Source organism: Salmo salar, chromosome ssa09, assembly GCF_905237065.1.
Source record: "Salmo salar chromosome ssa09, Ssal_v3.1, whole genome shotgun sequence".
Classification (NCBI taxonomy): domain Eukaryota; kingdom Metazoa; phylum Chordata; class Actinopteri; order Salmoniformes; family Salmonidae; genus Salmo; species Salmo salar.
Window position 1 is genome coordinate 16497616 of NC_059450.1, and position 72089 is coordinate 16569704.

General features: G+C 40.1%; 1 protein-coding gene and 1 long non-coding RNA gene across 4 annotated transcripts; one reads left to right on the plus strand and one right to left on the minus strand.

The window, feature by feature from the left end:
• Nucleotides 1–14312: 14312 nt before the first annotated feature.
• Nucleotides 14313–21036, minus strand: LOC106610801 (uncharacterized). Its single transcript, XR_001329985.2, has 3 exons — nt 20940–21036; nt 20589–20665; nt 14313–14406 (listed from the first exon to the last, which is right to left on the minus strand). It is a non-coding gene; the product is annotated as an uncharacterized lncRNA (long non-coding RNA).
• On the plus strand, nt 18336–35831 carry LOC106610800 (homeobox protein Nkx-2.2a). 3 transcript variants are annotated; one of them, XM_014210389.2, is made up of 3 exons: nt 18336–18436; nt 23904–24209; nt 24869–26027. In XM_014210389.2, the coding sequence occupies exons 2-3, from the start codon at nt 23954–23956 to the stop codon at nt 25417–25419; spliced, it is 807 nt and encodes a 268-aa protein (XP_014065864.1). In that variant the 5' UTR covers nt 18336–18436; nt 23904–23953; the 3' UTR covers nt 25420–26027. The 3 variants fall into 3 exon arrangements, with proteins under 3 accessions (XP_014065864.1, XP_014065866.1, XP_014065863.1); XM_014210391.2 differs by lacking the exon at nt 18336–18436 and adding an exon at nt 35332–35831 and having other exon boundaries at nt 23516–24209; nt 24869–25171; XM_014210388.2 differs by lacking the exon at nt 18336–18436 and having other exon boundaries at nt 23526–24209.
• Nucleotides 35832–72089: the final 36258 nt, after the last annotated feature.

Below are 72089 nucleotides of genomic sequence, written 5' to 3' on the forward strand. Positions count from 1 at the left end.
ACATGGTCTAACATGTGGCGAGTAAAATTGAACCCACAAAAGACCCAATGTGTCCTCTTCACAAGAAGCACCAGCAAATGAAACAGGAAACCCATAGATCTCAAACTCTATGGTGAAACAATAAAAGTAGAAAAATAAGCAAAATTCCTTGGAGTCACCTTCCAGAAGAATATGCACTGGACAACCCATATAGCGAACATAGAGAGAGAGGGACGAAAAAGACTAAACCCCCTAAAAACGCTAGAAAAAAATGGAAGAAAAAGTGGAGCCTCACCTCAGACAGTGCTGAAAGTCTACATCAGCTACATCCGATCTCTCTTTGAATACGCCCTGCCAGCCTGGATAACAGCTTCACCACAGCAGATGAATCGGCTACAGATAATCCAAAACATGGCAATAAAAATGGCTTACAGACTACCAAGATACAGTGAGGGGAAAAAGTATTTGATCCCCTGCTGATTTTGTACGTTTGCCCACTGACAAAGAAATGATCAGTCTATAATTTTAATAGTAGGTTTATTTGAGCAGTGAGAGACAGAATAACAACAACAAAAAATCCAGAAAAACGCATGTCAAAAATTGTATAAATTGATTTGCATTTTAATGAGGGAAATAAGTATTTGACCCCCTCTGCAAAACTTGACTTAGTACTTGGTGGAAAAACCCTTGTTGGCAATCACAGAGGTCAGATGTTTCTTGTAGTTGGCCACCAGGTTTGCACACATCTCAGGAGGGATTTTGTCCCACTCCTCTTTGCAGATCTTCTCCAAGTCATTAAGGTTTCGAGGCTGACGTTTGGCAACTCGAACCTTCGGCTCCCTCCACAGATTTTCTATGGGATTAAGGTCTGGAGACTGGCTAGGCCACTCCAGGACCTTAATGTGCTTCTTCTTGAGCCACGCCTTTGTTGCCTTGGCCGTGTGTTTTGGGTCATTGTCATGCTGGAATACCCATTTTCAATTCCCTGGCTGAGAGAAGGAGGTTCTCACCCAAGATTTGACGGTACATGGCACCGTCCATCGTCCCTTTGATGCGGTGAAGTTGTCCTGTCCCCTTAGCAGAAAAACACCCCCAAAGCATAATGTTTCCACCTCCATGTTTGACGGTGGGGATGGTGTTCTTGGGGTCATAGGCAGCATTCCTCCTCCTCCAAACACAGCAAGTTGAGTTGATGCCAAAGAGCTCCATTTTGGTCTCATCTGACCACAACACTTTCACCCAGTTGTCCTCTGAATCATTCAGATGTTCATTGGCAAACTTCAGACGGGCATGTATATGTGCTTTCTTGAGCAGGGGGACCGTGCGGGCGCTGCAGGATTTCAGTCCTTCACGGTGTAGTGTGTTACCAATTGTTTTCTTGGTGACTATGGTCCCAGCTGCCTTGAGATCATTGACAAGATCCTGTGGAAGCTGTGGGACAGGCCAAATGGACCACAGATACACCCATGTCCATAATGCTGAAACTGCCCTAATTATATATATATTTTTAATTTAAAATTTTTTTAAATATATATTTTTTTATTACAAAATACAAAAATACAAAGAAAAATGTGTGTGTGTGTGTATAAAAGTGTGTAGATATATGTGAATGTATTCCTTAGCGCTCCCACCCCTCTCCCCCTGCACAGTTGTGAGCTATAATTTGAATAAAGCTGATTTTAAACACAACAAACTCAGGTCGGGAAAAGAAAAAAGGTGAAACTAATTTACGCCTGTTCTGATAAAAACCTTAGGGCATTTAGCCTCGGGGGATGGCTTGCTTGACCACACCCTCCTTCCTTGCTCTTGGCCTGCTCTGCCTCTTCCACCAATCCATTTGTTTTTATGGACAGAAAAGAGCAGAAGCTCTGAGCTGTCCGATCAGGTCCATTGTCTACTGAGATTGTATCCAATTCACCAAATATTCCCTCGATCAGCACGATAACAATGTTTAGACAGCGCTGGACATAATGATCTTTTTGTGTACTTTAATAAGGAGACATCTGAATGTTCAGTTGACATAAGCACAGACTAAAAAATGCGGTAGAATGATATTATCCCCTTCATTCTACGCAATTAAAACATTAATGATTAATTGGTCCTAACTAACACAACTGGTATGCAAATTCTGGGATTTTAGAGAGTTAAAGAACACAGGGATTTTTTTTGGCCAAATGGGAGCCATTTAAAGTCGACCTCTTGAAATGTTATTTTTCAATGCAATGTGATGGCGCTGTTTAATTTGAAGAGGTACTTATCTCAAAGTCAACATCTTACTTCTGTTTTTCTGATGCACGCTTGGTCACCGTATATTAGTTGGTAGCCTGGCAACCACAAGAGCAAAGCTTGAGCAAATGGATATGTTTGCAATATGATGGGCCCGGTGCACTCCTCCAGCACTGACCCCGCCAGCCATTTTGTTGTGGCTCGTGAAGGTGTCAGTTATAAACGTTACCTTGTCTAAGCAGGTGTGCCTGTATGGAGAGGCCTGCCGGCTCTGAGGGGGTCACCAACCCCACACTGTTACCCCCATTTATTTAAATAATGGGCCATTAGGACGGCTGGATGTCCGATGTGAAAGTAGCTGTTTGTGGTTCTGGGATAAAAGAAGTAATTACCTGAGAGGGGACGATGTGCTGCTGCTGCTGCTGCTACTGCTACTCTTCCTCAGCTGGGCTCCAGGGCTTAGACTGAATATACTCCCACCATTAGATGGCGACAGAGAGGGGAGTAGGGAGATGTACAATCTAGTCTAGACCCTGAGGAAAACTGGCATGAGAAGCACACTTAGATAGTTGTCTGTAAATCAACGACCGATACATTGTGATTACTCTGGGGAATGAATATTGAGAAATTAGGAATAGTCCACCATAGTAATGGTGAATAAACTTTGTGATAGCTTAGATACCTCATTCAGGTTCTGTAATAGACATTGAGCTGGTCAATGTGCAGAATAAATATCCTCCCCTTGCCGAATAGCCGCAATCACTTGAATGTCATTCTATTCTATTCTCATGACTGCTGTATTCACATATAATAGTTTCATGAGTATTTTTATCACACAAATAGTATTTTATTCAGCCCCAGAGTTCACTGCTTGAAACAACAAGTGTATTACACAAAGTTGGCGGTGAAGACACAAAATGTAAATCATGTCACTGTAAAATGAAGCATAAAGAATAGGTTACTGTCAAACTTTTAAGAGATTGAAAATATACTGTTATTCTTAACAAGCATTGTTATTCTTATTCAGCTTCCTACAATCATTAAACTTAGTGGAGCATGTAGAATCGTGTTTTATATTGCGTTAAGCAAGACATTTAGCTAGCTTAGCAATGCACAAATGGTTATTTTTTGTCGATATTATAACCCCCCTTGCTTTCTAGAACCCATAGCTCAAGAGGGCCTTGCCATGCAGTCAAAGGAAAATGTGGATGGGCCTTACCTTTTAATGGAGTTGTATTCATATAAACCAACAAGAAGGCCAATTAAAGATGAGTTCTTGTCATTAATTTGCCCTTGGAGGTTTATTTTTCAATTGATATCACTTTATAAAGGCGTCCTTTTAATTTTTTATAATGGGAGTCCAATTTTATTACCTCCTCTAATGGATTTCTATCTATCCTCACCACTTTCGAAAAAAGTTTTCACCTCTTCACAAAACGTGTTAATTGCTATCGTGGGCTTGCATAAAAGAATATCTAGAACTTAATTATCCTGATATGTTGGCTGCCCATCTGTAAAAGCAACATTGACATTTCTAAATTGCATTTTTCCTTTTCTGCTATTTTGGACACATTGTTAATCAAAAGGCTTCAGAAATGTGCAGATGGGTAATGCTTGCTTCTTTAAGGATTGGCCTGGTTCAAGGTGAGTGTTACATCCTTTTAGGCCCTCCTGTTTCACTCCATTGTGCTCTATGGGTGATGTATCTGGATTGGATCTTGATGTTTCACTGTGCACCATACGGACTAGTTTCTGAAGCCTACGAACACACACACACACATACACACACATAAATGCTCAAAAACACACTATAAGAAGGTCTACAATGCAGAGAGGCAAGCACTGATTACCAGGTGTGACTCACAGATGAGTGGTCATTGCTGATTTCAGCACCATCTAAGGCCCGAAAAGGCTTTTATTTTCACTTCAATATGTTTGAGATCAGAATATAAACCCTGAGACTCTGGTAGTTTTCAAAAATTAGATTACTGTATGCTTAGTGCTTATTATGTCAGATTTAGTATATGCCTACATTTTTAGCATATGTAATACATAGGAACTGTTATCAAGAATAATAAGAAAAAATACAGTTGATACTAGTACAATATGCCTTCTACAGATGCAGATATAGGGTATATACTGTAGGTTTATACGGTTCAGGAAGGCAAGGGGGGGGCTATAATATCTAATAAAAATAACAATTAGTTTGTTTCTAAGTGAGCTAAACGTCTTGCTTACAAATTCTACAGGACTTCTCCCTGACAGAAGACAACTTAATCACATGCAATCACATTTCAAGGGTATTTCACTTGTCATCATTGAACAATTGGCCGTTATCAGAAAGAGCATTGTCATAAAATTCTTTAGAGCTCCATATCATTTAATCGTTCTCGAGTGAAACATTTTATAGGATTCTTCTTTGTATTAATGAACAAAGTAGATTAGTCTTTTCCGACCTTCAAAGGCACTTCGACAAAGCTCTCAATATACTTTCAAATGAAGATTTAAAAGAAATTGGATATGAAGTACACATTGCATAATGGGCCTACTACTCTATGTTGTGTATGCATAAGATAATTATTTGGTTGAAGACTTTATATCAACTATGAAGTCCAAGTCATGTAAATGTGCCATGAAATGAAACAAGTTAAGTGCTAACCAAACAAAGGCTAGTTGAAAGTGCAAATTCTAAGAGTGATGCTGTTATAATGATGTTATGACAGTGGCGTAACCAGATATTCATTGGTGGGTGGGCCAGCAAAAATGTGGGTGAATGAATCATTTTACTACACATTTTGTCATGAGGCTGAGAGAAAATCTTGCTGTTTTAATGCTAATTTCCTGCAATTTTACACATTTTGCAATGGGGTAGAGAGGAAAATGTACAGTTTTATAGCTAATCTCATACTATTCTACACATTTTGCAATGAGGCTGAGAGAAAATGTTGCATTTTTAAAGCTAATTAAAGCTGAAATATAGATGTGTTGACTGTGATAAAGGCACTGGATTATGCAATTATACGTCTTATTTTCTAAATGAACAAATTAAATAAGCAGTGGCGTGGTGCATATAGCCATAGAAGCACAGTGACATATGCCTCAATGCGGTTATATTCGTGGCTTATTGGGGGTGTGGCTTTTAGTAGGCTACTTTTTGGCCACCCATCCCATGAGGGTGAATGTTATTCCAGTTAATCTTAATGTCATTTTAGTCCACTGCTTGCTATGAATTCTATCTGATTGTGTTTGTATGTTTAGGTAAAAAGACAAATAATGTCCTGTTTGGAACACTGGCAAGTAGAGACCCACTGTACACAGATGTTAGTGCAACATCTAATTTTGATTTACATTTGGTTGAGTTGTCAACTAGCATGAATTCAATGTGAAATCAACAAAAGACAATACACCCTGTCATTGGATTTAGGTAAAGATTTGAGTGAAAAATGCTAAATTCCATTACATTGATGACTTTTTGCAAATCCAATCAGTTTTCGACATTGACTCAACATCATCACATAATTGTTTTGTTGTTGAAATGACGTGGAAAGAACATTGCTTCAACCTGTTTTTGCCCAGTGGGCTTGGCTCCCCAGTGGGCTTGGCTCCCCAGTGGGCTTGGCTCCCCAGTGCCTACATGGCTGTGTTATAATAATTTCAACTAAAATTAACCTCATCAACCACATTCAACCATCTTTACACATCCAGAGTTTATTGTTCTATGGAGAACCATTACTGTATTGAGTAGTAGCATGTTAAACCACTAATGTTCGCCTATTGCTACAAAAAATAAATAAAACAGTATATCACATATCACCACACCACTACATATCCACAGCACAAATGTACAATACCACTATACATCAATATTAAAATGTAAGTGTGTGTACAGTGTGTGTGCTAGCATGTGTGTGTGCCTGTATGTCTCTTCACAGTCTGCATTGTTCCATAAGGTGTAGTTCTTTCTGTTTTTAAAAATGAAATTTTACTGCTTGCATGAGTTACTTGATGTGGAATAGAGTTCAGTGTAGTCATGGCCCTGTGTGGTACTGTGTTTCCCGGAGTCTATTCTGGACCTGGGGACTATGAAGAGACCCCTGGTTGCATGTCTTGTGGGGTATGCATGGGTGTCTGAGCTGTGCGCTAGTCGCTTGAGCAGACAACTCGGTACTTCCAACATGTCAATCCCTCTCACAAAGACAAGTAGTGATGCAGTCAATCTCTCCTCTACTTTTAACCAGAGGAGATTGACATCTATGTCATTGATGTTAGCTCTCTGTGTACATTTAAGGTTCAAGGCGTGCTGCTCTGTTGTGGGACAACTGTAATTTGCCTATGGCCCTCTTTGTGGCATTTGACCATATGATTGGACAGTAACGCAGGTGCGACAAAACTAGGCCTGTAGGACTTGTTTTGTTGATAGCCTTGTCAAGAAATCAGAGCAGGGCTTTGTAATGGACAGACCTCTCCCTATCTCAGCTACAATGGCATCAATATGTTTTTACAATGACAGTTTACAATCCAGGGTCACACCAAGCAGTTTAGTGTCCTCAACTAGCTCAATTTCCAAATTATCCATTACAAAATTTAATTCAGGTTTAGGGTATAGCAAATGGTTTGTCCCAAATATAATGCTTTTAGTTTTGGAAATATTTAGCACTAGCTTATTAGTCACCCTTTGTTAAGTGTTGCAGTGATTTCACTTGCTGTGGTAGCTGACGTGTATAATGTTGAGTCATCGGCATACATAGATAACACAGGCTTTACTCAGTGCAAATTGCAGGTAATTAGTAAGATTGAAAAAAGTAAGGGGCCTAGGCAACTGCTCTGGGGAATGCCTGACTCTACTTGGATTATGTTGGAGAGGCTTCCATTAAAGAACACCCTCTGTGTTCTGTTAGACAGGTAACTCTCAGTCCACAATATAGCAGGGGATGTAAAGACATAACATATGTTTTTCCAGCAGCAGATTATGAACGAAAATGTCAAAAGTGGCACTGAAGTCTAACAAAACAGCTCCCACAAGCTTCTTATTATCAATTTATCTTAGCCAAACATCAATAATTTGTGTAAGTGTTGTCTGTACATGTTGAGTGCACCTACCTATAAGCATGCTGAAAGTCAGATGTTTACTATTAAATAGCACTGTATCTGGTCAAACACAATTCAAACACAATTATTTCTAAAAGTTGACTAAGGGTTGGTAGCAGGCTGATTGGTCGGCTGTTTGAGCCAGTAAAGGGTGCTTTGCTATTCTTGGGTAGCATAATGACTTTTGCTTCCCTCCAGGCCTGTGGGCACACACTTTCCTGTAGGCTTAGATTAAAGAGTGGGCAAGTAAGAGTGGCAGTAAGATCTGTTATCATTCTCAGTAGTTGTCTATTCAAGTAAGCAGACCAAGGTGGCTTGTCATTGTTGATAGACAATAATACTTTTTTCACCTCTTCCACACTGACTTTCCACACTGACTGGAATTCAAAATTACAATGCTTGTCTTTCATACATTGGTATGTTATGAATGGATAAGTAGATTCAGAATTTGTTGTTGTCATGTCATGCCTAAGTTTGCTGATCTTGTCAATGACATTTCTTTTAAAGTAGTTGGAAATATAAGTGTGTTCTGTGATGAATCAATCATCTGATTCAATGAAGGATGGAGCTGTGATTGCGTTTTTGCCCAAAATGGTATTTAAGTTGCTCCAAAGCTTTTTACCATCATTCTTTATATAATTTATCTTTGCTTAATTGTAAAGTTTCTTATTCTTTTTGTCTAGTTTAGTCACATGATTTCTCAATTTACAGCACGTTTGACGATCAGCTGTGCAGCCAGACTCATTTGCCATTCCTTTTTCCTCATCCCTCTCAACCACACCCTTTTTCAATTCCACATCAAGCCACAAGGATTTAGCAGTTTTTACCATAATTTTCTTAATGGGTGAATGCTTATTCGTAACTGGAACAAGCAATTTCATACAATGCATTCGGAAGTGTTCTGACCCCTTGGCTTTTTCCACATTTTGTTATGTTACAACCTTACTCAAAAATGAATTACATTTGTTTTGTTCTAATCAATCTACACACAATGCCCCATAAAGATAAAGCAAACACTTTTTTGACATTTTTGCAAATGTATTAAAAATAAAAAACAGAAATATCTTATTTACATAAGTATTCAGACCCTTTGCTACGAGACTCGAAATTGAGCTCAGGTGCATCTTGTTTCCATTGATCATCCTTCAGATGTTTCTACAACTTGATTGGAGTCCACCTGTGGTAAATTCAATTGATTGGACATGATTTGGAAAAGGACACACCTGTCTATATAAGGTCACACAGTTGACAGTGCATGTCAGTGCAAAAACCAAGCCATGAGGTCGAAGGAATTGTCCGTAGCGCTCCGAGACAGGAACGTGTCAAGGGACAGATCTGGGGAAGGGTACCACAACATTTCTGCAGCATTGAAGGTCCCTAAGAACAGTGACCTCCATCATTCTGAAATGGAAGAAGTTTGGAACCACCAAGACTCCTTCTAAAACTGTCCGCTCGGCCTTACTGAGCAATTGGGGTAGAAGGGCCTTGGTCAGGGAGGTGACCAAGAACCCGATGGTCACTCTGACAGAGCTCCAGAGTTCCTCTGTGGAGATGGAAGAACCTTCCAGAAGAACAACCATCTCTGCAGGACTCCACCAATCAGGCCTTTATGGTAGAGTAGCCAGACAGAAGCCCCTCAGTAAAAGGCACATGACAGCCCGCTTGGAGTTTGCCAAAAGGCACCTAAAGGAATCAGACCATGAGAAACAAGGTTCTCTGGTCTAAAGAAAACAAGATTGAACTCTTTGGCCTGAATACCAAGCATCACATCTGGAGGAAACCTGGCACCATCCCTACGGTGAAGCATGGTGGTGTGCAGCATCATGTTGTGGGGATGTTTTTCAGCAGCAGGGACTGGGAAACTAGTCAGGATCAAGGGAAAGATGAAAAGTGCAAAGTACAGAGAGATCCTTGATGAAAACCTGCTCCAGAACGCTCAGGACCTGAAACTGGGGCCAAGGTTCACCTTCCAACAGGACAACGACCCTAAGCACACAGCCAGGACAACATAGGAATGGCTTCAGGACAAGTCTGTGAATGTCCTTGAGTGGCACAGCCAGAGCCCGGACCTGAACCTGATCGAACATCTCTGGAGAGACCTAAAAATAGCTGTGTAGCAATGCTTCCCATCCAACCTGACAGAGCTTGAGAGGATCTGCAGAGAAGAATGGCAGAAACTCCCCAAATACAGGTGTGCCAAGTTTGTAGCATCATACCCGAGGCTGTAATCACTGCCAAAGGTGCTTCAACAAAGTACTGAGTAAAGGGTCTGAATACTTATGTAAATGTAAAATTTCTGTTTGAATAAATTTGCACAAATCTCTAAAACCCAGTTGTTGTTTTGTCATTATGGGGTATTGTGTGGAGATTGATGAAAGGAAAAATTATTTAATCCATTTTAGAATAACGCTGTAACGTAACAAAATGTGGTTAAGGTCAAGGGGTCTGAATACTTTCCGAATGCACTGTAAATGTGTTATGTGCAGCATCTGGTTGCTCCTCATTACACAGACCGCCAAATATTCTTTAGGTCTTCAACATAGGAATCACTACAAAACCTCTTGTATGATCTCTTATACACCACAGTGCCTTCAGAAAGTATTCAGACCCCTTGACCTTTTCCACATTTAGTTACAGCCTGAGTTCAAAATGGATTAATTCAACAAAGAAATCTCACCCATCTACACACAATACCCCATAATGACAAAGTGAAAACATTTGAATTAGAGAGTAGGTGAAGTTACTCCTATTAGAGAGACGGTGAAAGAGACAGTTCCTCAGTTTAGGGTTCTTTAATGTTGATTGGAGATGAACAATTTTTGCAATTCTGTGCCATGTCACTCAGCTGTGATTATCCAATTTACTGTCCTTTTATCCATACAAGATGTGCCCTGGAAATAATAATAAACATGCATGCAATGGCATTAATACTAAGATAAGGCACATATTAATTTAGCAATAACAAAAGAAGATATACAGCTCTCATCTGTTATTGTCACGCCCTGGCCATAGAGAGGGTTTTGTTCTCTATTTTGGTTAGGCCAGGGTGTGACTAGGGTGGGCATTCTATGTGCCCTTTTCTATGTTTTGTGTATTTCTTTGGTTCTCAATCAGGGACAGCTGTTTATCGTTGTCTCTGATTGGGAACCATACTTAGGTAGCCTTTTCCCACAGGGTTTTTGTGGGTAGTTAATTTCTGTTTAGTGTTTGCACCTTACGGAACTGTTTCAGTATTCTCTTTGTTATTTTTGTTTTAGTGTTCAGTTATTAAAATAAGCATGAACACTTCCCACGCTGCGTTTTGGTCCGACGATTCATCTTCTTCAGACGGCGAATGTTGTTACAGTTATAATAATCCAATGACTGAAATGAACATACAAGTAGCTAGCAAGATCAGACTAATCAGCAAACAATTACAGGTGAATTTTTTGCTAATAATGTTAGATAGTTAGCATCAAAACGAGATACATAATGCTTTAAGGGGTGGCAGCGTAGCCTAGCGGTTAGAGCGTTGGACTAGTAACCGAAAGGTTGCAAGTTTGAATCCCCGAGCTGACAAGGTACAAATCTGTCGTTCTGCCCCTGAACAAGGCAGTTAACCCACTGTTCCTAGGCCGTCATTGAAAATAATAATTTGTTCTTAACTGACTTGCCTAGTTAAATAAAGGTAAAAATAATGATGAAATATATTAACTATTGACAAATTTGTCAGTAAAACAGGGGGAAAACAAATACCATACTTACATTTCTGGTATTCATTCACAGTGATGAATAAATTGGTCAGAAAAAAATGAGATTTGTGTTCACAGTAGTAAGTGGCTGCACTTGTTAATGAACTGAACACTGTCAGCGTCAGATTACTGTGACTTCATCACTGAGTTCTTAAAGAGACAGGCATTCTTAAAATAGACATTTTAGCAAATTTGATGAAATTGAAATACAGAAATATCTCAATTACATACAGTACCAGTCAAAAGTTTGGACACATCTACCCATTCAAAGGTTTTTCTATATTTTTTTATATTTTCTACATTGTAGAATAATAGTGAAGACATCAAACCTATGAAATAACACAAACGGAATCTTGTAGTAACAAAAAAAGTGTTAAACAAATCAAACTATATTTTATATTTTACATTCTTCAAAGTAGCCACCCTTTGCCTTGATGACAGCTTTGCACACTCTTGACATTCTCTCAACCAGCTTCATCTGTAATGTTTTTCCAACAGTCTTGAAGGAGTTCCCACATTTGCTGAGCACTTGTTGGCTGCTTTTCCTTCACTCTGCAGTACAGCTCATCCAAAACAATCTCAATTGGGTTGAGGTCAGGTGAATGTGGAGGCCAGGTCAACTGATGCAGCACTTTATCACTCTCCTTGGTCAAATAGCCCTTACATAACCTGGAGGTGTGTTTTGGGTCATTGTCCTGTTGAAAAACAAATAATAGTCCCACTAAGTGCAAACCAGATGGGATGGCGTATTTCTGCAGAATGCTGTGGTAGCCATGCTGGTTAAGTGTGCCTTGAAATCTAAATAAATTACTGACAGTGTCACTAGCAAAGCACCCCCACACCATCACACCTCCTCCTCCATGCTTTACGGTGGGAACCGTTGGTTGGAACCAAAAATTGCACATTTGGACTCAGACCAAAGGACAGATTTCCACCAGTCTAATGTCCATTGCTTGTGTTTCTGGGCCCAAGCAAGTCTCTACTTATTATTGGTGTCCTTTAGTAGGGGTTTCTCTGCAGCAAATCGACCGTGAAGGCCTGATTCATGCAGTCTCCTCTGAACAGTTGATGTTGAGATGTATATGGTACTTGAACTACGTGAAGCATTTATCGGGGCTGCAATCTGAGGTGCAGCTAACTCTAATGAACTTATCCTCTGCAGCAGAGGTAACTCTGGGTCTTCCTTTCCTGTGGTGGTCCTCATGAGAGCTAGTTTCATCATAGCGCTTGATGGTTTTTGCGACTGGCCCTCCGATTTGACACACTGAACTCTATCTGAGAAGTAGTTGGTGAACCAAGCGAGGCAGTCATTTGAGAAACCAAGGTTGAGTCTGGCGATAAGAATGTGGTGATGGACAGAGTCGAAAGCCTTGGCTAGGTCGATGAATACAGCTGCACAGTATTGTCTTTTATTGACGGTGGTTATGATATAATTTAGGACCTTGAGCGTGGCTGAGGTGCACCCATGACCAGCTAGGAAACAAGTTTGCATAGCGGAGAAGGTACGGTGGGATTTGAAATGGTCAGTGATCTGTTTGCTAACTTGGCTTTTGAAAACTTTAAAATGGCAGGGTAGGATAGATATAGGTCTGTAACAGTTTGGGTCTAGAGTGTCACCTCCTTTGAAGAGGGGGATGACCGCGGCAGCTTTCCAATCTTTAGGGATCTCAGGTGATATGAAAGAGAGGTTGAACAGGCTAGTAATAGGGGTTGCAACAATTGCAGCGGATAAATTTAGAAAGAGAGGGTCCAGATTGTCTAGCACGGCTGATTTGTAGGGGTCCAGATTTTGCTGCTCTTTCAGAACATCAGCTATCTGGATTTGGATGAAGGAGAAATAGGGGAGGCTTGGGCAAGTTGCTGTGGGGGGTGCAGAGCTGTTGACCGGGTTAGGGGTAGCCAGGTGGAAAGCATGGCCAGCCGTAGAAAAACGCTTATTGAAATTCTCGATTATCGTAGATTTATCGGTGGTGACAGTTTTTCCTAGTCTCAGTGGAGTGGGCAGCTGGGAGGAGGTGCTCTTATTCTCCATGGACTTTACAGTGTTCCAGAACTTTTTGGAATTTGTGCTACAGGATGCAAATTTCTGTTTGAAAAAGCTAGCCTTAGCTTTCCTCACTGCCTGTGTATATTGGTTCCTAACTTCACTGAAAAGTTGCATATCGTGGGGGCTGTTCGATGCCAATGCAGTACGCCACAGGATGTTTTTGTGCTGATCAAGGGCAGTCAGGTCTGGAGTGAATCAAGGACTATATCTGTTCTTAGTTCTACATTTTTTGAATGTGGCATGCTTGTTTAAGATAGTGAGGAAAGCACTTTTAAAGAATATCCAGGCATCCTCTACTGACGGAATGAGGTCAATATCCTTCTAGTATACCCAGGCCAGGTCGATTAGAAAGGCCTGCTCGCTGAAGTGTTTTAGGGAGCGTTTGACAGTGATGAGGGGTGGTCGTTTGACCGCGGACCCATTACGGACACAGGCAATGAGGCAGTGATCGCTGAGATCCTGGTTGAAGACAGCAGTGGTGTATTTAGAGGGCAGTTTGGTCAGGAGGATATCTATTAGGGTGCCCGTGTTTACAGATTTAGGGTTGTACCTGGTAGGTTCCATGATAATTTGTGTGAGATTGAGGGCGTCTAGCTTAGATTGTAGGACGGCCGGGGTGTTAAGCATATCCCAGTTTAGGTCACCTAACAGTACAAACTCTGAAGATAAATAGGGGGCAATTAATTCACATATGGTGTCCAGGGCATAGCTGGGGGCTGAGGGGGGTCAATAACAAGCGACAACAGTGAGAGACTTATTTCTGGAAAGGTGGATTTTTAAAAGTAGAAGTTCAAACTGTTTGTGCACAGACCTGGATAGCATGACAGAACTCTGCAGGCTATCTCTGCAGTAGATTGCAACTCCACCCCCTTTGGCAGTTCTATCTTGGCGGAAAATGTTGTAGTTGGGGATGGAAATTTCAGAATTGAAGGCATGGTTAATCTGAAAGGTTGTCTGAATAGTCCAAAAATATAATAGGCTCCCACTGGCCTTATTTCCATGAGGCCATCTTTTGTGCAATGTCCTTCTGATATTGTACATGCTTGTCCTTTATTCAATATCGTCCCATGTCCATGTTTTCCATATATTATGTAGGTTTAGGAATATATACAATAATTCTATATGAGCTTCCTCTCTCCACTATTTTACTATGAACCTATGGCGTTGTGGCAAACCAAATATTTGATCACTGCACAGCTTTTGAAGTTGAGACTCCAAAGCGGTCTTTAAGGGCTAGAGTGTGCGAGCAAGGACTGGCACACTTACCTGGGATGGATCTGGCCTTGGTCTGGCTAAGGATTGTTTCCCGATCAATGGCAAGGTGACTGGCTGCAACTGCAAAAGAAAGAAACCTCTCTGAAACCACTATCTCTCCATTAATTTAGTGCATTATCCTGTAACCCCCGGTGGGTAATAGTTTGGCATATGACTGCTCCGAGAGACCATCAGATCCCAGCATTTCCATTTCATTGTGACAGTCTGCTTGCTCTTTATGCAGTTTATTTTTTTCTCAGGCTTCTCCACCCATTATAAACGCCCCTGCAACAGTGAGCAAGACATTGTTGAGCTGGTCATAACCGTGTGACTTGATACTGCTCTTCAATTTTTACCTTGGTAAACACTTATTGTCCACCTTGATGGAAAATGACAGTGTGGGGATGATGTTCTACCTTACTCTTATAAGCAGTGAAAAAGCACCCAACAACGCTCCTCCCTCAATATACATTGCTTATCAAACCTAACTGTTTTGAAAGCCTCATCGTACAGATGTGGTCCCTGTCTAACAATTGGTAGACAACTATTAAAAGCCTGAATGTTTTAAGTATATTCATTGGAAGGCATTTCAACAGTGACCATGTAGCAAATCCTGGAAGCATACTCAACATTCCACTGTAAATGTGTTTTGCTCGTCTTTCCATTGATCACTGGTCAAAAATATGGTTTGCACCATTCATTGAGACAGTGCGAGTGCTGGTTTTCATTCCAGCCAATTACAGCGTTAAAGAATTTACACCTAGTATTAAGTCAAGGGCAACAATTGTTGCTCAAAGTTGCCTTTTCAGTACAGTATGTGACTCAGTATGTAACCAAGTAAGCCAGAAACATTCTGAATTTTCAGTTTGATGCCATTAGTTAAAGGCCTTAAATATGTACTGTATGTATGTGACCGTATTTGGCATGTAATGTGTGTCTCAAGACTCGTGTGGCAATAGTTTATTCAGCATTCTAGGTCCTTTACCTATACTATACAGGTTAATATCTTGAGTTGTTTATTGAAGTTACTGGCCTAACCCTGAACAAAAAGCATTCCACGCCAAGAGTTAATCATTTCAAATCCTCCACCGAAGATACATGTACTTTAAGTTCCATCCAAGGTGCTTGATTCAAAGGTGTTGATGGAGAATGCCAGATTTGTCATAACATTTTAGACTCATTTCTTTGGAAACACTTTACGACTTTACTGAGTCTCTCTCTCTCCAGCCATTGTCTCCTTACCTTTGCCTTTCCAAGAGGAACTGTGAGAGGATGGAATTTTTTTTGACCCAGCACTCCACAGCTCCTCTCTTCCCACATTGTGCCATCACCACACAAGAAATGATAGTATTTTCCAATCTCTTGAACCAGGCACTTTTGTCTCAGCCTATGGAAAACAGCTTTTATTTCTACTTTCTCTCTCAGCTCTTAGTGGGCCAAAGACTTCCATTCATCAGGACGGCACCCAGGGCTAGGACTCCAAGTACCTCACCTCTATGAGTGCATTTATTGCTGAGGAAAAATTGCTGTGCCTTTTAATAGGAGAGGCCTGTCTATGATACAAACCAAAGGTAATGTATATTAACAACTCCCAGACCAGGAGTCTCAGCCACTCACACAAAGCCACACAAGTGTGCCCTCATGTTGATTAAACATTTTCTCCGAAAGTGCATCTTCCCGTGAAAATCAACCCCACTTTCCCTGGCATTTGTGAGAGGAGAAGCTCAGCCTCTCTCAGCTCTCCTCGAGTGGTCGATATATTGAAACTTGAACGGATTGATTTGAGAATGCCATGCCGTCGGTGTCTTGATATGGCCGTTGACTACATCTGAAGTGTCTTAGTCATCGGACTTCAGACTAGGGATTGATAATAGCTTGACCACTGGGCCTATCTTATTCACCCTTGTTCAGGAGGTGTTGTATTTAGTCAACAGAGCACTTATGATGAATCTCAAACAGCACAAGGGGATTCACAGTGCGGGTGAGTGGAATGTATTTCTCACTCCTTGGGACCTCATGAATACATCCAAACTCTAACTAACTACTTTGGCTTAATGTGGAATTTGAAAAGTGGGATGAGGCCAATTGATTTATTTGTATTCCCAACGACTTAGCTATACTCTTGAACATGGTGATGGCAGGGAAGATAATCTTAGTCATTCAGCAGTAAAGTGGCTGTGCACAAAACCCCCATCAGTAATGTATTCTGTATTGATTGATGGTCTCCTCCTGCAGTACTAGGCAACAGCATTATTATCATGCAAAGATTCCAAACTGCCCACAATAAAATCATTGTGCCTTGATTCAAGTTGTCCTCCCCCAGGGTGCCATAATACCATGCTGTAGATGCTTGATATCACCTTCTTCACAGCAGTCATTGGCATCCCTGCCTCATCCTTTCAATACTTATAGCTACTTAGTCCTGTTGCTGCAATCTGCTAAAGTTTTCTGAATTAAATACATTTCTCAATCCATGCAATATCATTTAGATATCTATGAGTAGATATTATATTTGATTTTAAATTCAGCTGGCACCAAATGTTACAAGACACTCCACTGTATTATGAATATAGTTTTTTATATCCAGCTAGAATATCCTATTTTGACTTATTTCCTATGATTCTTGAGTCATATATAAATGTTTACAACTTAGCCTACATTTGAATATTGTCACGAAGCCTGCATGATGACCGACTAACGTTCTACAACAGTGAACGTAACCCTGGTTTGGAAATAGACTAATGAACACTTACAGCCTACATCATATCTTTGGAAACTCCCACGGTAGTGTATAATGAGAATTTACAGTTAAATTGCTGAGATGATCAAAACGCACTGTTATCGGGGAGTTGCTTACTGTAGCTTATGAATAGCAGCATGTAGCATAATGATTCATTTTAGTATTGGATCAAAACGTGTGGGCTATGTGATATTATGCAAAGGTGTGGTTTCATGTGGCTACGGCTTAGTTGAACCCTGGTCCCTTGAAGTGCATTTTGCGATGCGTGATCGTATAGCAGCCTAGGCCCTAGGCTATAACCTAAAAAGATTATGTCAAATATATTAGCCTATTATTATATAATTGATCAAATATATTGTTATTATTGTTGTTGCTGTTGTTATTGCTATTATTGTTTGTATTTGTATTATAAATGTATATTACAGCCCTAAGTGTTAGTGACATAGAAAGTAGCCTATAACAGTTAAACATGAACGCTATAACGTTTAAATTGAGCTATAGATTAAATCTAATACTGATTGTGGTGAAGTATGTTTTTTGGCCTACACATTTCGATTGATTGATATAATTCATGAACTGTAAAATACGTATTTTCTTTAATGTCATTATTTCCACGCTTGTTGCGTGTTTATATGATAGAATAAACCAGTTTGCATATGTTTTGTTATTCTGTTATTAGGCTATTACTGTGTGTAAACTACACCATTGAGAGAATGGCTTACAATTGCAAAGAATCATAGTGACCCTGCTATCAATCATTGTATCAGTGTATCTAATGTAAACTGGGGTGTTGCATGGATAACATGACACATCTGGTCACTTGGCATCGTTGTAGCTTGGTTACCAAGCGATTTATTAGAGATCCTTCTGCGCAACGACTAGGCTACGAGCCATGGTCTAAAGAACAGACAAACTCCTGAGCTCATTTTCAGTTTACTTTTAAAATATCTAAGTTTCACATATAAAAACTAAAGTACCATCTTAAACATCACGATTTAGTGGCACAAAAAGCAACCTGAAAGAGAAAGTCTGGTTGGCTCAGTTAAAAGCACCATCAAGAGGCAGCAGTGTTATCTCTCGTGACCAATTTATTGCCGATGAACATATGGCCAATATTTTGTTTCACGTCATAGCAGGGGGAAAACAAACATCATGCAATGTTAGCGAGTCAGCAAGAGCAGAGCCACTTGGCCAGCTATGCAAACGCACTTGTACCATATCAGAAGAGCACCACTTGCTTTCTGGGTATATAAACCGCATCAAGCTTATCTCTGCACGCACTCCTGACTCCCATTTGGAGATATTTCATTAACCGCGCGCAGTCTTAACGCACGCTACACAACTCATCCAATTCCAGTCATCAGTCACCAGGTGAGAGCAATATGCCTATGATCGTTTAACTCCCTCAGGTACTGTGCATTGCAGGTGATGTAGAATAATACGGTTTATTTTTTCTCGCTGTGTCCCTGTGTTTGTGTGTGCGTTTGTGCCTGACACCATTTCCTAACATCAAATCCAGAATGTCATAGTCTATATGTCCATGTGTTTCAGATTTTCTAATGCTAGCTTGTATTGCATTTGTGATGTTCCTAAACTTGAATGTGTATCACAACTAGTTTTGAATTACTATTGGAGCATTGGATGTTGATGATTTTAAGTTGAACTATGACAGTCACTGTGCCCACATTTCCCACCATATTCTACATATAACTTTCAAAACAAATAGGATAGTTAAATCAATCTCGTGTCCACAGTAACTGCACATGAACCACAACTTAAACGATATGCTAAAAATAAACAATTTCCAGTGCTTCTGACTGCCTGTGTGTCATATAATGCGAGGACTCTAAGTATTTTGCTATGGTAAAATCGATGCAATAGTTAGGATTAAAACGTGAAAATAATATATATTATTGAAGTAAGACAGGATTGATTTAGTTCTAAGTAAAATGTGAGAGAGAAAACTGACCAACGGTTAACACAGGCCTGCATCCGACGATGTTTCCCCCTTGTCATGTCACAGCTTTGTCAGTAGAGTCCGCTAGAGTATTACAGATGCCTCTCCAAAGACAGTTTATTAACGCCATTGCCTGCCCTGCGTAAGGACACTGTGTCAGTATGTTTATGTCATATGATTGACTCCGGAGCCGTTTGCTGCTTGGTATAGGTGACGCGAATTGTTTGGGGAAATGTAATCGTGTTTGCAGGGTGAATGCATGCACAAAGTGTGAACGGTTGCTTCTCGTATGATTAATTTCAAGCAGGTCGCAGCGACTCAAGCAAATTGTTCCTTATAGTCTCTGTGAGACAATAAAAGGGGGAAGTGATTAAAAATAATAAACCGTTTAGCAATTTGTCTCAGAGAACCCGTTAAAGGCCTGCCACATACACTAACAGTGCAGCATGAAATTCAACGTTACAAATAAACTGGTGGTTTAACAAATGAAGGCATCTCCTCTGGGCACGGGCGCAGCGCTAATCTCGTTGTGACATGTTTAATCATTAGAAGAAGGGAGACGAATAAAGGCATTGGGTTTGCCCGCAAGCGAAAGGTGCTTGGATTTCTGGAATCAAAGTTCTCCAAATGATTTGTGCCTCGGGCCACCCTCCCCGGGCCATGACTTAGTCCCATAAATAAACCGGATGTAGGCCTACTTTTACCTGCATATTATATATAGCCTTTTAATCATAGAGGAGGGGAATCGGTCTTGTCACTTTATACATTTATCATGAGCACCTCGAGGCAAACGGGGTTACCTTTATCAAAGCTTAACTCTCTGCCTGAGGTGTCGAAACACACTGAAATTCAGAGATTAAAGAAAGGAATGATCAACGTTATAATACATCGTCCTGAAGCATTCTTAATGCATTCAATCAGAAGATGTATTTAATCAACTGTATAAAAGGCCTTTCTTCATTCGTGAACAATAGTTTCTTTAAAATTTGGGAAGATTTGGGTGAGAACTATCTATTCGTCCGACGGCCTTTTTTGATTAATTTTGTAATTAATTAGGCCTAGGCAATGTGATGATGGTGAATGCATGTGTCTGCATTGGTTTGGTATTGTATTGTAACAATTATAAGCATGAGAACCGTCTTATAAAATAAGCTGTTTACAGCAGAACTTAGCTTTCTATTATTTATTTGTGTAAAACACAACTAAACAAATTCAACAGTATGCCTATTTTTTCAAGTGCAGTATAACTATTTATATCACTCGAATATTACAGACCTTTATACATGCTCCGTTTTAGTTACACACACAACCAGTGATGAAAGAGCTAGGAATTCCCATGTGAATTCAAAATACACTGGTAATGTATTGTTTAGAGTGTATCCAATGCCTTTAGCGACAATTACACTCAGCTGGGCGGTAAATGCAAACCACGAGCCTCGCTCTATCTGTTGCAAAGCGCCAATTTAAAAACAATAGTAAGGGTTGCATCTTGGTTCTTCTACACATCAACACTCTCTCTGTCCGATCATTACTGGGTCCGATAGACAGCACAGAAGATACACTCACCCCCGTCAACGCTGCGCCTGAGACCCTCTAGCAGCCGGGCATAATGCGGTGTTGTCATCCTCAGCATCCGTAGTTTTCTGGAGTTAAATATAACGAGAGAGGAAACGATTTATTACAGTTTTATTCATATTATCATTATTATAAACGTCATAAATATTACATCCTAAATAGTATCAGTATTAATAATATTATTAATATTTCCATTGTGTATATCGTTACTGGTATCATTGCAATTAGTGTGCTTTTTATTGAATTTTTCAGTGTGAAATAATATATCCATAGTAATAACATAATCATGTAGAATATATAGGCTATTCATTCATTAAATAAGCTTTAGTTAGCTAAACTCACTTCGTGCTGTGGACTGGTTGGACGGTGCATACATTTATTGTAAGTCACTTATTGCCAGGAATCGGTCCCGTCAAGATAGCTGAACCTGCTTTGTTAAAGAATGTCATGCACTTTTTAAATTATTTATTTCACCTTTATTTAACCAGGTAGGCCAGTTGAGAACAAGTTCTCATTTACAACTGCGACCTGGCCAAGATAAAGCAAAGCAGTGCGACAAAAACAACAACACAGAGTTACACATAAACAAACGTACAGTCAATAAACACAATATAAAAATCTATGTACAGTGTGTGCAAATGTAGAAGAGTAGGAAGGTAAGGCAATAAATAGACCACTGCCCATATTCGGAGTGAAAAGGCAAGCGGCCTGTTTGAGCTACATGTGAAAGTAAACATGTAAACACAAGGAGATGGCTCTCGAAGTGAAGTAGGCACGGCCACTTTACCTCTTCCTGCCGAAACCCTCACTTCAATTGTTCAAATACATCCCCAATAACTGCCCACAGACCGCGTCGTGCGCTCCTACTACCATCAACACCAGCGGACTCTCATTTTGCCACAAAGAAGAATGGCCAAGCGGAATGACGTGACTATAAATAATGCATAAACTTAAGTTTTACTGAACATAAACATGAGGCTACTCGTTGTAAAATGAAGTAATTGTCTCATATTGCATATATTGATGAGATGTGCACATAGGCGTTGCAACAACAAAAATCCACCGTTGTAGCCTACTTCTTGTGCTTGTTTACTGCACACAGAGCGAGCTGGATACCCCCGAAGGTGTCCCTCACACATCGCATTTATGCAGCATACTCGGCAGATAAGGTCAGGTAGTAACCTCTTTGCTATGTCACAGCTCGACTTTGCTCAAACCCCGTTCAGTTCAATTTAGTCATTGTCGCTGTTTGAGACAGTGTGATTAATTATATAGCCTATGCCAAAACTATTTACCTTTCAGGTCAGGTGCACTGCTAGCTCCGTGGGTGAAGGAAAACAGACCTACCACCATCCAGTGTGGAATAATAATAATAATAATAACAAAACAATAATAATAAAAAAAAAATATGTTGATATTGTCTTTCAAATATTTTGTATTTCAAACTGTGGAAGGACGGGCTTTCCTTCGTGAAAATTGCCTCTGTGGGCGGGAGGGTAGGAAACCCCACAAACTTTAGCCAGTAAAGTAAATGGCATGTTTAGGCACGAAAGAAAATGTTTTGACACCTTTCTCGTCTGCGTCCTAGAGAGGGAGAAGGAGAGTGTGTGTCTGTGAATGTATGTGTATGTATGTGTCTGTGTGTGTGCTGAGATGAAGGACTTTCCTTAATAGGCTATTGTGGAAGGATTCAGGACGGAATGAAGAGATAGTCCATTGAAAGCAGTTGAATGCCATGACAACTAGGAACAACCTCAGATTTATTCCAAACAGTTAGAAAGCATTGTACAGGGGCGTCAATCATCCATTATTTCGCCCCTGAAATAAATGCAAAAACTGCACCCAGACAAAAGCTTCCAACAGGAGCCGGACATTTGTCTACATTTCCTCCATTGTCTGCAGCTTAGCAATCGGTTTGTATTTGTGTTTGGCCGGGTCCGACCACCCAGGATGCGCAGAGGACTTGCTAGAAACGTGCAACATTGTCACCCACATCACATACTAGATAGGAGGCAGAGGGGCAACAGCAGAGAGAGGGGAAGCTCAAAAAAAGTATTGAAGGGAGGAAAATAAACGAATCTACAATGATACTTTGCTTTCTATGAAAGAGGTGACGATGGAGCACTTATAAAGCACGTCGAAGGAGCCTGCACAAACAATACTCTGCTGTGTTCTTGGGGGAAAACGCACATTGAAGCAATTTCCCAATAATGCAATTGGAAAAATGTATTTAAAACAGTTCTTAGAGCATGCTGTGAGAACCCGTTCTGTTCAATTCAATAGCACGTTCAAAACCATCATTGTCAAAATTAGAATAGGGTCTTCAAAAGCATGCATAAACGCTAGGCTATTCTTCCTCTCGGCTAAAACGCTGCTATTATTCCTATGTATTATTATTATGTATCATTATTATTATTATAGGCTATTCGTCAATATTATTATTGTCTATAGGTTATCATTCATTGCCCTTATTATATCCGAAATTGTTTTCCAAACAAATAATATCCGATTTATTTCATTTAAGCCCCTTGTCCCTTAACCTAAATCAAAATATTGACTCAAATGGTTTACATAAATAAGTGTTAAAAATTCAGACAATGTCTTATTTAGGAGAGAAAATATGATAGAAATGAATAGGATATCGAACGGGTATCCAGACCACAGTTTTGTACAAACCATCAAAAAGACGTTTTCCAGCTTAATGATTCATATTTTATATATGCGGAGAGTGCAAGGCAAAAGCTTTTTCAGGAGCAATTTGTTAAAACGAGCGTTCAAGTATTCGGAGTGTAAAGCTACTTGGAGGTCCTTTGTATGTAAATAGGGTGTAAAAAAGGCCCTCCCCATCTTTGTAATTAATTGACACGTTATACCACTCATCATGTTCTGAAGCACCAATGGTAGAGGCTCGGATCTGCCCAAAACCCACAATTTCACATCTGCAAACACTGTCTTCATCCACTTGACTCCCAAGACCCGCCCACACGTGGCCAACCTTTGCGTTTTTAATGCTTTTTCACTGCAGGTTCATGTGTTGAGACCAACCTTATATGGACTGATCGGACCGGTAATGGCTTATTTCCCCCTAGCACCCAGCAGTAGCACAGTATACATGAGCCAGATATAGCACTTCAGCCACTTTGGCATTCTTCCTGGACTTACAAAACTGATTGCTCTTCTACTTGGTTAGGTAACGCTTATCGACAGAGGCTCATGATTTGCTTTGACTGTAGTTCAACGTAGAACGGAACTGAGAGATCCGTTTTTTTCTCCTGAACAGCGATTGTGTTTTGTCTTTTAAAACAGCGGATTGCCAAACTGGTGCAGCAACTTTCCTGCATACATTTCCCCAGAATATGTCGTTGACCAACACAAAGACGGGCTTTTCTGTGAAGGACATTTTGGACCTCCCTGACACGAATGATGAAGAAGGATCTATCACTGGACCGGAGGAAGATAACGAGGGATCAGAGACAACAAAAAACACTGGAGTTTTGGTGCAAAGTCCTCTCGAAAACGTTCAGAATCTGCCTATAAAGAACCCCTTTTATGATAGTAGTGACAATCCTTACACAAGATGGCTTGCCACCACGGACAGTATCCAATATTCACGTAAGTACTCTTTAAGAATGTTACGTTAATTTGCATTGCACATACTGTTGGTGTTAAGACTTGTATCTTCCTGTTTTGTGAGTGAGAACGCATCATATATGTGTTAGCAAATCTATACTTGATTGAATGCAGAATCACTCTATTCCTTAGTGTCTGGGCTCAATGGTGCCCTTGAATGATGTGCAGCATTCGTCTTTATTCGCCGTGCATTGATTGCTGCGCTCGATTTAAGGCGTTACCACCATTAGAATAATGTCATGTTTACTCCATTTATATTGAGTAAACAAGTGTTTCCAATATGATCAATAGAAACTTGTAAATGCATCGACTATAAAGCCACATAATATCGTCTTCAGAAATGTGACCCTGTGTATTACATTTTAGCATGATGAGGATTTGTAGGCAGACAATGCATGGTGTTGCTGCTTCAGTAAATCACTTTCTTTGGGGACTGATGGGAAACATTTTTGTGGGTCCCAACATAAAAAACGACATGAGCTAATAACATTGTATTTTGGCTGTAGCCTACAAAACGAAGTGAGTTACTTTAACATGTTTCTTTGAAAAAGTCCAAAATGTTGCATTTCCATGTGTGGTTGGCAGGTGCACTTCAGTCGAGAACCCCATTTTAACGGTTGTATTTTGTCTCTCCCACGCAGTGCATGGTCTATCAGCTAGTTCTCAAGACTCAGCCAAGTCCCCAGAACCCTCCGCGGACGAATCGCCAGACAATGACAAGGAAACTTCAAGCAACGGCAGCGACTCCGGTAAGAAGAGAAAAAGAAGAGTGCTGTTTTCCAAAGCACAGACGTACGAACTTGAGCGTCGATTTAGGCAACAGAGATACCTTTCCGCGCCAGAGAGAGAACACCTCGCGAGTTTGATTCGCCTGACTCCAACTCAAGTGAAAATTTGGTTCCAGAATCATCGATACAAAATGAAGAGAGCGCGCGCTGAAAAAGGTATGGAAGTGACCCATCTCCCCTCTCCCCGGCGGGTGGCCGTGCCTGTCTTAGTCAGGGATGGAAAGCCTTGTCATACTCTTAAAGCTCAGGACTTGGCGGCCACATTTCAGGCTGGATTCCCCCTCTCGGCATATAGCGCCCAGACCCTTCATCAAATGCAATATAATGCTCAGTACAGCGCCGCCACCACGCCACAATTCCCTTCAGCACATCACTTGATGCAAACGCAACAGTGGACTTGGTGAACTAGTAGAGACTTGCGGGGCTGCCCTTTAAGAGCACGATAGGGGGTTCACTACAAAATAAAGACTTTTCATTTTGCAGCTTGACCCATAGGCCTATTTACCATTTTTTGGGGGGCTAATGTGTGCGCCATGTTTACATGTTTTCGTTAAGAGAACTGGGTCCAGCCTCTCCCTAGATTTAAGAATGTCAATGCTCTTGTGAAATTTTGTAAAGTATGTTTGTGTGTTGTAGAAATGTTTTCTTTTTGTCCTTCGTGTTATAAGCACGTACAGAACCACTTTATAATTATAGAAGATTTCTTGCTTCTTTTACAATGGACCGAAAATATTTATGGCCATGAATAAACATTGGCAACTTTTAGCTTTTTTCCCTTTGTTTTTTGTAAATACTTTGTCGTGATTGTTTGCAAACCAGAAACATGCAGGATCGTATAAGTGGAGATATACATATTTCCAATTAAAAAAGAAGGAAGAATTTGTGGCGAAATTGTCATGACTGTCGTAACAGATCCCATATGATTATGTGAATAACAGTTCAATCGCGCGCTGATGGGGAAATATACCGATTTTTATAAGGATTTTAATAAAATGCTGTGTTGAAGAAATTACGTTTTGTTTTGCGTGTCTTAACTACGTTCTATTTGATGTATTGAATACATACGCTTAACATTGGTAAGGAGAGGGACGACAGCCTACGTGTTGCGTAAAGTGGCAGAGAGAGGAGGTTCATTTATCTTTCGCGCACTTGAATTCTTATTTTTTTTAACCTAAATTAATCCTTATAAATTCTCAGAATTTGAACACGTCAGTAATAAGGAGGCTAAAGTCACTTTTGGAAATGGGCCTAAAATCCACTCACTTAAGAGGGCATCTTCAGCTAAGAAGCATTGAGTCAAAGCTCTCATTTTCAAGGTCTCGAACTGCTCTCGCATTGGGGTGTGAAGTGGTATATTTTTTAAATTGATTTAATGCAAAAACGTTTTGATTTTACGCACGGTTTTACGCACGTGACTGTTGTCAAGCAAACACAGAAAGTGAAAGGAATATCAGTCAAGTCACGTATAGTCTTCAATATCTCTTGCTCTATGTTAGCCAATGCATTATACTGTAGCTTTTAGTGGATGGGTTATATAGGCCTCTAGAGCGATGGGCTACGAATGTTGTCTGTATCCAAATAGTTATCTAAAACAGGGTACCCAGCAAAGTACTCGATACAAGGACCAAATTGGTCCCAAGTGAATCACAGAGCGCATTGCGGATTATCAGACCCAATTCAGTATCCTGGGTAAAATCATTCATTACCTTTGACAAAATCCTAACTGCATTGTGTTTGTCCCAGCACCGAGATCTTATTGAACAGATGTTAGAGTCGCCCTCACTATCATTGAACAAACAGCTACATTGACACGAATTGCTAATTATTTACAGAATTCTATCTCAAGGGGCCACTGCTTTTGGTCCAGGCTACAGAGACTCAATATGTTTTCTTCAGAGAGGCTACAATGTTTACATTTGCGAGCTGTGCCGGGGACTTATTCACTAATACTCGCTCTATTAACTAGTTATTAACGTAATCATATTTGTACAAGCTAATGGTTGTATCGCATTGTTTTTTCACAATGAAGTTGTTGCTTATTCTATAGGCTATAGATTATTATTATTTTTACAGTGGAAATAGCATTCCTTGAATGACCTATAAGCTAATAGTTTCGATTTCATATAGCACTATTGGGTAGAAACCCAGGGTCCTACAACATTTTTTTAAAGGGCGCATATCCGTGGAAGGGGAAATAAGCAATATAATTGAAGTATAGCCTAATTTATCGCATTTCATTTTATTTCCAACATAATGTTCCTAGATTATACTATTGTTGCCTGCATTTTGCGTTTGCCTTAACCTCGAGTGAAATAAAAACCTGATAAAAAAAAAGATGACATTAATTAGACTATAGAACTAGACGTCACAACTAGGCTACAGTGATACATTCCGATAAACACCCCTGGCTATAGCAACCCGCGTAACACAGAGTTGACTTCATTTAGGTTCCGTTTAAGTCAATAAAACATGTTGATTTCTGTGTGGCCCTAACCCGGATGCCCCGAGATTTACTACTGTGACGGGGCAGTTGTGTGCAGTCCATCGTGGCACAATATACAGTACACCACACAAAAAGCACACAAAGGCCTAGGGCCGGTTGTGGTGGATGTTAGAGGCGTGCATATTAACGAGGAGCCAGAGTGGGAGTGCAGACAGTGTGGATAGAGAGACTGTCAGAGTTTCTTGGTGCTATTCAGTTCTTTTATCTTGACCAGTGCATCCCCGAGTCAGGGAGATGTATCCTTGGGTTTTTGTCGTGCCTGTCAGTTAGTGCCATTGTGATCCTTGTTGTACACGTTGTATCCCATATGGACAGCTGGGCTCGGGCAAGGAGAAAAGGATCCCTCACAAACCCAAATTGTGTCCAGCTTTCAAATAAAGCATTGTTGTCTCAAAGAAAAACGAATAAAAAATTCGTGCTATATCTATTGTGGAAAAAGAACACCCATTCACAGATAACAGGGAGTCGTTCTTCCTTGATGGAGATATGCTAACAACAGACCCTCTCATTTCTCTTTCTCTCGCTCTCCTCCCAACTCAAAGAACGATTATTGTCTGTCCCCAGAAGAGTGTGGTCGGTCACTGGGCAGCAAAACTATTTTAAAACTCCTAATTTCGAGCAGTCTCATTTCCTGTTAGCTTTATATCAGTTTCATGGATAGCATATTTCTGATCTCTATGGAAAATATCTGACTTGATTTATATAGGCCTACCATGACACGAGACAAGACATTCAAGAATTCAGGATTCTGAATGCAATATTAATTTCCCTTAGCTTTATCCGTTCTCTTTTCCAGACATTTCTATTTCCATATTTTTTAGAGTAGGCTTAAAAACGTTTATTTTTCAACAATGACAATATAGTGAATTCAATAGGCTTACCAAAAGATAATACAGAGCACGGGATATTGGTTTTGAAAGTCTAAGTCCGAATGTAGACCTAAATTAATTTCTCCGATAGCTCTAGGCCTACTTGTTTATTTATGATTTTTGTTTGTTGTCCTTGGGAGAAGAATCGACTATAATAATAAAGGCAGGTCTCCGTGCAGACCTAACGCGAATGATTCTCCTTAACGATTACTAACTTGCTGAATAGCACCTAGTTCAAGGTCTATCACATTCAGGCGTAGTTCTACGTTTTTTTTCCCGGATATAGATATAGAAATATTCTCCATGACGCACATTCACCTTGGGACCAAATTTCGGTTCTTATATTCTCATTAATACACGAGGAAATTATGCAGCTTCTCAATGCCAGAACAGTAGCAGCACTATGTTTATCTGAAATTGCTTTTGGATGCACGAGGTGGCGGGGAGGGGGGTCTCAACAACAAATAAAACAAAACTCTCGGTATGTGCAACATAGTTTACCCCGTGGATAATGCTATTATATGCGTTAGAATAGAATACTTCAGGAAATATGCACTTAGGACTGTGTGGGTCTTCGTCATCCTGACCGTTTGAACCTCGACATAAATCATTCTGGATCGTGTGCATCTCCAAATAAACGAGGATTTCAAAGCTATAATAAGTGGCGCTTTCATTTAAAGGAAGCAATCTAGTTTTATTGCCTTAAAGAAGATCTAGATTAGATTCGCCTAGTGCCGTGGCACAGTGCAGATATTAGAGAGAGAGAGAGAGAGAGAGAGAGAGAGAGAGAGAGAGAGAGAGAGAGAGAGAGAGAGAGAGAGAGAGAGAGAGAAATCAGCCCTTCTGCCTGGTTGCCACAAGATGGAAGCAGAGGTCTATAGTTTGGACCTATATTACGCCGTTGTCCTCAAAACTCACAGGCCTACAGTATTACCGTTATAATTTTATACATTTAAATGTTATTTTACTTATACATCTGATGAACAACTTGGCATATGATCAATATGGTGCCTTTTAAAGAGAACAAGTATACAATATATGATTTAAAAATTGGTTGAATTAGAAAACAAAGCCAAACTTTGTGTACAATATAGATCAATATTTCAATTACATGCATTCCAATATTATATTGCACTTTCGAAAATAAAGCAAATTACGCACCCTCATTGAGAGAGAGAGAGAGAGAGAGAGAGAGAGAGATGGCGAGAGAGAGACCAACTCCACAGTGTGGCGCAATTGGATTATGAAATACATTTTAAAGAAAATATTTTCAACATTTTCCATATCAGTGATTGCCATATGCATGACACGGATTAATATTTTGGATTATTGTAGCACCGAGGACATATAAGGGCAATTGCAACATGCCATTTTCAAAACGTTGGTGGAATGTATGTGGAAAGAAAGCTGCCTATATGATCAGCGGCGGAGTTGGAAAAAGTCATTCTGGTAAATGACCAATGTAAAGTTATTGATAATTATATTAAAAATGACATTTCACTGTAGCAGCATCATCATCCTGCACTCCCCCCTCCTCATTCTCATCATCATCTTAGAGCAATGGCGCCCTGCTCATACAAACGATTGCAACCAGGGTGGGCTGTATTTACGCACACATAAGCAACAACAAAAACTGCCATTTTTAGCAACCCCTCTACAAAAAGCCCGAGTCCGTATTATCTGGATTGATATTGGATGAATTCAGCCAGGATAGGTTACCAATACCATCCATCATTTTGCGCTATTTTGCGGCAGCATGTACATGATTTATAGCCAGGACAACAGGCCAGTGGAGTTGGCGCTGGTAACAAATAGCTTACTTTTGTTAGCTTTAATTTGATCATGTCAAGAGGATCACGTTGATGCACATAAAAGCGATTCACTGTGTTTTAGAAATAGAGTAGCCTATGGAGATGTTTATATACATAATTGATGGAGATGCAGTGGGGGAAGCATCCATTTTTTATATGATGATGACTGACTTGTTCTCAAGACGCTTCATTGTGCGATATTCCTCAGAGAACTTGGATCATTTTACAACGTAAGGGTTTATAACACCTTGTGTACTTGCAAACACGAGAGTCTATCCAGTTTCAAACATTGTACAGACTCTCCAAGGCAACACAAGTAAACATCTGTGAATCAGGAAGAATAGGACAGGCAGCGATTCTCAACGTGGGCGGGAAACCCTATAGGGGTTTATTTCCTCATTTATGAGAAGAAAAATAAATACATACAAATATTTTTCAATAGCCTAAGCCTATCATAGCAGTTTTTAAGAATCACTTTTTCGAAAATCAGAATAACTTGCATATTTAACCAGCAGACCAAATATTTAGCGTTTCTTTAACTCTTCAAAATGGTGGCAAACCTCTGGATAAGGCCTACTTCTTCAATACCAGCTGGTAGGAAATGACTACTGAGGACAGATGAATAGTTATGTGTATTGTTTAAATATACTGTTATAGGTAAAGCTCATTGTTTTAGAATATTTTTTAAAAAATGCATTGGCCAGATTAGTCTATTTCTATTTTGAACCTGCATGATGCCAGCCTCTCCGGGGAGTCAATTTAACCAGACATTCAGACCTGGGATAGGCAACTTGCGAGCCTGCGGACCGCACCCCCTTTGTAGCCCTGCTGACCAATAATAAAATAAAAAATACAACTTAAAAAAAATATTAATTATAATTTGTAACTCAGTCGTGGGATGAACTTACTATTGAGAGTTAGAATAATAGAATACAGGATCTACAATTTCTAAATGTGGTTGTGCATCAGCAGTCAGTCAATTAGCCCATGTCAGCTTTTTTTAAAGATTGGTAAATTATTATAGCGGCCAGCTATCTAAACTTGTAGTAAGCATAATCGAATTATGACCAGGGTGGGGCCCATTGATCATCAGTTATCATATTAAAAACAGCAAACATTTGCTCCACCCTATGACAAAATATGTAGAATTGCAGGAAATGAGTTATAAAATTGCAAAATCGTCTCTCCGCCCCATGGCAAAATTTGTAGAATTTCAGCAAATTTGCTTTAAAACATCAAAATGTTCTCCTTGCCCCTGGCAAAATGAACTTGAAAACATTTTTTTTCTTCTCTTTGATGTCACAAGGGGGGTCGCTCAAATGTTTTCCTCACAAGGGGGGTATGCAGACCCACGAGCCACTGCGGCCCCTCATGATTAGTTCAGTTTTTTTGTGGCCCCCATCACAGTTGCCCATCCCTGATTTAAACTATAGGAGCATCTCTCCTCTATGGAATGGTACGGTCCTTGGGTGCTTTCTGGGTGGACTGTACCACAACTGCAAGTATTTGAATCATCCAAATATCTACTGGACTAGCAACTACCATGAAACCAGGGAAAGAGGTGAGTAGAGACAAATATAACTGAATCTGGTTTCGTGTTAAAATGGCTTTGCTGTAAACTGTGTGTGGAAACCATGTCAACATACTCCATTGTTTATGTTTTCATTGAAGAAAAATATATAAGCCATAAATCATGTTTTTTTAAAGTAATGTTGCTCTCATGGAATGTCATTGGACATTAAAAAATCTAGTGCTATTAGCATGTGAAAAAGCTCAATGTGTTGGCATACCTTACAGATTGTGGATTTAAGAGCTCACTTTTTAGAGCTCTGTGTGTGTGTGTGTGTGTGTGTGTGGTGTTTGTGCGTGTGTGTGTGTGTGTGTGTGTGTGTGTGTGTGTGTGTGTGTGTGTGTGTGTGTGTGTGTGTGTGTGTGTGTACGTGTGCATGTGTATGCACGCGTGTGTATGTGTGTGTTCTATCCCTACCAGGTCTAATGGTGGCCGGAGTACCTCCATGCCTGCAATGTATAAAAACTGGTGTATATGAGTGGAAACTAAATGCTTTGAGGTGCCCTCTGGGTGAAGGCTCAGCTGCCCAGAGGATATGGCTGGATGACTTGGGCCTGGGGAAGCTGGGTGGTGTGTGCCAGCCAAAAGCCATGCAGACCTTTGAACTGCTGAACAGTGTGTGAAACTCAGGCAATGGGATGATGAGGATCCAGATACACTTGCAGCAACAGAGATATGAACACAAAGACTGAGTAACCACCAGAAGCCAGTGAGGCATAATGTTTAGAAATGTAGTGTGACATTATAGAGCAAGACATAGTTCTGCATTCCATGTGATGGAGCATTAATACACATTCTATGTTACATTTATATCTGCAGTGTTCGGATCATTTTGATCGTTGGATTTTTTATTGCTCTCCTAGACATACAGTAATTTTGTAAGTTCAAAAAACATTTCCCCGCCCCCAACAAAAAAGATCGCGCCATCATTTCTTTCCTCCTTGCCTTTGTTAGTGTAAAGTGAGGTGAATAAAGTTAGTATTTTCTGTGCCATGTCTTTATTAAATATGACACCATTCAACTCTTCTGTGTTGCTTCTTCTTCGCACCCTCTGGCTATCCCCAATCCAATGAATAAATGCTTTGCTTTGCCATGTAACACATGAATGGCCCTGTGTGATGGAATAGTGGACATACTATATATATTTTTTTCTATCTATACAGTAATTAGAATTGGGAAAAATGAATAACAAATAGGGTTGTAATTTAAATGCTACTTTGCATTTGGGCATAGGTGTCTTTTAATAAACATGTTGAAGGTTGATGTTGAGATGAAAACAGCTCTATTCCTGGTTCTTTCAGTAGGTGTTGTGTACCATTGTCAACCAGTGACCTTCACTGGTCGTGAACCCAGAGATGTCAGTGCTGCCTGTTTCCATAACAACAACTGTCTCAAGCTGTCAGCTGTCTGCCCTTGCTTGCTTTCTCAAGACTTCTACAGCATAGCACATCTACACTGTGTATGAGGCCATTCTGTAGACTCCAAACTGGAGTGACAAATTCCTTTTAGACAATCTTAAGTATAATTGATTCTATTAGAAAATGATTCATCTTGTTTGATGACAACTGATCGTGACCCAGTTATGTGGCTTTGGAGTCACTTCAAGTCAAATCAAATGTTATTTGTCACACGCGCCAAATACAACAGGTATTTCACCTTATGGTGAAATGTAAGGTCTACACCTTACAACCAACCAGGGCTCCCGAGAGGCGCAGCGGTCTAAGACACTGCATCTCTGTGTAAGAGGTGTCATTGCAGTACCTGGTTTGAATCCAGGCTGCATCACATCCGGCTGTGATTTTGAATCACATCGGGCGGCGCACAATTGGCCCAGTGTTGTCCGGGTTTGCTAGGGTAGGTTGTCATTGCAAAATAAGAATTTGTTCTTAACTGACTTGTCTAGTTAAATAAAAAAAATGCTTACTTACAAGCCCTTAACCAACAATGCAGTTTTAAGAAATAAAGTAACAAATAATTGAAGAGCAGCAGTAAAATAACGTGTACAGGGGGAACCGGTTAATTGAGGTAGCATATATGGGTAGAGTTACTAAATTGACTTATGTATAGATAATAACAGAGAGTAGCAGCAGTGTAAAAGATTTTGACAAGATGTTCAGGAGTCTTACGGCTTGGGGGTAGAAGCTGTTTAGAAGCCTCTTGGACCTAGACTTGGCGCTCCGGTACCGCTTGCCGTGTGGTAGCAGAGAGAACAGTCTATGACTAGGGTGGCTGGAGTCTGACAATTTTCAGGCCCTTCCTCTGACACCGCCTGGTATAGAGGTCCTGGATGGCAGGAAGCTTTGCCCCAAGGATGTACATAGCGTGGAACTTAGAAAAATTGCTTTTTTTCTTTACCTTGGTTTCACAGTAACTTTATCCAGTTACTGCTAACATGACCCTCATTTTCTCCAAAACACAATACAATAGAGGCAGGATACTTGTCCACATGATTAAGCATGTATTTAATGTAGCAAAAATGACATGAACTCATTTTCGACCAAATGAGCAGTTACTGCCTTTTTGCTTGGTAGGGCAGTATACTCATTGTGGTGCATTGAGTAAAGGCAGTTAGTGAGTTAATGTCTAGAGTCTGGTTGTTCCATTCACATTTTACTGTTTTGTTTTGTTATGGTTTACTGTAACATTGCCATTACATTACATTACCAGTCATGACAGTCGTGGAGTTGTGGACAAAAGTTCCTCTAATAAGTATGTACAACACAGGAGGTTGGTGGCACCTTAATTGGGGAGGACAAGTTCTGCTAATGACTGGAGCGGAATAAGTGGAAGGGTATTAAATAAATCAAACACATGGGTTTCATGTGTTTGATGCCATTCCATTCGTTCCTTTCTAGCCATTATTATGAGCTGTCCTCCCCTCAGCAGCCTCCACTGACATCAATATATGTTGTATGCTTACCAGGCAAAACCAGCAACTTCATTTTGTTCTCAGAGATGCTGAGTTGGCTGTTTTTAAGAAAACTGTGTTTTAAGTACCTTAGAGTAGACATCCATCGGTGTGTTTAGTGCCGTCGAGACAGAACCTGAAGTTGCTTACAATAAATCCCAAGTTTAAAAAGGAATAGGTTGAGAACACATTGGCAAAGTCTCCAAAAGCAAAGCACACTGGAGGCCTATCAAGTAACCTGTGAGGGGGGAAATGGCAGAGGGTTTATATCATTCCTCAGTGTTTTGTAGCATTCCCAGTGTTGAAGTCTGATGCATTGTTTAGTTGTGATACTCATATTCCAAATTCTCTCAATTCTCTGTGTAGTATAGCCTGAACAATGCATCAGGCTTCAACATTGGGAATGCTTCAAAAAACGGAAGATAGTATCCTGTCTTATTTCAATAGTTGATTCATTCATAAAAAGTGTATGTCAACTACACAACAAATATTGTATTTACATTACAAGACACATAGCAAGTATACTATTACATAATATACACTCCTGCACTAGATTTCTCTCCATTCAAAAGTGTTGTTGCTGTGAGGTTACGGTATTCTCATTTCTGTATGGTCTTATTTTCTTTGTCTTCTCTTTCCCAATGTTCCACCTCAGGACTTGAAATGTCTTGTATAACAAGCACAATCTTTTCAAGTAAGATGGCCATTGGAGACTACGCCAACAATCATGTTCCAAGAGTTGATTGTTTATGCCTCACGCTAAATGGATTGTCTCACCTTCTTCACAAGATGAACCTGAGGTGCTTCAGATGCCAACAATGTGAAGCGATGCTTGGATTTTCAGTTTGATAACGACTACCCATCATCTGTCTCAGACAGACAGACAGACAGACACAATTCAATCAGAGAACAGTTCAACCTGCACCACGATAACAAGACGCAACTTTGGATGGAAGCTCTGTGCATAATATAACAACTCAAATCTCTTTAATGTTGTGAAATGTTTGAAGTCATAGATGTAAGTTAATTATCATCAACCTCTATATGTGTGTCCCTGAAAAAAGTCATATTTGTGTTGATTGTATTATGTTAATGACAAATGTTATTTATCTGTGTTTGACCGTGGTGAAATAAAGTTAAATCTGTCTCATTTTATGAAAACGTGTGTGTTTTCTTCCCAAAAAGTTAACAGTTTTATGTTGGAGTCCGCTGAGGTACATTTTGATCAACAGAAGAGACAAAAAGCACTGTATGTAACCAGGACAGCACACTACTTGTAATCATTTGATTGGCTCACATCAGGACCATGGCCTTCCTTCAAAATGTTGTGTGTGTGTGTGTGTTTTAGTCAGCTGCTTATACACTATTCATACATTTGAGTAACTCCTGAAAATGTACATACAGTATAACATCCAACTGATAAGACAGTGGAAATAAAAATGTTTGACATCGATTGCAGACAAATCAAAGTGTTTTGGTGTCTACAAGCCCCTCTAGAAAAAGGCTGTGCTTTCCTGTAGAGCATAACTACTAGGCTTTGTGTGTGTCTGGCTTTAAGATGATCAGGCAGTGTTTCAGGATCAGAGATTGGGGACTTTATTTTATGGTAGGCCTACATAAATTACCATACAATTACATACACTATAATTACACTCTTATAACCTAAGAGTGATTTGTTAATGTGTTAAAAGTTCAACGTTACCTTTACATTGACATTTATACATTAAGACTTTAGGTTAGACTTACCTAAACCATAATTCTTAAAAATGGCAACCATAAAATTGAACAGGGAAGGTTGGACAAAAACTTCCGTAACTGGAGGTCAAGAGATCATGATGTGATACACACCAACTCCACATAGGAACTATGAGGTCTGTTACAAATAGGAAGTTGATTTTGCCTATTGAAACACCATGACAACAAATAAAGTAGTAAATTGATCCAGGAGGACCCTTCTCTGTTCCAGTGGAAACAAGTGTTTCTCTTCTCCATGGCAAGTCTCTTCAAGTCTGCAAACAGTTCTACAACAGGACCAAGACCCAAGGTAGGAAGACTCTTGTGGAGGAATTTTAAGGTACATTAAAGTGCATCTTGTACATTGAAATTCAATATAATTCAATGACAGTAGAGCAAAGACATGTACACTGCTATGAAGTCACCATATCACAGATAAATGCAACCCAGTCTCCTGAACTATACGTTTCATTTCCACATTTTTGCAAAGTGAACACACAGCTTCATTGCTGTACAGTAGCTGTCTTTTCTCATTATAATCACAGAATGTCTTTACATACCAAAATAACCTACCAGTGTGGTCTCCCCTCATTGGTTGAGGTTTCCAATTATCAGAATAAGAAGCACTATATGAGCACTCTGCACTCTACACAGGATGTAATTAAAAAACAAAGACACTACTGTTTTCCTATGACAGGTTCGAATGAGTTCCTGTTTGAATAGTATTAGAATGTAGCCTACACCAACATGATTGGCCAGTTTAGGTGAACAGTTTAGGAGGCACTTGACAACAGGCACAATCTAGATGACAAGGTCATAAAAATGCATTCCAAATGCAAAATAATGAAAGAAATCAGATGAAGCTGTATGAACAAAGTCAGCATGAGTCATTTGGCACATTCTGGATATAGGGTATTCCATCTTATTCCGACACAATAAGCCTAATCTCCATTGAACGATTCTTGTTGATGTAGCCTAGCTGTCATGCACAACTGAATTTGCATAAACCAGACCCCTTGTAAATCACACATCTCTATCAGGAATCAGGGTAAGACCCAAGTGCAGACTGTGTAGAGGTAACAATGTTTATTGTAACAACAGGGGCAGGCAAACGACAGGTCAAGGCAGGCAGGGGTTGATAATCCACAGTAGTGGCAAAGGTACAGGACGGTAGGCGGGCTCAGGGACAGGCAGAGTGGTCAGGCAGGCGTGCGTCAAAACCAGGAGGGCGAGAAAATAAAAACCGGAAAAGGCAGGAGCTGAGAAACAAAACTGTGGAAGGCTTGAACAAACAAGACGACCTGGCAGCAGACAGAAAACACAGGTATAAATACCCAGGGGATAAGTGGAGAAGATGGGCGATACCTGGAGGGGGGTGGAGACAAGCACAAGGACAGGTGAAACAGATCAGGGCGTGACAATCTCAATATACTGCACTAAGATATTACATCCAAATTACAACACAGTACATGGGATCGTAACACACATCATCAATTCAGGCACATATCACGGCATCATAATTAATACACAAAAACCATGACATTATCATAAGGTGCCAGATTATATTTAAACCAAGTATTTTTCTGTATACCTAACCATACCTCTTGAGCTATCTGTATCCTCCTGACTGGTGGTTATTTTAACTAAATATGCTACTCTGCATCTCTGCTAAAATCTGGGTCAAATATTTAAAGGAATGTGAGTCTTTTTCAGTACATTTAGTAATTGCTTGCTTTTCTAAAGTCTGGCAACCTTGCCAGCAGGCATGCCAGTTAAGATAGTTAGACAAGCCACTATAACCTGATTGATAGCCTGAAATGGCTTCCTACTGGGCACACACTGATTGAATCAACTTTGTTTCAACTCTATTTGTTACCATCCTTCATATACACGACAGCATCCAAAGTTAATAGTGTATTATCAATATCATGCATTTGACATCCTATTTGTAGGGCTAACAGCAACTACTTCTAAACTTCCAAAGATCTGATTAACCATGGATGAATGATAGTACATCTAGCTACACAGTGAAATGATTTGTTGAGCAAATCAGATGTAACTGTAGCCTACATAAACCAAACCTCACTCTGAATTTTCTTTCACATACAGCTTGTGAAAGAAAAGTTTGAGGAGTTACTTTCCACTATTCAATGTGATTTAGGTAGTCTACACAAATGAGTACGGAAGCTAATCAATGTCTAAATGTGTTGACATGATACGTACACAGCTTGTTTCCAAAGCTAAGGGTACATAGAGGTAGGCATCTGGAGGATAGACTTGTTCTCACTGAAGTGCATTACCCTTCATATACCAGTAGGAGTCACTGTTCAGGCAGGAATCATTCGACTGTGGCTACACATTATATTTTCATGGCATGATGGCATGACATTGAAACATCTATTTTCACTCAAACATAGCATTTTACTATCAACACTGGAAAAAGGTCAAATAATATATGTCTTATCAAATATGAAATTCAACATAATTTCAACCACCATTGAGTATAGGATGAAAAAGATTATGTGGAAATTTCAGTTGCAATTTCTACGTATACATAGTTCTGACGATTACGTTGAAATAACATTGATGTAGCAACCTGTTAGTCAGGTTAAGTCAATGTATTTAAGTTGACTTTTACCTTCATTTCAATGTTTACTAGGCTGGTTGAAATGAGATAAAAACAGTGGCCTAGTGGTTGATTACTTTTTTCAAGTCCAATGTATTTTCCATGTTGATAACACAATACGTTGGCATATTAAGATGAAACCCCAGTGGGTTGGTAGCTAGTTATGAGGTTGGGAGATGGAGAACCTATCTGGGCTAGCTAAAACCAACAATAAAACTGTTAGTTGGCTAATAGTATTACAGAGAAACAACATTTTAGTTTTATTTATTAATCAAGGACACAAACGCTAGCACACACAGTCCACACACATGTACATTGTAATATTGTTGTGTGGTGGTATTATATATTTTGTACTGTAGATATGTAGTGGTGTAATAATGTTATATGATGTACTGTTTGATCTTTTGTTTTTATATGTAATGTAAGTGCATTAATGTGTTTGCACCCCAGGAAGAGTAGCTGCAGCAACTAATAAATACAAATACAAATACAAAGGAGTCAATAAGAATCAACAAACATACCTCATGCTAGTCCTGCCCATCACCGGCAGCTAAAATCAAATCAAATGATGTGTGTGTCACTCTACAATCTAGTGATAATGGAAAAAATCTATACAGTTACATATTGGGATATTATTTTTGACAATATATCGTATTGTACCGTTTTGATAATATCACCATACTATTTTTGCGCTAGCTGGCTCTACCTGCACCAAAACACCAGCATTCAGCCTTCCCTGTAGCTCAGTTGGTAGAGCATGGTGTTTGCAACACCAGGGTTGTGGGTTCGATTCCCACGGGGGGCCAGCACAGAAAAAAAATGTATGAAATTGTATGAAATGTATGCATTCACTACTGTAAGTCTCTCTGGATAAGAGCGTCTGCTAAATGACTAAAATGTAAAATGTAAATGTATTGATATGTAGGCTACCTGTGCCTTTTAAAGAAAATGTATGTAGTTCTGTCCTTGAGCTGTTCTTATCTATTAATGTTCTGTATTATGTCATGTTTACTGTTTTGTGTGGACCCCAGGATGAGTAGCTGCTGCTTTTGCAACAGCTATTGGAGATTCTATTAAAATACCTTAAAAAATACAAAATCTCTGTCTTCTTTTTAAATAGGGAGCCAAGAGTCACGTGATGAGGCGAAGCCAGCAAGAAGCGTGACCGAGAGCTTCTGATATATTTTAAACATACTTATCAATAAACATGATAACTTCACCTGCTGGCTGGAGTCTTTGACCATTTTTAGGGCCTTCCTCTGACACCGCCTGGTATAGAGGTCCTGGATGGCAGGAAGCTTGGCCCCAGTGATGTACTGGGCCATTCGCATTACCCTCTGTAGTGCCTTGCGGTCGGAGGCCGAGCAGACCCTTCTGTTTGGCTGAGCCAAGATGTCTTATGTTTTTATTTTGCTCCTTGTCATGGTGTTGGGAATCAGGATACCCTCTAAAGGTATTGTTTCGTATTTGATTTGCATTCGATCACAAAATGGTGTATGAAGAATTATCTCTATTTTTGTCAATTTACTTCGAGATCCAGGTTCACGTTAGCTTTCATGTTAGAGTTTAAATGTAGGAATAGCGATGCTGGGAGCGTAACTCCACTACAGGTAGGATTTATGCTGGGCGGGGGGGGGGGGGTGTTTGTTTTGTTTACTTTATGTTAGTGTACAGTTCTGTGAGAGACCTTTGCTTTATATCATGTGTTTGACTACAGGCTCACCAAAAATATGTCATAGAATATCCAACACCCTTATTGGACATATTCCTGACATTTGCATTCATGTACTGAGTAAACAATATGTCTAAGATAGTAAAACATACATCATGGAACGTGAGTGGACTGAATGGACCTGTTAAATGGAAACAAGTGCTAATGTACAGTACTTGAAAAAGCTAAAGACTGACGCTGCGTTTATACAAGAAACACATCTAACATGGGCAGAACATAAAAAGATAAATAGGGAATGGGTGGTCAGGTTTTTGCCTCTTCATTTAACACAAAGACACGGGGAGTAGTTGTGCTGATCAATAAGAATTTACCCTTCTGTGTAACGAAAACAATTATGTTATGTAGTGTTCCATGGCAGAATGTATTTTGAATCTTGGGCCTTGTGAAATTTATATGTACCTAATTATGATGATCATATTTTTATTCAAGATATATTCCTCAAGGTAGCAGAATGTCAGGGAACCCTCTTGGTAGGGGTGACTTGCATTTTTGTCTGGATACGATTCTGGAGAGATCCTCAGCTAAAGCTACCTCATTGACTAAGTCAGCCAAATGCATTTTATCATTTATGAAAGACTTAAATTTGAGAGACTTGAAGACACCCCCAAGATAGAGAGGACTCATTCTACTCCTGCCCTCATAACTCTCATATCCAGATTGATCATTTTCTCCTGTCAGCGCAGTTAACCCATAGAGTTGTGGAAACTGAGTATTTATCCAGAACCATCTCAGATCATTCTCCCCTCACACGTTCTGTGTTGATGGCCAATGGAGTTCAAGGGACCTATAGATGGCGCCTAAACCCAGCTCTTTTGAAACAGGCAGAATTTTGTCAATTTATCAGAAACCAAATAATTGTTTTCTGTGAAACAAACTGTCCTCTCCCAATAGTTTTGTACTATTGGGTAACATTAAAGGCCTTTCTCAGGGTTAAAATTCAATTAGAGAATGAAATCCTATTATTACAAAAGGAACACCAAAAAATCTCTCTTAAAGAAACATTGATGAATAAAAAAGAGAAATATAATACCTTAAGTACTTACAAAAACGACAGCTAAAAGATTAGGACAATATTTACCAAACCTGATCAACACTGATCAAATAGGCTTCATACAGAAAAGATCCTCCACTAATCATTTGTGCAGGTTATTTAAAGTAATTTCATTGGCCAGTGTGAGGGGCGATCCTAGTATTGCAGTATCTCTACATGCTGAAAAGTGTCCATACCTATTCAAGGTCCTTGCTAAGTTTAACTTTGGTTCTTCGTTTGTCAACTGGGTTAAGACTTTATAGCATAAACCGCAAGCCAAGATCACCACTAATGGCATGATGTCAGCTACTTTCCCACTCTTTAGAGGTAGTAGGCAGGGCTGTTCGCTTTCCCCACTCCTTTTTCTGTTAGGCATAGAACCCCTGGCGGAGGCCATAAGAACAGATCCTGGCATAAAGGACATTCTGTTATGTTTTATTTGACTAGGCAAGTCAGTTAAGAACAAATTCTTATTTACAATGATGGCCTAGGAACAGTGGGTTAACTGCCTTGTTCAGGGGCAGAACGAAAGATTTTTAGCTTGTCAGCTCGGGGATTCAATCTAGCAACCTTTCGGTTACTAACCACGAGGCTACATGCCGCCCCTGTTGGGCCAGATAATGCACAAGGATTCATTGTTTGCAGGCAACATTATTTTGTTTGTCTCTGACCCGACCGTATCCCTCTCAAAACTACAGACGCTTTGGGGTACATAGAGCTCTATATCAGGTCATGTCAACATGGACAAAACTAAAATACTTCCACTGACTCGCTTTGATTATAGCATCTGTGAACAGACAGGTACTTTCAGATGGTCGCCACAGGGCTTCAAATATTTAGGAATCACAATTGATAATGACTTAAGAAATGTGTATTAGCTAAATCACTCTGTCTTGGTTCAGAAGGTGGTGGATGACTTGAATAGATAGATAGATAGATAGATAGATAGATAGATAGATAGATAGATAGATAGATAGATAGATAGATAGATAGATAGATAGATAGATAGATAGATAGATAGATAGATAGATAGATAGATAGATAGATAGATAGATAGATAGATAGATAGATAGATAGATAGATAGATAGAAAGATCTGCCTCTAACATTTTTTTAGATAATTAATTCATTGTATTAAGATGAACGTTTTGCCTAAGATGATGTATCTATTTTAATTTTTATCTATATCCCTACCAAATAGTTTATTTAAGTCCCTTAATGAGACCATAAGACACTTTGTGTGGAACAGAAAAACTTCAAGGGTGAGTCTGGACAAATTAAAATGGGATTATAGTTTTGGAGGTCAACGCCTAGCAAATTTCAAGATGTATTACTGGACAGCGCAACTTAAATGTATTTCATTGTTATTTTAAGCTGAACCAGCCACCTCTTGGACTCAGGTGGAAATGTTTGATCTTAATAGAGTTTGGAAGTAATATTATCTACAAGTGAAACCCCAAGACTATAGCAACTAAAATGAGCAATCCCTGTACCATGAATTTAGTAAGATCTTGGAATGAAATTCGTGAGCTCTTTGGTCTGAAAGGAGGCTTGTCACCTAAAACACCTCTGTGTGTCACACCCTGATCTGTTTCACCTGTCTTTGTGATTGTCTCCACCCCCTCCAGGTGTCACCTATCTTCCCCATTATCCCCTGTGTATTTATACCTGTGTTCTCTGTTTGTCTGCTGCCAGTTCGTCTTGTTTGTCAAGTCAACCAGCGGTTTTCTCTCAGCTCCTGCTTTTCCCAGTCTCTCTTTTTCTCGCCCTTCTGGTTTTGACCCTTGCCTGTCCTGACTCTGAGCCCGCCTGCCTGACCACTCTGCCTACCCTGACCCTGACCCTGAGCATGCCTGCCGTACTGTACTGTTGCCCCACCTCTGGTTTACTGACCCCTGCCTGCCTTGACTTGTCTATTGCCTGTCCCTGTTGGATTATTCAACCATTGTTAATTCGACGTTGTCTGCATCTGGGTCTGATCTTCATACCTGATACTGTGACGAAACAGATTCCTGACAATGATCTTGGATAACAAAAGTATTAACATTGGCATGAGAAGGGAATAACACATTTAGAATATTGCTATGAATATGGAGTACTCAAGCAACTGAAAGAGAAATGCCAGCTTTCCATTAAGCATTTATTTTGTTATTTGCAGTTAAGAAACTTTCTCAGACGCACTCTTGGAGATATTACTTTTAATCTATCAAGTATTGAACAACTACTCAATAATAACCATGGCTCATTTAGATTCTTATCCAGAGTGTACTCATTGCTAATGCAACAATGCCCAAAATAAGATGTGCATAAGTCAAGAGAGAGATGGGAATCTGATTTTAATATTACAATTGATGAGAGGCTATGGTCAGACCTATGCCAAGATAGCGTACGGGTACCGGTTAAATCAATTAATGGAAGTATGGAGGTAGTTTTGTACCTACCCCAAACAAAAGGGTTCACTATGTGTAAAATAATATATATACATATTTCCTGAGCTTCCTTATATATCGCTTAGATATAGGAAAGACAATTAAAAACATTTTCCTTATGATTTATTTTTTGACTGTCTTTTTTGCCATTTATGAATGTGTTATTCAATGCGTTTCTCGGGGCTATAGTAATAAAGACGAAATTCTATATTTTATCAAATCATTTTTCTATATATTTTTTGGATACCTAAAATATGTCCTAAAATTCTATATCAAATAGCTAAATGAACCATGGCATGACCATATATCCATATATCCCCCAGCTGACAAGGTACAAATCTGTCGTTCTGCCCCTGAACAGGCAGTTAACCCACTGTTCCTAGGCCGTCATTGAAAATAAGAATTTGTTCTTAACGGACTTGCCTAGTTAAATAAAGGTAAAATAAAAAGAATATAAAAAAATATATATACAGTTGAAGTCGGTAGTTTACATATACCTTAGCCAAATACATTTTAACTCAGTTTTTCACAATTCCTGACATTTAATCCTAGTAAAAAAATCCCTGTTTTAGGTCAGTTAGGATCACCACTTAATTTTAAGAATGTGAAATGTCAGAATTATAGTATTGTGAATGACTTATTTCAGCTTTTATTTATTTCATCACATTCCCAGTGAGTCATAAGATTACATACACTCAATTAGTATTTGGTAGCATTGCCTTTAAATTGTTTAACTTGGGTAAAACGGTTCGGGTAGCCTTACACAAGCTTCCCACAATAAGTTGAGTGAATTTTGGCCCATTCCTCCTGACAGAGCTGGTGTAACTGAATCAGGTTTGTAGGCCTCATTGCTCGCACACGCTTTTTCAGTTCTGCCCACAAATTTTCTATAGGATTGAGGTCAGGGCTTTGTGATGGCCACTCCAATACCTTGACTTTGTTGTCCTTAAGCCATTTTGCCACATCTTTGGAAGTATGCTTGGGGTCATTGTCCATTTGGAAGACCCATTTGCGACCAAGCTTTAACTTCCTGACTGATGTCTTGAGATGTTGCTTCAATATATCGACATAATTTTCCTACCTCATGATGCCATCTATTTTGTGAAGTGCACCAGTCCCTCCTGCAGCAAAGCAGCCCCAAAACATGATGCTGCCACCCCCGTGCTTCACGGTTTGGATGGTGTTCTTCGGATTGCAAGCCTCCCCCTTTTGCCTCCAAACATAGCGATTGTCATTACGGTCAAACAGTTCTATTTTTGTTTCATCAGATCAGAGGGCATTTCTACAAATAGTATGATCTTAGTCCCTGTGTGTAGTTGCAAAAAATAGTCTGTTTATTTTTATGGTGTTTTTGGAGCAGGGGCTTCTTCCTTGCTGAGTGGCCTTTCAGGTTATGACGATATAGGACTCGTTTTACTGTGGAATAGATACTTTTGTACCTGTTTCCTCCAGCATCTTCACAAGGTCCTTTGCTGTTGTTCTGGGATTGATTTGCACTTTTCACACCAATGTACGTCCATCTCTAGGAGACAGAACGCGTCTCCTTCCTGAGCGGTATGACGGCTGCGTGGTCCCATGGTGTTTATACTTGCGTACTATTGTTTGTACAGTTGAACGTGGTACCTTCACGCTTTTGGAAATTGCTGCCAAGGATGAACCAGACATGTGGAGGTCTACAATTTTTTTTCTGAGGTCTTTGCTGATTTCTTTTGATTTTCCCATGATGTCAAGCAAAGAGGCACTGAGTTTGAAGGTAGGCCTTGAAATACATCCACAGGTGCACCTCCAATTGACTCAAATGATGTCAATTAGCCTATCAGAAGCTTCTAAAGCCATGACATCATTTACTAGAATTTTCCAAGCTGTTTAAAGGCACAGTCAACTTAGTGTATGTAAACTTCTGACCCACTGGAATTGTGATACAGTGAATTATAAGTCTATACGTCCGTAAGCAATTGTCGGAAAAATTACTTGTGTTATGCACAAAGTAGATGTCCTAACCGACTTGCCAAAACTATTGTTTGGTAACAAGACATTTGTGGAGTGGTTGAAAAAACGAGTTTTAAAGACTCTAACCTAAGTGTATGTAAACTTCCGACTTCAACTGTATGAAGCTTAGGAATTATGAAACAAGGTTCATGAACTCAATAATTTGCTAGTAACAGATGGAATTCATATTCTGACTGATCTCTGAAACTCACTTAGAAAATACCTTTGACGATACAGTGGTAGCAATACAAGGTTATAATATTTACAGAAAATATAGAAATGCCAATGGTGGAGGTGTTGCTGTTTATACTCAGAACCACCCTTCCTATAAAGATTAGAGAGGATCTCATGTCAAATACTGTTGATGTAATATGGCTACAGATTCATCTGCCTCACCTAAAGCCCATTCTGTTGGGAAGCTGCTATAGACCACCAAGTGCTGACAGTCAGTATCTGGATAACATGTGTGAAATGCTTGATAATGTATGTGATATAAACAGAGAGGTATATTTTCTGGGTGATTTAAATATTGACTGGCTTTCATCAAGCTGCCCACTCAAGAAAACACTTCAAACTGTAACCAGTGCCTGAAACCTGGTTCAGGTTATCAGTCAACCTACCAGGGTAGTTACAAACAGCACAGGAATGAAATCATCAACATGTATTGATCACATCTTTACTAATGCTGCAGAAATTTGCTTGAAAGCAGTATCCAGATCCACCGGATGCAGTGATCACATTATAGTAGCCATAAATAGGAAAACAAAAGTTCCAAAGGCTGGGCCTAATATGGTGAATAAGAGGTCAAACAAGAATTATTGTAGTGATTCCTATGTTATTGATGTAGAGAATATCTGTTGGTCCATAGTGTGTAATGAGGAACAAACATACACTGCACTTGACACATTTATGAAAGTGCTTATTCCAGTTGCTAATAAGCATGCACCCACTAAGAAAATTACTGTAAAAACTGTTAAATCCCCCATGAATTGATGAGGAATTGAAAAATGTTATGGTTGAGAGGGATGAGGCAAAAGGAATGGCAAATAAGTCTGGCTGCACAACCGATTGGCATACTTATTGTAAATTGAGAAATCATGTGACTAAACTGAATAAAAAGAAGAAGAAACTACACCATGAAACAAAGATAAATGAAATAAAGAATGATAGTAAAAAGCTTTGGAGCACCTTAAATGAAATTCTGGGAAAAAGGCAAACTCATCTCCATTATTAATTGAAACAGATGGCTCATTCATCACAAAACCAACTGATATTGCCAACTACTTTAATGATTTTTTTTAATTGGAAAGATTAGCAAACTTAGGCATGACATTCCAGAAGCAAATGCTGACACTACACATCCATGTATATCTGGCCAAATTATGAAATACAAGCGTTGTCATTTTAAATTCTGTAAAGTTAGTGTGGAAGAGGTGAACAAATTATTGTTGTCTATCAACAATGACAAGCCACCGAGGTCTGACAACTTGGTTGGAAAATTACTGAGGATAATAGCGGACGATATTGCCACTCCTATTTGCCACATCTTCAATTTAAGTCTACTAGAAAGTGTGTGCCCTCAGGCTTGGAGGGAAGCAAAAGTAATTCCGCTACCTAAGCCCCCTTTACTGGCTCAAATAGCTGACCAATCAGCCTACCAACCCTTACTAAACTTTTGGAAAAAATTGTGATTGACCAGATACAATGCTATTTTACAGTATAACAAATTGATAACAAACTTTCAGCATGCTTATAGAGAATTACATTCAACAAGCACAGCACTTACACAAATTACTTATGATTGGCTGAGAAACTGATGATAAAAAAGATTGTGGGGGCTGTTTTGTTAGACTTCAGTGGGGCTGTTGACATTATCGATCATAGTCTGCAGCTGGCAAAACGTATGTGTTATGGCTTTACACCCCCTGCTATATTGTGGATAAAGAGTTACCTGTCTAACAGAACACAGAGGGTGTTCTTTAATGGAAGCCTCTCCAACATAATCCAGGTAGAATCAGGAATTCCCCAAGGCAGCTGTCTAGGTCCATTACTTTTTTCAATCTTTACTAATGAATTGCCACTGGCTTTGAGGAAAGCCAGAGTGTCTATGTATGCGGATGAATCAACACAATACATGTCAGCTAATACAGCGACTGAAATGACTGAAACACTTAAACAAAGAGTTTCAGAGTGGGAGGCAAGGAATAAGTTAGTCCTAAATATATCTAAAACTGAAAGCATTGTATTTGGGATAAATCATTCACTAAACCCCAAACCTCAATTGAATCTTGTAATAAATAATGTGGAAATTGAGAAAATTGAGGTGACTAAACCGCTTGGAGTTACCCTGGATTGTAAACTGTCATGGTCAAGACATATCGACACAACAGTAGCTAAGATGGGGAAAAGTATGTCCATGATAAGGCCCTGCTCTACCTTCTTGACAGCAGGTCCTACAGGCCCTAGTTTTGTTGCACCTGGACTACTGTTCAGTTGTGTGGTCAGGTGCCACAAAAAAGGACTCAGAAAAATTGCAATTGGTTCAGAACAGGGCAGCACGGCTGGCCCTTGGATGTACACAGAAAGCTAATATTAATAATATGCATGTCAATCTCTCCTGGCTCAAAGTGGAGGATGCATTGACTTAATCACTGCTTGTATTTATGAGAGGTACAGTATTGATATGTTGAACGCACCGAGCTGTCTGTTTGAACTACAGGCGCACAGCTCGGACACCCATGCATACCCCACATGACATGCCACAAGAGGTCTCTTCCCAGTCCTAATTCCAGAACAGACTATGGAAGGCACACAGTACTAAATAGAGCCATGACTACATGGAAGTCTATTCCACATTAAGTAACTCATGCAAGCAGTAAAATTAGATTTAAAAAAAAAACAGATAAAAAAACACCTTATGGAACAGCGGGGACTGTGAAGCAACACAAACATAGGCACAGACACATGCATACACACACACACACGTGATTGCATACGCACTATACACACACGTACATATGGATTTTGTACTGTATACTGTATATGTGGTAGTGGTGGAGTAGGGGCCTGAGGGCACACAGTCTGTCACGACCTCCGCCGAAGTCGGTCCCTCTCCTTGTTCGGGCGGCGTTCGGCAGGCGACGTCACCGGCCTTCTAGCCATCGCCGATCCACTTTTCATTTTCCATTTGTTTTGTCTTTGTCTTACACACCTGGTTTCAATTCCCCAATTACTTGTTCATTATTTAACCCTCTGTTCCCCCATGTTTGTTTGTGAGTAATTGTTTATTGTATTGCGGTCCGTATTTTTGTGGCCTTGTATTTATACAACGTGTATTATGATATTATTGAGTAAAATTGCTTTCATTACACAAATCTGCTGTCCTGCGCCGGACTCATCTCACCAGCTACACACAGATGCTTTACACAGTCTGTGAATGTATTGTAATGTTTTTAAAATTGCATTAACTACCTTCATGTTGCTGGAACCCAGGAAGAGTAGGGGATCCATAATACATTCAAATACAGTACAATGGTTTTCTGATCAATGCACCTACCTTTTTTTAACCTGTTGTGGCTAGGGGGCAGTATTTTCACGGCTGAATAAAAAACGTACCCCATTTAACCTGTTAGGGATAGGGGGCAGTATTTTCACGGCCGGATAAAAAACGTACTTGATTTAATCTGGTTACTACTCCTGCCCAGAAACTAGAATATGCAAATAATTAGTAGATTTGGATAGAAAACACTCTAAAGTTTCTAAAACTGTTTGAATGGTGTCTGTGAGTATAACAGAACTCATATGGCAGGCCAAAACCTGATACGATTCTATACAGGAAGTGCCCTGTCTGACCATTTCTTGGCCTTCTGTAGCCTCTCTATCAAAAATACAGGATCTCTGCTGTAACGTGACATTTTCTAAGGCTTTCATTGGCTCTAGGAAGGCGGCAGAAAGTGGAATGATAGCTCTGCAGTCTCTGGGCGAAAAACAGCAGGGGTTTTTGTGAGTGGTCCTTCTGAGGACAATGACACTGGCGCGCGCATGCACGAGACGAGTCCATTTTTTTCTTTCACTGTTTGAACGGATACAACGTCTCCCGGTTGGAATATTATCGCTATTTTACGAGAAAAATCGCATTAAAATGTATTTTAAACAGCGTTTGACATGCTTCGAAGTACGGTAATGGAATATTTTGAATTTTTTTTGTCACGAAACGTGCCGGCGCGTCACCCTTCGGATAGTTACCTGAACGCACGAACAAAACGGAGCTATTTCAATATAACTATGGATTATTTCGAACCAAAACAACATTTGTTGTTGAAGTAGAAGTCCTGGGAGTGCATTCTGACGAAGAACAGCAAAGGTAATCCAATTTTTCTTATAGTAGATCTGAGTTTGGTGAGTACCAAACTTGGTGGGTGTCAAAATAGCTAGCCGTGATGGCCGGGCTATGTACTCAGAATATTGCAAAATGTGCTTTCACCGAAAAGCTATTTTTAAATCAGACACAGCGATTGCATAAAGGAGTTCTGTATCTATAATTCTTAAAATAATTGTTATGTTTTTTGTCAACGTTTATCGTGAGTAATTTAGTATATTCACCGGAAGTTTTCGGCGGGTATGCTAGTTCTGAGTATCATATGCTGGTTTTTGATATAAATATGAACTTGATTGAACAAAACATGTGTAACGGCTGTCTTTAGAGAGAGTGGACCAAAATGCAGCGGAGTTAGTGTTCATCATATATTTAATGATCAAACAGACACTATACAATACAAAACAATAAACAGACAACCAAAACAGTCCTGTCACGTTTAACACAGTAACAAGAACAATTACCCACAAACCCCAAAGGAAAAGTAGGCTACTTATGTGTGACTCCCAATCAGCAATAACCCTCTACAGCTGTGCCTGATTGGAAGCCACACGGCCAAAATAAACGAAACAAACCAACCTACACACTTCTCTTCTGCCACGTCCTGACCCAACTACACCCTCTACTGGTCAGGACGTGACAGTACCCCCCCCCCTCAAAGGTGCCAACCCTGAATGCACCTACACCGAAACAACAAAAAAATCCCCCCCAAAAAATGTCTCCCCCCCTAAACAATAAGGGAGGGAAGGGAGGGCTACACCCCCCCTCCTTAACCCACCTAACCTGGAGGTGGATCAGGTGCGGGACGTGGCCTCCGCTGCACCCTTGGCGTGGCCCACTTAGGTTGCGCCCCTGGCCGCGCCGGAGGACTGGTGGGCGACCCTGGTTGCGCCTGGCTGGCGGGCGACTCTGGTTGCGCCCGGCTGGCGGGCGACTCTGGCTGTGCCGGAGGACAGGCGGGCCACTCTGGCTGCGCCGGAGGACAGGCGGGCCACTCTGGCTGCGCCGGACAGGCGGGCCACTCCGGCAGCTCCGGACAGGTGGGCCACTCCAGCAGCTCCGGACAGGTGGGCCACTCCGGCAGCTCCGGACAGGTGGGCCACTCCGGCAGATCCGACACGGCGGGCCACTCCGGCAGCTCCGGCACGGCGGGCCACTCTGGCAGATCCGGCACGGCGGGCCACTCCGGCAGATCCGGCACGGCGGGCCACTCTGGCAGATCCGGCATGGCGGGCCACTCTGGCAGATCCGGCTCAGGATTCACCAGGCTGGGGAGACATGAAGGAGGCCTGGCTCTGGGCGCAGGCCTTGGACTCACCAGGCTGGGGAGACCTGCTGGAGGCCTGGTCTGAGGAGGTGGCACAGGAGAGACCAGGGTGGAGGGATCCACCAGAGGACTGGTCCTTGGGGGAGGCACAGGCTTGACCAGGATGAGGAGACCCACTGGAGGACTGGTCCGTGGAGGAGGCACGGGCTTGACCAGGATAGGGAGACCCACTGGAGGACTGGTCCGTGGAGAAGGCACGGGCTTGACCAGGATGGGAAGACATGCAGGAGGCCTGTTTCTGGGCGTAGGCACAGGACGTGCAGGGCTGGGAAGACATGCAGGAGGCCTGTTTCTGGGCGCAGGCACAGTCTTCACCAGACAACCAGCACGCACCTCAGGACGAGTATGGAGAGCTGCCTCAGGTGACATCATTTCCCAGGCTGAAAAACAGTAGCGCATTTGGATAGTGGTCGATCTGAGAACAATGAGACGGGTGCGTGCGTGCACGTGAAGAGTCCATTTTACATGTTCAGTCTTTGAACGAAAACAACGACTCCTGGTTGGAATATTATCTCTATTTTACGAGAAAAATCGCATAAAAATTTTAAACAGCGTTTGACATGCTTCAAAGTACGGTAATGGAATATTTTGACATTTTTTGTCACGAAACGCGCGGGCGCGTCACCCTTCGTTACCCTTCGGATAGTGTCTTGAACGCACGAACAAAACGCCGCTATTTGGATATAACTATGGATTATTTTGAACCAAACCAACATTTGTTGTTGAAGTAGAAGTCCTGGGAGTGCATTCTGACGAAGAACAGCAAAGGTAATCCAATTTTTGTTATAGTAAATCTGAGTTTGGTGAGTACCAAACTTGGTGGGTGTCAAAATAGCTAGCCTGTGATGGCCGGGCTATCTACTCAGAATATTGCAAAATGTGCTTTCACCGAAAAGCTATTTTAAAATCGGACACCGCGATTGCATAAAGGAGTTCTGTATCTATAATTCTTAAAATTATTGTTATGTTTTTTGTGAACGTTTATCGTGAGTAATTTAGTAAATTCACCAGAAGTGTTCGGTGGGAATGCTAGTTCTGAACGTCACATGCTAATGTAAAAAGCTGGTTTTTGATATAAATATGAACTTGATTGAACAAAACATGCATGTATTGTATAACATAATGTCCTAGGAGTGTCATCTGATGAAGATCATCAAAGGTTAGTGCTGCATTTAGCTGTGGTTTTGGTTTTTGTGACATTATATGCTAGCTTGAAAAATAGGTGTCTGATTATTTCTGGCTGGGTACTCTCCTGACATAATCTAATGTTTTGCTTTCATTGTAAAGCCTTTTTGAAATCGGACAGTGTGGTTAGATAAAGGAGAGTCTTGTCTTTAAAATGGTGTAAAATAGTCATATGTTTGAAAAATTGAAGTTTTCGGATTTTCGAGGAGTTTGTATTTCGCGCCACGCCCTATCATTGGATATTGGAGCGGTGTTCCGCTAGCGGAACGTCTAGATGTAAGAAGTTAATCTCCCCATTAACTCCTTCACAGTCTCTGCCTCGTACCCCTTGCTCACCTCCAATGTCAACCCGACTGGCTCTGGTTCCGACCTCGGCTCCGCCGACTGTCCCTTGTGCCCCCCCAAAAAAAATTCTTGGGGCTGCCTCTCATGCTTGTTGCGCTCTCTCTCCTCATAATATCGCCTCTCTGCTCTCGCCGCTTCAATCTCCCACTGCGGGAGGCGATACTCCCCAGCCTGAGTCCATGGTCCCTCTCCGTCCAGTATCTGTCCATCAAGCTGTTCTCCTGTTGCTCCTTCCTCCTCCGCTGCTTGGTCCTGGTTTGGTGGGTAATTCTGTAACGGCTGTCTTTAGAGAGAGTGGACCAAAATGCAGCGGAGTTAGTGTTCATCATATATTTAACCTGTTAGGGCTAGGGGGCAGTATTTACACGGCCGGATAAAAAACGTACCCGATTTAATCTGGTTATTACTACTGCCCAGAAACTGGAATATGCATATAATTATTGGCTTTGGATAGAAAACACCCTAACACCCTAACATTTGTTATTGAAGTAGAAGTCCTGGGAGTGCATTCTGATGAAGAACAGCAAAGGTAATAACATTTTTATTATAGTAAATCTGACTTTGGTGAGGGCTAAACTTGGTGGGTGTCTAAATAGCTAGCCCTGTGATGCCGGGCTATCTACTCAGAACTCCTCTTGCATTCTGACGAAGAACAGCAAAGGTAATAACATTTTTCTTATAGTAAATCTGACTTTGGTGAGGGCTAAACTTGGTGGGTGTCTAAATAGCTAGCCCTGTGATGCCGGGCTATCTACTCAGAACTCCTCTTGCAAAATGTGCTTTCACCGAAAAGCTATTTTAAAATCGGACATAGCGATTGCATAGAGGAGTTCTGTATCTATAATTCTTAAAATAATTGTTATGTTTTTTGTGAACGTTTATCGTGAGTAATTTAGCAAATTCACCGGAAGTTTGCGGGGGGTATGCTAGTTCTGAACGTCACATGCTAATGTAAAAAGCTGGTTTTTGATATAAATATGAACTTGATTGAACAAAACATGCATGTATTGTATAACATAATGTCCTAGGATTGTCATCTGATGAAAATCATCAAAGGTTAGTGCTGTATTTAGCTGTGGTTTGGGTTTATGTGACATTATATGCTAGCTTGAAAAATGGGTGTCTGATTATTTCTGGCTGGGTACTCTGCTGACATAATCTAATGTTTTGCTTTCATTGTAAAGCCTTTTTGAAATCGGACAGTGTGGTTAGATTAACGAGAGTCTTGTCTTTAAAATGGTGTAACATAGTCATATGTTTGAGAAATTGAAGTAATAGCATTTCTAAGGTATTTGAATAACTGGCTGTTGATTTCGTCCCACCTTCCCTAGAGAGGTTAATGATCAAACGGACACTAAACAATACAAAACAATAAACAGACAACCAAAACAGTCCTGTCACGTTTAACACAGTAACAAGAAGAATTACCCACAAACCCCAAAGGAAAAGTAGGCTACTTATGTGTGACTCCCAATCAGCAATAACCCTCTACAGCTGTGCCTGATTGGAAGCCACACGGCCAAAATAAACGAAACAAACCAACCTACACACTTCTCTTCTGCCACGTCCTGACCCAACTACACCCTCTACTGGTCAGGACGTGACAACATGCATGTATTAAATAACATAATGTCCTAGGAGTGTCATCTGATGAAGATCATCAAAGGTTAGTGCTGCATTTAGCAGTGGTTTTGGTTTTTGTGACATATACGCTTGCTTTGAAAATGGCTGTGTGATTATTTTTGGGAGGGTACTCTCCTGGCATAATCAAATGTTTTGCTTTCGCTGTGAAGCCTTTTTGAAATCGAACAGTGTGGTTAGATTAACGAGAGTCTTATCTTTAAAATGGTGTAAAATAGTCATATGTTTGTACTATTGGATATTGGTGAGGCGTTCCGTTAGCGGAACATCTGTCCCTAACAGTTAATGTATGACTTAATGGTAACATCGAATGTCCACCGAGTGACTATATCAATGGGGGGCATACATTTTTTTTAAATTGTTTTTGTTTTTTTAAGCTCCTTTTTTCTCCCCAATTTCGTGGTATCCAATTGGTAGTTACAGTCTTGTCCCATCGCTGCAACTCTCGTACGGACTCGGGAGAGGCAAAGGTCGAGAGCTGTGCGTCCCCCGAAACACGACCTAGCCAAGCCGCACTGCTTCTTGACACAATGCCAGCTTAACCCGGAAGCCAGCCGCACCAATGTGTCAGAGGAAACACTGTACACCTGGCGACCGTGTCAGCGTGCATGCACCCGGCCCGCCACAAGAGTTGCTAGAGCACGATGGGACAAGGAAATCTAAGCCTGCCAAACCCTCTCCTAATACCGGTCGATGCTGGGTCAATTGTGCGCCTCCTCATTGGTCTCCCAGTCACGGCCAGCTGTGACACAGCCTGGGATCGAACCCGGGTCTCTAGTGATGCCTCAAGCACTGTGATGCAGTGCCTTAGACCGGAGGCCCCCTCAAATTGATTTTAACAAAAATTGGTCCCCCCAAAAATGCGGCCCTCCATTGAATTTCAAAATCCCGGTGTGGCCTTCAAGCCAAAAAGTTTGCCCACCCCTGAACTATATCTTTGCGCATCAAAAATATGACGTCGCCTGCTTACGCGCCGTAGGCATGCATTACACAGGGGATTGGCTACTATGGCACCTTGGCAGTCTTGTAGCCAATGAGAAAAGGTTTCCAGGGATATGCAGTTGACCTGGGTGGGCCTAGAACCTTTCATGGGTAATGCGAACTATTGCTACCTGGCTCAGAGAAGGCAGCTATGAATAAGTATACCGACATAGAAGCTTTTAATAAAATACTGGTCGGACTCGGATCAGGGGAGCGATTTGGACAACGAGTACTTCGACGCAGTCGATGAAGATTTCTTTCTGGAAGGATTGGATCCACTTTTAGATCTGTAAGTAAATTATTTTCATGACTTTATATAGCTAATTTAGTATATGTACTTCATTTTTTATAAGTTGTCTGCTTTTTGTGCTTTGGATTTAGTTTACATAGGCCTATTTAACAAGTAATTTGAACGTTATAGTAGTTATTGTCTATGTTTCGTATTAGTTCACTGTTTGCTGTTCTAAGTTTCATCCTTTGGAGAGGCCACTAAACTCTCATGGTCATTCTTTATTTGTGGTTCTCACCTCTGCCTTTGACTCCAAAGTGTTACTGTTTGCATTGTGTGTGTGCTTCACACCTTCTATGCGAGTCACTGTACAGATAAAGTTTAGGCTTCGTGTTTTTACTTTAGTTATGTTTTTTGTAAATTTAGTCAACTGTAATTCTGTGTGTGTTACAACAAAATCTTCCTTTATTTTATTCACCACAGAGTGGAGGATGCAGAGGATTTGGATGATGACATTTGGGAGCTACCCAAACTTTTTTATACCTCTTTGTGGACATTGCTACAGTACAGTCGTGGCCAAAAGTATTGAGAATGACACAAATATTAATTTCCACAACGTTTGCTGCTTCAGTGTCTAGATATTTTTGTCAGATGTTACTATGGAATACTGAAGTATAAAGACAAGCATTTCATAAGTGTCAAAGGCTTTTATTGACAATTACATGAAGTTGATGCAAAGAGTCAATATTTGCAGTGTTGACCTTTCTTTTTCAAGACCTCTGCAATCCGCCCTGGCATGCTGTCAATTAACTTCTGGGCCACATCCTGACTGATGGCAGCCAATTCTTGCATAATCAATGCTTGGAGTTTGTCAGAGTTTGTGGGTTTTTGTTTGTCCACCCGCCTCTTGAGGATTGACCACAAGTTCTCAATGGGATTAAGGTCTGGGGAGTTTCCTGGCCATGGACCCAAAATATTGATGTTTTGTTCCCCGAGCCACTTTGTTACCACTTTTGCCTTATGGCAAGGTGCTCCATCATGCTGGAAAGGGCATTGTTCATCACCAAACTGTTCCTGGATAGTTGGGAGAAGTTGCTCTCGGAGGATGTGTTGGTACCATTCTTTATTCATGGCTGTGTTCTTAGGCAAAATTGTGAGTGAGCCCACTCCCTTGGCTGAGATGCAACCTCACAAATAAATGTTCCCGGGATGCTTTACTGTTGGCATGACACAGGACTGATGGTAGCGCTCACCTTGTCTTCTCCGGACAAGCTTTTTCTGGATGCCCCAAACAATCGGAAAGGGGATTCATCAGAGAAAATGACTTTACCACAGCCCTCAGCAGTCCAATCCCTGTACCTTTTGCAGAATATCAGTCTGTCCCTGATGTTTTTCCTGGAGAGAAGTGGCTTCTTTGCTGCCCTTCTTGACACCAGGCCATCCTCCAAAAGTCTTCGCCTCACTGTGCGTGCAGATGCACTTACACCTGCCTGCTGCCATTCCTGAGCAAGCTCTGTACTGGTGGTGCACCAATCCCGCAGTTGAATCAACTTTAGGAGACGGTCCTGGCACTTGCTGGACTTTCTTGGGTGCCCTGAAGCCTTCTTCACAACAATTGAACCGCTCTCCTTGAAGTTCTTGATGATCGGATCAATGGTTGATTTAGGTGCAATCTTACTAGCAGCAATATCCTCGCCTGTGAAGCCCTTTTTGTGCAAAGCAATGACGGCACGTGTTTCCTTGCAGGTAACCATTGTTGACAGAGGAAATGCCAGATCTTCTGTCCAAAATGCCAGTTCACTTTTTGATTCCTGGCAGAGAGGGACTGCTTCATAGACTATCACGACATGCACAAGCTACAGTGAAAGTGTAATCTAATCATCTACACCTGGGATGAAAAACAAACACGAATGCCATTTGTAAAGATTTCAGGTTATTTCTATTTCTGCACCTTTTTTAGTGAAGAACACGTGTAACCAAGTTTGTGTTTGATAAGACATTTTATGTATATCTGTTGCTTTTATATTGTTTTTGTAAACAGTTAATTTGTTTGTGGGACCAATACATTGGATATGCTTAGGCTAAACGTTCAAGCATTTTGGAGAGGTTGAAAAACACTTGGATATCCCCTGTATGTCCCCCGACACCACCACAACGTTTGAGAGAGGTTGGTGTTGTAGAAATTTTGTTTTTATAGTGGACAATAACTGTTAGGCACATCCAGTGTGCAAAAACAATGCAATTACCACGTTCTAACACTTTTGAGAGGACACTTCAATGTACCCTGGATACCCCATAACACCATCACAATGTTTGAGTGAGTTGATATGGTAGAAATTGTGTTTTTATACTGAAAAAATAGCATTTAGGGATTGCAAATATGTAATAGCACTGGAATTATCTAATTTACAGACATATGCCACTTTGGAGAGGTTTAGGGAGACTTGGAAACGACCCATCACCACAACTGGCACCACTTACTAAAACATCTGCCCATTTCCAGTTGTTAAGTCTATCAATCCCATTTTTGTTTCTAATATTGTTCACATGTTGTGGAAGCCATGTGCTGTGTTTCCAGCTCTGGGAATCAATAATTCACTTATAGCTTGTCAATGAAAGATGTTATTTTGTGTGTGCTTGATCTTGTGTATTCTGAACTATGTAACGCCTATCTATCTTCTGATCATTTCCTCATAATCTCCCAGATGTCTTCTTTCCAAATACACCAAGTTTAGCATTTCTGAATCATGTAATTACACATGAATAGCAGTTACTTTTGGGTATGTCTATTTAGGCGGAAATCTACATTTTGCCATTACATTTAAGAGGCTAGGGTGTCAGGAAAGGTGGAGGTGATATGATCCTTAACAAGCCTCTCAAAGCACTTCATGATTTATTGGGTCTGTGACATTCGGCCCAATCTCACCATACTCAGGGAAAAGCTGTTGAAGAGGGAGTGACAAGTGGAATACAATCTACAAACAGCTTCTACCAAGTAATGATACTTTTTCCCCCCGAGTGTTATCAGTACTACCAGGCCTTGATAACAAAAACAACAACACCCTAGCGAATTTGAAAATAAGGAACTTCAACTCCCTTGAATTTGAGCGTGACTACATTCTTCCAGCCCTTTCCTTCAGCTTCCCTCATCTTCATTGTTTTACAATGATTACAAAAAGCTATCAATCCAATATAGTGATCGTTTGAAGACTTTGCACGTAGGCCCTACCTTTCAATCGTTGTCACATATAAGTATTGAAGATCCAGCAGTGGCGGCATCAACAGGTGTAGCTGGTAATGTGTTTGGGAAGTACAGCCCTTCCTTACTACATAGTTATTACATACACTTGTAGGACTCCTGGGTGAAACTAGCCCAGTATCCAACCAGAAACGCCTGTTAGAGTTTCTGTCTCAATAATAAGGGACACAACATTTTCACCGTTTTTCAACAAGAATGTCTGAATATCTTGTGTAGTCATCATGAAGACTCATTGTTTGTCTCCTTAGTTGGAATTTTAGAGTTTCTGTGTGTGTGTGTGTTTATTGCTGTTTTAATAGTAGTTTGCAGATAGTGATTTTCTAGGAGGAGAAAAACAATCACACAGACAGCAACTCTAACAACTATAGAGACAGACAATGAGTCTATATGATGACTACACAATATATTCAGGCATTTTTGGTGAAAAATAGCAAATGTTTTGTCACTTACTATCGTTTCTAGTGTAAAACTATTAGCTAAAATGTAAACCCCTTGTCTGTTCACAGCAGCAATTATTATGATTTGAAAGAACAAAAATAGAAAGGATGAGTGCTTGATTTTAAATCTATTTTGATCTATTTTAAAACATGGTTGAACATGTATCTTGCAATCATGAATAATCTGTTATGACACTGTCATACATACAGGCGTATCTGACAGGTGAGCCTAAAGAAAAACATACATATTACTATAGGGTAAAAGTTCATCCCTACACCAGAATATGTATGTACTGTACATTTTCCAATTCACAATAAGGGTCCGGTTTGGAAACTTAATGTTTATTATTTTCATGTGAATACGCTATTAATGCTGTAAAAATGTGTAAAAAGCTATCCTCAGACTTTTATATCAATACAGCAAAGAAGGCAGTACCAAAATTAATTGATCTGCACAAACTCTCCTTCAGAAAGGACGGTGTCCCTATCGGATTTAAAAGCTGCACTTTCCACAGTTATGCTTGAGTGGGATGATGAGAGAAGATGGGAGGAGTATTACTTTACATATATTTTTTATGTGATATCAAATCAAAATAATGGAAATTGTTTTAGGCTAGTCATTGTTGCTTACCAGCAGCAACATACATATGAAATAATGATTTAATCAATAAAACCTCTTTCTTTTCTTTACATTGTTAAGGCTTTTCTGTCCTAGCATATTTTCTCATGTGATGTTTTGGTATGATACGATATGAATAATTATTTTTGATTATTTACTCTTTCCCCCTCCAGTGGACATGTTTTGAACTACAGTGGAGTTTTGTGACTTACTGAGCCTGGAGAGCTGGAGGCTGGCACACTGCTCTCCAGGCTCTTTCCTACCCCAGTTAATTTATTTATACTTGTCACTGATTGGCCAATACACTCTTTGGTGTACCCAGGTCTAAATCAAGAATGAAAATTAGCAGTTCATCTCCGATTAAAAGGCAAGTGCAGTGCATATGTCAACAGTGGGCCTTAGATTGAATCCCAGTCAAAATTAGGGTTGGATTCAATCCATATCGCGGAAGTATTGCAGAAGATCCGTGTTAAATCTAAAGGTCATTTCCGATTGAGCTGACAAATGCAGTGTTTACCGTGAATACAGTCTCCATGAACACGGGAACATTGCCTTTAAATTTCAATCGAGCTATAACGCGGATCTTCCGCGATACTTCGGCGATACGGATGGAATCCAGCCCTTAGTCTCAGAAATCCCAGACCTAGGGCAACAGCACTAGGGGCTCGATTCAAACAGGTCCGCTTTAGCCGATACCCGCATAGAGGATGATTTGGCGGTGCCAGAGGTCGATCTGCATTAGAGCTGTCAAATCCACATGTGGCTCTCGGCATTAGCCTATAGCCTACCGAAAGAGGATATTGATCTGATTTAATTGAATCTAGGCCTAGGTCTGGGTAACATGGTGGCTTTTCTGGGTCACTTCGAAAGGGTAGAAAAAAAACATTCAGCGGAGGGAGGGTGCTCTTCAAAAGGACAACTCTTCCAACAAATGACGAGTTTGGGTAGGTTGGGCTAAAAATGTGAGCAGGAATTGTGAAACATGACAGAGACGGGCACAATGCAGACGCAGATAGCGAGGCTAATTATAGCCACAGCCAGTCAGTGGTTGAAAGCTTGTAATGCTAACATTCTCTGCCACGGCTCATGCAAACTAATGACATGAAATACTCTCATTGAAAATATCCTCTGGGAGCGCCATTTAGCTAGCTACCAATTTTGTGTCCATTGAGGATGTTTATGTCAGGGCACAAATGGGTAAGGGTCTGGACAGATTTCATGCAAGTCCATTTCCGCCTAGACCAACCGACGCTTGTACAGTACCTGTGCAGATGTGCATGTCGGAACATTTTTAACATTGTAAGCAGTAACCCGTCTTCCTAGGGGGACTAAGATCCGCGTTTAAGAGCAATATAATAAAAAATAATGATAGGTACTATATTACCATAAGGACCCATTCATTCGGAAAATATGCCTGAAACACATTGGAAACACTACAATCAATCTCTTACAATGGTATCCCATGGTCTGTATTATATTTTTGAAAAGTCACTTTATGTAAAGGATAATCAAGAGAGGTTATTTGTTCTATGCATTATTTTCCAAAGAAGCATTGACCCCTGAGTTGAGTAGCCTGCTTATACCATGGCTATAATTGAACAAATGTACAGCTAGAAACGTGTTTATTTGCTGCTAGAAATGTGTTCAACATCCACTGAAGTAGCTAGCAAGTTTACCTAGCTACAGTAGTTGCCTTGGTATCCAAACAAACAGACTTGATACAGATGTAGGATCTTAATTTGATCACATCTTGGCCATGTACTGTTATAATCTCAACCTCAGAGGCTGGTTCCTCTATAGGTTTCTTCCTAGGTTCCTGCCTTTCTAGGGAGTTTTTCTAGCCACTGTGCTTCTACATCTGCATTGCTTGCTGTTTGGGGTTTAAGGCTGGGTTTCTGTATAGCACTTTGTGACATCGGCTGATGTAAAAAGGGCTTTATAAATACATTTCATTGATTGATTGATCACTCTTATACCCAAAAGGTTTGGTGAATCGATTACAGCCAAGGTAAGTGAAAAATCATTTAAGTCTGCATTTTCAGTGGACTTTCCCTTTAAAGTGAAATGGATGTCACAGACACTTGAACAGCTTTTGCTTCACATGAACTTTGCTTCCTGACCAACCAAGTAGCAAGCTGTCTGGAGGAATTCTTTGTTGTGTCCCAAAGACACAGCTAGAGGGAGGAGTAAGGAGAGGACTGTCTGCAATGTTTTATCACACAATTTCACCATGGTTTGAGAGAAGAGGGCCAGCCAGGCAGTTCAAGTGGAGAAGCAGCGAGAAGGCAGTATTGTTGAGAGGAGCAGGTAGTATAATGACCAGGAGGACAAGATGACATCAAGCGTCCTCGGGAGGATCTGATATAGAGGGTTGACTGATCACCTGTAAAGAGAGAATCATTAGCACAAGACAGGACAAAAACCACAAACAAGAGAGTGCTTAGCCTCACAAGTACTAAGGGATATAATATCACTGCCATGGCAACAGGGGCATGTTCGGTGAGGTGAAAATCTCAGAAAGTAACAGTCAGCAATGTCAAATCTTGAATTAACTTCTTCAACGTAGAATCTTAAGTTCTGTTTTCATAATGATGAAAATTATAATAGTTGGTGATCTAAAAGCACTGTCTATCCAACCTCAGAATGACCAATACTAGTGTTAATAAATCAAAATTCACAAACACAGTTACTCTTTATAAAGAGGGGTTGTATCGTTTTATATCCAGTTTATAGACCGTTAATTATTTGTTTATGGATAGAAATGTGTGATGAACTATAATATACTGTAACCCATGTTGGAATTTTTTATTTTTTATTTTGGTGCTTGATAAATGAGATTGCAATGCATCATGCCATATTGGGGTCCACCTTGTAAGGGTATTATAACAGTGCAGCCGTATAAGCTCATATTTTGACAAGCATCAAAATGGCATTTTCCATCTATGGAGAAAGTGTAAACATTAGTCTCATTTATAAGTAAAAACACAAAACATCCCTTACAAACTGTCATTAACAAATTGTAATGAAAAATATGATAATGCATGATGATGATCCTGACATACCCCCATCAGATAATAGAGGCTAAAATATAAAGGTATGCATTGTGTTGTGTTGGGTAATTATATTGTTGGACCTTTGATCCCTTGAGATAATACTATGTGGCTAAACGGATAAAAGCTACATGGAAGCCTAATGTGGAACAAATAACATACAGTTAAAAAAACACATCTCATTGGTAGTCAGCTCCTGTTTACCACTCCATTGTTGAGTTCTGAAACAATTTAAACGTTTTCTTCATCTCTACATAATCCCTGGTATTGAAAGTGCTTTGAAGCGCTCGATTAGACCAAGCGTCTCTCGCATGTTATGGTAAAACAAGCTAAATTGAGTTCCTGACTTTGAGTGAATGTAACATGAACAGCAGGAAACACTTGTTACGGATAACATCTATTTGCCAACATTCCGGGAGTGACACCATTCTCCATAAAAAAATTTTTTTACATGTGAGACCAAAATTGACCATTTAAATCAGGTATATTTAGTGTCTGCTATGTAAATGACATTAACCACCCTTAAACTCCCTAAAAGAAAGTTAACTTCTTGAATTATTCAAGAACGAACATACTCATAATTTCCCTATTTTTTCATAGATTGTGTGTTGTATCACTCCATATCACTCCATTGCTGCCAGTTACTCCCCTGCTGCCAGTTACCTACATCACATAGGTTTCTGTAGTGGACAAACAGTGAATAGAAGACAGATGTTTTGCTCTAGATTTACGGAAACACTTTTAAAACCATAGCATGAATGAGTCTACCAGCTTCGTTGGCAGCACAAATGTTGCACATGAGAAGATCACATTTTATCAAATTAAATCTTAAGACAAAAGAAAAAAGAAATATAAATGCTAGATAGGGCTAAAAACATGCCTTAAGTATATATTTTTGGTGCATCAGATTATCAATATTAAAGGGAAAGTTTGGAATTTTGGCAACAAAGCCATTTATCTACTCCCCAGAGTCAGATGAACTTGTGGATACCATTTTTATGTTTCTAGACAAGTATGAAGGAAGTTACAGGTAGTTTTGCAAGCAAATGCTAACTAGCGTTAGCACAATGATTGAACGTCTACAGGAACTCCTAGCATGCTAGCTTGTCCTGTAGACTTCCAGTCATTGCACTAATGCTAGTTAGCATTTGCTTCTGAAACAACCTCTAACTTCCATCATGCTGGATACAGATACATACAAATGGTATCCACGAGGTCATCTGACTCTTGGGAGTAAAAGGACTTCATTGCCAAAATCCTGAACTATCCCTTTAAATATAGGCTACAAGAAAGTAGAACCTCAGTGCACAGGTAGGCCTATTTTACCATCATTAACTTTATTATTGGCCTATATAGGTTTTAAAGGCAGGTCAATCAGGACAATAAACTAGGTCTACCAAACTAAAACATCAAAAAATGTAATTACTCTAATAGATCGTAAGCTCACTGACTCTTATATTGTTTGACAAAAAGTTTGACTACCTGGCAGCCTACTGAGTTACCTATCAAAAATACAACATGAAAAGAAAATATCAAGACAATAACACATGGTTGATCAAGTGCATCCTCTCTTCAAAGAGAATGGACATTTTGTAACATTGAGTTTAATCCATGAGGACAATCACAGACAAAGGAATTTGATAAAGTAGAAGATTGGCAGCAGGGACATTTGACCGGGGTAATTCTGTTTATGCAGAAGTGGCACACGTTTTGGTATATCGCTATGTAGACAATCAAAATCACTTTATCCCTACTCAAATGATGTTTATTTCAATGAATTAAGATCGTATCTTGCTTTTTATGATGAAAATGTATTATTCAGTGGATGCTACAACCACTAAAACAAAATCAGACACATACTTCTACAAAGTGTGGCTTTCAGTGTTGGTGGGACACTTCAGTAAATGAACTGGGACACTATTTTGTCATTAGAAATACATTAGTGTCATCATTGTAAATAAGAATTTGTTCTTAACTGACTTGCCTAGTTAAAGGTAAAAAAATAAAATATATATATATATATATATGGTGTCCCACATCACCTCACACTTGTTATGAACTCATCAATAAGACTTTGTAGATGCTTGTAGATAATACACTCTGTTTTTACAATTTTGGGACAATAACCTTCTACTAGACTCTCTCTATGCCCTTGGAAAATGTATGTGGGGACATTCCAAGCTCTTGGTGAATATCTAACTAAAGGAGTCTGCACAGCGTTTACTTGATCCTGGAACACCTCTACTATCCCCCATATTCTGTCCCCTTCATAAATTGAGCCTTGTTTCTATCCTCCCTTTCTTACGTGTCATTGTGGTTCCTTTCTTCCTTTCATGCCCTTGTTATTTCCCTCTAATGCCTTCCATCCTCCTATGCTGTTTATTTGCTATATAGCATCTATATGACGAACAAATAAAACATTTTTCAATGTACACTGAACAAAAATATAAACGCAACATGTAACAAATTCTAAGATATTACTGAGTTACAGATGATATAAGGGAATCAGTCAATAAAAATAAATAAATTAGGCTCTAATCTAATCACATGACTGGATATATGGATATGCATCTGTTGGTCACAGATACCTTAAAAGAAAAGGTATGGGCGTGGATCAGAAAACCAGTCAGTATCTGGTGTGACCACCATTTGCCTCATGCAGCGCGACACATCTCCTTCTCATAGAGTTGATTAGGCTGTTGATTGTAGCCTGTGGAATGTTGTCCCACTCCTCTTCGATGGCTGTGCGAAGTTGCTGGATGTTGGCGGGAACTGGAACACCCTGTCGTACACGTCGATCCAGAGCATCCCAAACATGCTCAATGGATGAGTATGCAGACTATAGAAGAACTGGGACATTTTCAGCTTCCAGCAATTGTGTACAGATCCTTGCGACATGGGGCAATGCATTATCATGCTGAAACATGAGGTGATGGTGGCGGATGAATAGCACGACAATGGGCCTCAGGATCTCATCACAGTATCTCTGTGTATTCAAATGGTCCATAAAATGCAATTGTGTTCGTTGTCCGTAGCTTATGCTTGTCCATACCATAACCCCACCCCCACCATGGGGCACTCGGTTCACAACATGGACATCAGCAAACCGTTCACCATCTGTCCCGGTACAGTTGACACCGAGATTCACCTGTGAAGAGCACACTTCTCCAGCATGCCAGTGGACATCGAAGGTAAGCCTTTTCCCACTGAAGTCGGTCGCAAATCCGAACTGCAGTCAGGTCAAGACCCTGTTGAGAACCACGAGCACCAGATGAGCATCCCTGAGACGTTTTCTGACAGTTTTCGCTGAAATTCTTTGGTTGTGCAAACCCCCAGTTTCATCAGCTGTCTGGTCTCAGACAATCCCACAGGTGAAAAGGCCAGATGTGGAGGTCCTGGGCTGGCATGGTTCCACGTGGTGCGGTTGTGAGGCTGGTTGGACATACTGCCAAATGATCTAAAACGACTATGTAGGTGGCTTATGGTACTGAAATTAACATTAAATTCTCTGGCAACAGCTCTGGTGGACATTCCTGCAGTCAGCATGCCTATTGCATGCTCCCTGAAAACTTGAGACATCTGTGGCATTGTGTTGTGTGACAGCATATTTGATTGTCCCCAGCACAAGGTGCACCTTTGTAATGATCATGATGTTTAATCAGCTTCTTGATATGCCACACCTGTCACGTGGATGGATTATTTTGGCAGTGGAGAAATGCTCACTAACAGGGATATAAACATTTTTGTTCAGTGTATTTTAGAATATCTAATCAAGGAAAATACAATTAAATTGATTAAAGACCCAGTGCAGTCAAAAACGTGATTTCCTGTGTTTATATATATATTTCCACACTAGGTTGGAATAATACTGTACAATTGTGAAAATAATGATACTGCCCTTTTAGTGTAAGAGCGGCTGAAATTGCTGTCTGTTTTGGTCAGATGGAGTTTTGGCCTGCCTGGTCACATCACCAGACAGTAAATTAGTTCCAAATCACTCTGCCAATAATAGCTAGTTTCACTTTTCCCTTCCCCACTCAGACCACTTTCAGACAGTCCTGGCAAAATTCTTACTTGAGAAATTGCACAGTGAAGTATTAAACTGTTACCCAGAAAATGATTTGATATTGACATAAAAAAAAAAAACAGAAGCAGTTTATTTTGTGCCTGTTGACATGAATGGTTTCTATATTCTATATACTATATTTCAAAACCCTATCAATAACTATTCATTTTAACACCAAAAGATAGATTGTTGAATTATAATTGACAGAATGACAGCCTTATTATTCTAGCTCATGGATTAATATGTATGGCGGAGTTTCAACCGGTCACCCCATCTAAGAAACCTGACCACACACACTACAATGATGTGACACTAACCCCCCCCAAAAAAAATTCATGCAGAGAACACATTCAGCAACAACCCAATCACAATTGTTGTGATTGGGTTGCAAAATTACCCTAGTGCAGCACCCTCAAACACAAATGCCCCACTACACTTGTCCCACTAATGCTGACATTCCCCTATGTGAATAACTCAAGGTCTAAATAATGAACAGTGGTTGAGTCACAGACTCTCTCCAACAGCTTTGTTTATGTGCCCTCACTGTTGGGACAATTAATGTTGCTCAGAAGTGTGCCAGCGATGTACCACCGACTACAACGACCTAACCAGACAAATGACCTCTCTTTCTTCTCTCAATTGTGTTAATAAGCTTTCCTTTGCTTTGTTTCTGAATTATTTTTGTAAAGAATAATAATTGTGTGAAAATATCCACAATCAAACCAATAAAGAGCAGTGGAAAGCAACACTTTCATTTGACGGGAGGGCTAAAGGTCCATATGTTTGTTGCTTATCCTTAAGCGCTAATGTGACCAACGCATCAGATTCCATAAGCAACGATATTGTAAAAATACCGACACCTGTTTTAAAAAAGTTATTAAAAAGTGTTCCCACATGCTTTTTACAATCTGACATTGTTATTTTAAAAAAATTCAAAGACTCAATGAAAACAAAATTCTATCTGACATTTTTGTCAGAAATGAGTTAGTCACATATAATTCATCTTTAGATGGTTCTTCGTATGACTGGAAAGTTAGATGTTCTTTTAAGTACATTTTTTGTGAAAAAAATATGAAAAACTAGAAAGTTCTGTGTGCATAAACTCATTTGAACTTAGCGCTAAGGTTCTATCTTCAATCCAATCACAAAGCCTGAAGAAATACAGATGGACCAATCTGAACACGTCTTTGCCATCTCCTTCTAAGTATGGTCTAGGCTACTCTAGCCAGCAAGAATGGCAACAACAAAAAACAACACTGTCAGAAATCTTAAAGTAAATGATGTTGTCACATCGTTGTTCAGTAATGCCAGTAATTCGTCTGATTATCATAATACAATTATTAATGTATTTGATGATGATGTTCTGACTTTATCTTGGTAAAATAGTGTAATTCTATAGTATATTAATTCAAATGTCTAATTCAGAAGCGTCAGATAGAACCTTTCAGAGCCATCAGGCTCTATCTGCAATTGCACCCCCTTAATAAAACGAATTTACAAATGTGTCAGCGTTTTGATACTCTGAACTTCAGGTGGGCAACTTTAAGGTGAGGATGACCTTAATGGGTTATGAAGGAAGAATTCACTACAAAACCCGTTCTGCAATTGCACCCCCTTAATAAAACGAATTTACAAATGTGTCAGCGTTTTGATACTCTGCACTTCAGGTGGGCAACTTTAAGGTGAGGATGACCTTAATGGGTTATGAAGGAAGAATTCACTACAAAACCCGTTCTGAGATCTGGGATGTGAAAACTTTAACGCTCGATTTCTAAGAACTATGCTTTGCACAGATAAAACCTTAAAGTCCAAAGGTTACAAAATGTTCACAAAAAAAAACACATTGTATGAATATTTATGATTATTTAGAGCATTCATCATCAGGTGTGTGTTATTTCTCAACATTATATTTGGGAAACTTGCACAACCGCATAGTAGATCCAACAATCATAACACTTCGTTGAATGTTACTAGGACTATTATTACAAAGATAAGTGAGAGAAATAAAGAAATGAAATTAACAAACCACAATGAATGTATTGAAGTAGTAGGCCTAGCCAAAGAAATATTGAAATGTACTCTCCAAAAGGAGTCAACTATAGTCGATAGTGATAGTCATTTTCAAAAAAGTGATTTCAAATATTTTGAGGGAATCTTCAATCCTGTACTTAAGGTACTGACAAAGACACATTGAACTGGAAATCTCTGAAAGCGATTGATATTAGCTATACAATTGTTTCAGACCATGACCAAACTGTGTGAATGCGGGTTTACATATTAATCAATGTTCTGTACTCACATAGATGAACCATATGGGCCAGCAAAAATTCCGGAAGGTTTCAGGCGTGCTCAATTCACAATCCTTCATGCAGAAAGTCGACTTGATCCTTCGCAAAAGTTAGACAAAAATTAACAACATTGTTTCTAAACTCATTTGTAATAGGTATGCAAATATCCTACGATCTTCCCATATTTAAAATAAAGTACCATAATACTGTTTGCAATTATCTTCATGCGTAATACTTTCTTTAATTCCTCCTATGTTTTTTGCGACCTATTAGCATCATTTCGTCCATCAAGCGACATTAATTGTGGTTGAATGAAAACTCGTAAAGAAGAAAAAGGTCTTCAAGGGGCCTGTCAGATACTTGCTCCACTTGGGAGGACCTTTAACCTACTTAGCGGTGGGCCTGCACTGTTTCAAGTACTGCAACTGAAAGATATGCACCTGCTTTTACACACAAAATGGTGGCCGGTGTAAAAGGAGAGAGTTTGGCTTGATTGAAATCCCGACTCCGTGTGTGGGGTCTTTTGAGATATCCATCTAGTTCTCATCTTGTAACTATCAGAACAATGGGGAATTTGGTTGCAGTGCCTTGCAGTGATATATGGTAATCATAGTTAAAACATTTTTTTTTAATCAATCTGCAAGAGGAGGTTGGAAAATGTGTGTAAACCCAATGTCATACACAGCATATCTTGTTCGAATTATATTCATGATATTGTGGTTGTTATCTAGAAGTAGTCTATGGACCTAGTCCTTATCGTAGCTATCACATAGTGGGAGACATGTTTTTAATGCTGCGTTTCCGAATACCCTTTCAATATTTACACATTCAAATACCCACATGCATATTCAGCTAATTTGTTGAGTAAATCAATTGTATTAACAAAAGTTGGTGAAATATGAATCAGTGGGAGGACAAAGGCGAGCTGTAATGTAATGTAATGGTAAGAACCATTTCCCATAGTAGCCCAATGCAGTTGCCCAAACGATTATTCTGACTATACTACAAACATAGGCATCCTTATTAGGCCTTTACAAATGTCTTCTTGGATTCCTTTCGGGTTTTTTGGGGCGCGCTTTGTTTAGAAATATCTTAATAGTTATGGTTTTTGAGGACATTCCCGTAAGGAAAAGCTTTTCAGGAATATGCGCTTGGATCCCACAAAGAGGACTTATGCTCGACATATTAACATGCTTCCAAAATCAGCTTTTATAAAGTTACATCACTTGCATTTATATCTCCTTCTGTCAATTCGGTTTTACAACTGTCCGCGTGCAATCCTTCTTCAAGTGTGACGTTATGAGGCAAGCAGGCGTCATCGACAATAACTTATTTGGCCATTGAGATAGGCCTAAAATAATACTGTCAATTTGTTGACTAAACAAATTGACTAAACAAAGAAGATCGCAAGTATGGTGGACTTCTTCAGGTGATTTGGCCTAACCAACCGATATGTGGCATGAATGAATTCCATTTGGAATATTTGGCACCTTTGATATGTTTGTACAATTTGTACAATGTGCGCCATTACGCTCTAGTTGGAATGCAGTTTTGGCTGGCTGTTTTAAAAAACATAGAATATACAGTTAAATGTTTATAATGAAGCAGAAAACATGAGCAAAAACAAGAGCATAATAGCCGTGCGTAACCGTGCGCCCTAGACGCATGTACACGTAAACTGATCGTCGGATAGTTTCCATTTTAGATATTTTCAGACCCTGAGTTCATGAGATTTTAAACATCATACATGGTAAAAGTGTAACGACATTTGACATCAGTCTACCAACATAGCACATTCACCAGTAGTGCCGTGTCTCGTCTATTGATTCCCAGCAGCGGTCACTTCGTTCCGCCGGTGTATCTTTGAGGTGGCGGGTCAGGACCCTGGCTCTTACACCGAGCACTCTAGCCCTTCACGGATCTCGCAAATCTCTCTCAGGTTATTGAACCAGCACGCAGTGATGGAGAAAGCACTTCAGTGACCACGCGCTCTGGTCCATCTGCTGTGCTGCTGTACCACAGACTGCGTCCGTGGGGGAGGGGCTGTTTTGAAATATAAAAGCATCACCCAT

What these genes read in the sequence shown, in the direction of transcription:
- LOC106610800 (XM_014210389.2), top strand. Translation starts at nt 23,954, where the DNA reads ATGTCGTTGACCAACACAAAGACGGGCTTTTCTGTGAAGGACATTTTG. An exon ending in GGACAGTATCCAATATTCAC is followed by an intron (nt 24,210 to 24,868) that starts GTAAGTACTCTT and finishes TCTCCCACGCAG; the next exon opens with TGCATGGTCTATCAGCTAGT.